The sequence below is a fragment of the Xenopus tropicalis genome, chromosome 9 (genome assembly GCF_000004195.4).
Source record: "Xenopus tropicalis strain Nigerian chromosome 9, UCB_Xtro_10.0, whole genome shotgun sequence".
Classification (NCBI taxonomy): Eukaryota; Metazoa; Chordata; class Amphibia; order Anura; family Pipidae; genus Xenopus; species Xenopus tropicalis.
The window spans coordinates 601,352-673,440 of record NC_030685.2 but is presented as its reverse complement, the minus strand read 5'-3'; the positions used below and the strand labels follow the sequence as shown (position 1 = coordinate 673,440).

The 72,089-nt window shown below is 51.3% G+C and overlaps 2 protein-coding genes across 3 annotated transcripts in view; both read left to right on the top strand.

The window, feature by feature from the left end:
* LOC116407722 overlaps nucleotides 1–1,636 on the top strand; it is a 20,986-nt gene extending 19,350 nt beyond the window's left edge. Inside the window, exons 6-8 of the mRNA XM_031893617.1 lie at nucleotides 1–68; nucleotides 502–834; nucleotides 1,272–1,636. The exon at nucleotides 1–68 is cut by the window's left edge and continues 301 nt beyond it. Of these exons, the coding sequence (XP_031749477.1) occupies nucleotides 1–68; nucleotides 502–834; nucleotides 1,272–1,354 (484 nt within the window). The 3' untranslated portion in view covers nucleotides 1,355–1,636. The remainder of the gene's footprint in view (nucleotides 69–501; nucleotides 835–1,271) is intronic.
* Nucleotides 1,637–51,346: 49,710 nt separating this feature from the next.
* atp2a1 (ATPase, Ca++ transporting, cardiac muscle, fast twitch 1) lies at nucleotides 51,347–71,656 on the top strand. Of its 2 annotated transcripts, NM_001032327.1 has the most exon segments (23): nucleotides 51,380–51,677; nucleotides 58,558–58,575; nucleotides 59,619–59,701; nucleotides 60,787–60,891; nucleotides 61,425–61,563; nucleotides 61,956–62,036; nucleotides 62,131–62,216; nucleotides 62,432–62,729; nucleotides 62,821–62,987; nucleotides 63,117–63,205; nucleotides 63,871–63,973; nucleotides 64,331–64,462; nucleotides 65,051–65,176; nucleotides 65,274–65,492; nucleotides 65,665–66,000; nucleotides 66,114–66,334; nucleotides 66,435–66,637; nucleotides 66,750–66,835; nucleotides 67,167–67,300; nucleotides 67,425–67,542; nucleotides 67,824–67,941; nucleotides 68,798–68,838; nucleotides 71,125–71,656. In NM_001032327.1, coding segments are annotated over 22 exon segments (2,985 nt in total). In that variant the 5' UTR covers nucleotides 51,380–51,559; the 3' UTR covers nucleotides 68,803–68,838; nucleotides 71,125–71,656.
* Nucleotides 71,657–72,089: the final 433 nt, after the last annotated feature.

Genomic DNA, 72,089 nt, shown 5'->3' with positions numbered 1-72,089 from the left:
GTTCATCTGCAGGTTCATGAGGGGAAACCGGATCCTGGGGGAGAAGCACTACTTTGGGAGTGTCCTGGGTAAGACATGTACAAATGCTCAGTGGGCACCCAGTTGCCACCCAATCTACCCACCTGAGTGTGCTAGAGCAGCAGGCTGAGTCTAGATCATTCGCCAACCAAACAAAGACTAACAGCTGTATTGTAAGCCAGGAAGGGATCAACTCCAGTTATAATGGCAACACCGGAGGCAATTATAGGGACCAGTGCGGCTGCAAATTGTGATAGGGCCAATAAGGGCTCATACTTCCAAGCCTATAAGAGTCTCTCTAATAGGCAGATCAATATGTGAGAGTTTCAAATATAAATCGACATCCTGTGATAAAGATGTGGTTCCACCGTGGGGGAATAGATTGCTATCCCCGCTGGGAGATGCATGATGGAGCCGTTAGCATCGGTAGGGGCTCATTTTCCCATTTGGCTTCTCTGATATCTCCCATTCTCTTCCCATCAGACAACTATGGGTTCTACTCCGTCTCTGAGATCTGCGTCCCCGAGGAATGTAATGAGGGCGAGAGGCTGACACTCACTTGCTGCATGCAGGGGAACGTCCCACGGGAAATCAGAGTAATGTGGGAGAGGTGCCAGGGTGAGGAGCGGGCACCCATCTCGAAGGAACAAGAGGGCACCTACCATATCACAGAGAACAAATCAGCAGGACGGTACTCAACCTTCCTCACATTCTACCCCTCAAAGATGGATTCTGGGGCATCTTTCTCCTGTTCCTTCTCGGAGAACGAGGGCCGGGTTCTGGCAGAACGTAGCTCCACGCCCCTGAAAGTGACAGGTTTGTTTACCTTGTATCTTTGTATAAAGAGATGTTTGGCTCATTCACAACATAGGGACCATTGGGTGTATGAAGGGAGCAGCAGTTTACAAGTAGTAGTAGCAACTTGTCGGTATAGGGGTGGCTTCAGTCCTGTCATGTGTTGCTGCCCATCAGTGGTGTAACTAGATGTTATGGGGCCCCATAGCAAATTCAATTTAGAGACCCAAAACATTGGTATGTTGACCTATTCTACCAAGAAACATTAAAATTGCTCAATAATTAGGGCCTTCTGCCCCCCCACACTCAGCGCACCCCTGTAACTGCAAGGTCTGCTTTCTCTGTAGTCATGCCCCCTGCTGCCCATATATAGTATGGTCATATTTATACGCCCCCCCCCCCCCATGGGACCATTGTGGTTGATCAAACTCTCAGCTACTTGCATTGTCTCTCTACAGAACCCAAGAAGAACACCTGGTCAAAAACTTACCAGGACTGGGGTTTCCGGGCCTTTGACGAACCTGGCATCACCGAAATATGAAAGTCATCCTCCGGTGGAACAAGTCCCATTTCTCATTGTCTGGTTCAATCCATGATCCACCTTTCATCCTGCTGGAGATGTTTGTGAGGACCAAGGTACCATCAGCATCTCTGGGACCAATGGGAATGGGGCGTAGTCACGGGATTGTGTGTTTGCTTCAGTGTGGTGCCAACGTTGTAATTCCATGTGCTGCAAACGTGGCGCCTCTGGGAACCCAAACCAGACCGTGTGAATATCGCCCTGCAGTGTTGCAACTCATCATTGGCCTTTCCCCAACGGTGGGGCAGTAGTACCCAAGCTCAGAGGAACGGACTGGGATGTAAATATTAGCCTTCTTGGGGCTCAGAGTCATCCATATCCCCAACAAAAGCTCAAAGGAACTGGCCAGGAACTGGGCCAGTGAGCCAATAACATGGATATGTCCCAGCTGGCATCACTTGGGTTTTATTGGCTGTGGGCTACAGACACACCATAAGAAGCATGGATGATCAGCAGGCATTGGCCTCCAACGTGGTGGGACCTTCCTCACCAATGAAAATAGCCTTTCTAAGGAAGCCCAGAGAGGGGCATGGGCCTGTGAGATTCATGGGTTCCATGTGGGATGGAAACCAATGGAACATCCCAGTTTGCAGAACTGCAACAAAACCCAGAGGAACCCAAGGCTTTACCGGCAGTGATAACAGAACCATTTCTTTGGCACAACCCCTAGTGAAGCACATGGGATCCCACATCAAAGCTCGATCACTTAAAGCGACAGTTCACCTTTGAGTTGACTTTTAGTATGTTCAGTATGACAGTTTGCAGTTGGTCTTCATTTTTTGATAATTTGTGTTTTTTTTTAATTATTTACATTTTTGTTCAGCTGCTCTCCAGTTTGGAGTTTCGGCAGCTATTGGTTGCTAGGGTCCAAATTACCTTAGCAACCAGGGAGTGGTTTGAACAAGAGACTGGGGTATGAATAGGAAAGGACCAGAAATAAGAAAGACAAAAATTAGTTATAAAAAAGTAACAATAACAATAAAACTGGAGCCTCACAGAGCAATAGGGTTTGGCTGCCGGGGTCAGTGACCCCCATTTGAAAGCTGCAAAGAGTTAAAAGAAGAAGGCAAATAAATAATGAGGACCAATTGCCAAGTGGCTTAGAACTGGCCATTCTGTAACAAACTAAGAGTTAACTTTAAAGTGAACCCCTTCAACCTCTACTAGGCCAATTATCATCCTACAGTCCCATTAGGGAGGAGCTGGTGGCTTATTTTTAGTCGGGGGCTTCGCACATGCTCTTTCTGCCCAATCAGCTTCCCTTCCTTTGCCCCAGCCATTAGGTGGGCGGGGGGTATTTTTCTTGCCAGCTGGAGCCTTACCAAGGCAATTAATGGCATTGCACCCACACACTTCTGCACCTTTTTGTGTTTGATTTGTGCCCCCTTGGTGGGTGTCATAGTCCTCTGGGCTTGTCCCTAGGCCCAGACTGGGTGGGGCTCACCCTAGCTTCAGCGCAGGTGGATCTGCCCGCACAGGCTGTTCATTGGCTGGTGCCTTGGGCACATGAGCATCGGGGCCCGTGCCTTCGGGTAGGTCTCACTGGCGCTGACTCTATATCGGTACATGGGACATGGGGGGGCCCATAAGGTGAATATACAAACCCACATATTACAGAGAAACTTTGCAGTGGGGAAAGTTATTCCCAGAGGGGCTGTTTGTATAAGTGACAGTCACCGTTTGTGTCTCTGTATAATAACCGGTCACTGAATCCCCATTGGCTTTGCTTTGGGCACAATAAGTTGTGTTTTTTGTTATATTTGTCCCCTATGTGGGAGGGGCATATGGTGCTGTCACTCTATGGTATATAAGTGATAGAATCAACCTATTTTAATCAAAGGGGATATAAACCCAATTAGAAGAAGTGACCAATGAGAATGCTGATTCCCTGTGTCAGGCCCCTTGCTGGTACCTTACATATAGAGATAATGATGGCATTTTCCCGTCATTATATGGCACAGGAATCAGACATGGGGATAAAGGGACAGACTTGTTCAGTGCTGGGAAACTGTGCTTATTGCTCCCAACTCCAATTGCAGGAACAGAGAACAGGGAGCCGGATTTACTCACATCAGCTGGGATTCTCATTGGGGGATTCTTTTGCATTTCTGCCAATGCGGGCCCTAGAGAGCTGGGAAAGTTTTATTGGGCAATATTGCTTTAAGAATCCAACCCTGATGTTGCTGGACTACAGCTCCCAGCATGCCTCACCCTTCATTATATGTTACATTATTCTGGGATTTGTAGTCCGGCAACAGCTGAGTAACGTTTGGTTGAGCCGCGCTGTGCAGCGCCTACCCCTACATGCCTCTTACCCCTATACCCCTACATGCCTCTTACCCCTATACCCCTACATGCCTCTTACCCCTATACCCCTACATGCCTCTTACCCCTATACCCCTACATGCTTCTTACCCCTATACCCCTACATGCTCTTACCCCTATACCCCTACATGCCTCTTACCCCTATACCCCTACATGCCTTCTTACCCCTATTACCCCTACATGCCTCTTACCCCCTATACCCCTACATGCCTCTTACCCCTATACCCCTACATGCCTCTTACCCTATACCCCTACATGCTTCTTACCCCTATACCCCTACATGCCTCTTACCCCTATACCCCTACATGCCTCTTACCCCTATACCCCTACATGCTTCTTACCCCTATACCCCTACATGCCTCTTACCCCTATACCCCTACATGCTTCTTACCCCTATATCCCTACATGCCTCTTACCCCTATACCCCCTACATGCCTCTTACCCCTATATCCCTACATGCCTCTTACCCCTATACCCCTACATGCCTCTTACCCCTATATCCCTACATGCCTCTTACCCCTATACCCCTACATGCCTCTTACCCCTATACCCCTACATGCCTCTTACCCCTATATCCCTACATGCTCTTACCCCTATACCCCTACATGCCTCTTACCCCTATACCCCTACATGCCTCTTACCCCTATACCCCTACATGCCTCTTACCCCTATATCCCTACATGCCTCTTACCCCCTATACCCCTACATGCCTCTTACCCCTATATCCCTACATGCCTCTTACCCCTATACCCCTACATGCCTCTTACCCCTATACCCCTACATGCCTCTTACCCCTATATCCCTACATGCCTCTTACCCCTATATCCCTACATGCCTCTTACCCCTATACCCCTACATGCTTCTTACCCCTACATGCTTCTTACCCCTATACCCCTACATGCTTCTTACCCCTATAACCCTACATGCCTCTTACCCCTATATCCCTACATGCCTCTTACCCCTATATCCCTACATGCCTCTTACCCCTATACCCCTACATGCCTCTTACCCCTATATCCCTACATGCCCTCTTACCCCTATACCCCTACATGCCTCTTACCCCTATATCCCTACATGCCTCTTACCCCTATACCCCTACATGCTTCTTACCCCTACATGCTTCTTACCCCCTATACCCCTACATGCCTCTTACCCCTATACCCCTACATGCCTCTTACCCCTATATCCCTACATGCCTCTTACCCCTATACCCCTACATGCCTCTTACCCCTATACCCCTACATGCCTCTCTTACCCCTATATCCCTACATGCCTCTTACCCCTATACCCCTACATGCCTCTTACCCCTATACCCCTACATGCCTCTTACCCCTATATCCCTACATGCCTCTTACCCCTATACCCCTACATGCCTCTTCCCTATACCCCTACATGCCTCTTACCCTATATCCCTACATGCCTCTTACCCCTATACCCCTACATGCCTCTTACCCCTATATCCCTACATGCCTCTTACCCCTATATCCCTACATGCCTCTTACCCCTATACCCCTACATGCCTCTTACCCTATACCCCTACATGCCTCTTACCCTATACCCCTACATGCCTCTTACCCCTATACCCCTACATGCCTCTTACCCCTATATCCCTACATGCCTCTTACCCCTATATCCCTACATGCCTCTTACCCTATACCCCTACATGCTTCTTTACCCCTACATGCTTCTTACCCCTATACCCCTACATGCTTCTTACCCCTATAACCCTACATGCCTCTTACCCCTATATCCCTACATGCCTCTTACCCCTATATCCCTACATGCCTCTACCCTATACCCCTACATGCCTCTTACCCTATACCCCTACATGCCTCTTACCCCTATACCCCTACATGCCTCTTACCCCTATATCCCCTACATGCCTCTTACCCCTATACCCCTACATGCCTCTTACCCCTATACCCCTACATGCCTCTTACCCCTATATCCCCTACATGCCTCTTACCCCTATACCCCTACATGCCTCTTACCCCTATACCCCTACATGCTCTTACCCCTATATCCCTACATGCCTCTTACCCCTATACCCCTACATGCCTCTTACCCCTATACCCCTACATGCCTCTTACCCCTATATCCCTACATGCCTCTTACCCCTATACCCCTACATGCCTCTTACCCCTATACCCCTACATGCCTCTTACCCCTATACCCCTACATGCCTCTTACCCCTATATCCCTACATGCCTCTTACCCCTATACCCCTACATGCCTCTTACCCCTATACCCCTACATGCCTCTTACCCTATACCCCTACATGCCTCTTACCCCTATATCCCTACATGCCTCTTACCCCTATACCCCTACATGCCTCTTACCCCTATACCCCTACATGCCTCTTACCCCTATATCCCTACATGCCTCTTACCCCTATACCCCTACATGCCTCTTACCCCTATACCCCTACATGCCTCTTACCCCTATACCCCTACATGCCTCTTACCCCTATATCCCTACATGCCTCTTACCCCTATACCCCTACATGCCTCTTACCCCTATACCCCTACATGCCTCTTACCCCTATATCCCTACATGCCTCTTACCCCTATACCCCTACATGCCTCTTACCCCTATACCCCTACATGCCTCTTACCCCTATACCCCTACATGCCTCTTACCCCTATACCCCTACATGCCTCTTACCCCTATACCCCTACATGCCTCTTACCCCTATACCCCTACATGCTTCTTACCCCTATACCCCTACATGCCTCTTACCCCTATACCCCTACATGCCTCTTACCCCTATATCCCTACATGCCTCTTACCCCTATACCCCTACATGCCTCTTACCCCTATACCCCTACATGCTCTTACCCTATACCCCTACAGCCTCTTACCCCTATACCCCTACATGCTCTTACCCCTATATCCCTACATGCCTCTTACCCCTATACCCCTAACATGCCTCTTACCCCTATACCCCTACATGCTTCTTACCCCTATATCCCTACATGCCTCTTACCCCTATACCCCTACATGCCTCTTACCCCTATATCCCTACATGCCTCTTACCCCTATATCCCTACATGCCTCTTACCCCTATACCCCTACATGCCTCTTACCCCTATACCCCTACACTGCTTCTTACCCCTATACCCCTACTATGCTTCTTACCCCTATACCCCTACATGCCTCTTACCCCTATACCCCTACATGCCTCTTACCCCTATATCCCTACATGCCTCTTACCCCTATATCCCTACATGCCTCTTACCCCTATACCCCTACATGCCTCTTACCCCTACATGCCTCTTACCCCTACATGCCTCTTACCCCTATATCCCTACATGCCTCTTACCCCTATACCCCTACATGCTTCTTACCCCTATACCCCTACATGCCTCTTACCCCTATACCCCTACATGCCATCTTACCCCTATACCCCTACATGCCTCTTACCCCTATACCCCTACATGCCTCTTACCCCTATATCCCTACATGCCTCTTACCCCTATACCCCTACATGCCTCTTACCCCTATACCCCTACATGCCTCTTACCCCTATATCCCTACATGCCTCTTACCCCTATACCCCTACATGCCTCTTACCCCTATATCCCTACATGCCTCTTACCCCTATACCCCTACATGCTTCTTACCCCTATACCCCTACATGCCTCTTACCCCTATAACCCTACATGCCTCTTACCCCTATACCCCTACATGCCTCTTACCCTATACCCCTACATGCTTCTTACCCCTATACCCCTACATGCCTCTTACCCCTATATCCCTACATGCCTCTTACCCCTATACCCCTACATGCCTCTTATCCCTATACCCCTACATGCCTCTTACCCCTATACCCCTACATGCCTCTTACCCCTATACCCCTACATGCTTCTTACCCCTATACCCCTACATGCTTCTTACCCCTATACCCCTACATGCCTCTTACCCCTATACCCCTACATGCTTCTTACCCCTATATCCCTACATGCCTCTTACCCCTATACCCCTACATGCCTCTTACCCCTATACCCCTACATGCCTCTTACCCCTATACCCCTACATGCCTCTTACCCCTATACCCCTACATGCCTCTTACCCCTATACTCCTACATGCCTCTTACCCTATACCCCTACATGCTTCTTACCCTACATGCTTCTTACCCCTATACCCCTACATGCCTCTTACCCCTATATCCCTACATGCCTCTTACCCCTATACCCCTACATGCTTCTTACCCCTATACCCCTACATGCCTCTTACCCCTATAACCCTACATGCCTCTTACCCCTATACCCCTACATGCCTCTTACCCCTATACCCCTACATGCTTCTTACCCCTATACCCCTACATGCCTCTTACCCCTATATCCCTACATGCCTCTTACCCCTATACCCCTACATGCCTCTTATCCCTATACCCCTACATGCCTCTTACCCCTATATCCCTACATGCCTCTTACCCCTATACCCCTACATGCTTCTTACCCCTATACCCCTACATGCTTCTTACCCCTATACCCCTACATGCCTCTTACCCCTATACCCCTACATGCTTCTTACCCCTATATCCCTACATGCCTCTTACCCCTATACCCCTACATGCCTCTTACCCCTATACCCCTACATGCCTCTTACCCCTATACCCCTACATGCCTCTTACCCCTATACCCCTACATGCCTCTTACCCCTATACCCCTACATGCCTCTTACCCCTATACTCCTACATGCCTCTTACCCCTATACCCCTACATGCTTCTTACCCCTACATGCTTCTTACCCCTATACCCCTACATGCTTCTTACCCCTATAACCCTACATGCCTCTTACCCCTATACCCCTACATGCCTCTTACCCCTATACCCCTACATGCTTCTTACCCCTATACCCCTACATGCCTCTTACCCCTATACCCCTACATGCTTCTTACCCCTATACCCCTACATGCTTCTTACCCCTATACCCCTACATGCTTCTTACCCCTACATGCTTCTTACCCCTATACCCCTACATGCTTCTTACCCCTATACCCCTACATGCTAATACAGACTATATCCTCATACAGTTATACTCGGTACTGATATACACTATACTCCCATGGAGGCCTCCAGTCACTGTACCTTTTCTATTGGTGAATGTATTTATTTTGTAAGCTGCAATGTGCCAGCCTGACTGGGTACCCGGTGCCCGCGGGTCTCATTCTCCATATCAGCAAGGAAACCCCCCGCGACTCTCAGTATAATGTTCCTGAGCGCAGGAATAAATGTGAAAAAGATAAAAATGGGATTTCTGTACTTTTTTTGTTGCCCCTTGTGACTCGGGCTGAACCCACGGTGCCCAGATCCCTGCAGTAACGGCACCTCAGGCCTTTCCCTGGCACGTTCCCCCCCCGGTCTGGCCGGTCCTGCCGGTCCTGCCCTCACTCACCCCTGGTTCACTCACTCCTTTGTGTTATGGAGAAGGAGCAAATGAGGGGCAACAATTCTCCCTTTCCCTTCCCGTCACTTTAGTGTTACCCTGTACCTCTCCGTTTGGCCCCTAGGGGGCGCTGGGGTAGCAAACATGACTGTATATAAGATCTGCTGCAAGTCTTCCCATGAGGGGTAATTAGATATCCCCATAATTAATATGTATCTGCCTGATGGCTGTTTATACCCCCCGCCCAGATCTACTATTCCAACCTGCCCCAGTATGTGGGGGGCTCCTATACCCTCTATGGGGGGCAGAATTCCATACATTAATCCCCAGTTCATCCATTTCTGTGGGAAAGAAACAGCAAATATCACAAATAAAATGCGTTCGCTGGGCCGATTCAATTCCAACACAACCAGAACCAGTCGGTTCCGTTCAGCCCAATTAGCACCGGAGCACCAGTCTAAGGAGCCGGGCAGAGATGATTGGTTGGTCCCATCTGGGGGTCTGGCAGCCATGACATTGGTTCCCGGGGATGGGGGGGGGGGGGGTAATCCAGTAGCTACAATAACACAGCAAGTGAGGCTGAAAAAAGACCTCTAAGTCCAAAGTGCAATAATGTGACTGGCCACTGGGGGCACTGTATCTCTGTGTATCAAAGGATTTGGTTGGGATGCGCTTGATACAAGGTTTATAGCTGAATGTGGCTCAGCCGGTGCTACGTGGGATATAAAGACCCCCCTAAAATTGCAAACAGATCAGCACACAAAGGGTTAAAGGGTAAGTCTCCCCCCACTGCGGTTTCCTATCATCTGTGAGTAAAAGAGACAGAGAGAGGAAAACCCTTGTAGCGCCCCCTATATGTGCCAGGATTGTCCCACTAGCTGCATTCCCATTCCCTGTGAGCCCCAATGGGGGCAGTAGCGCAATGTCAGCGAGGATATAGTCCCATAGATTGTAAGCTCTTTGGGACAGGGACTCCCTCAAGCTATAAATTCTCAGTCCTGCTGTACTTAAAGGGAAACTAAACCCAACCATAAAGCTGCCCCACAGCGCCCCCTAGTTCTCTATAGAAGTTGCTGAAAAACCTAATTACACATGGAAACCAATTCCCCAATGAGAATTCTACTGACCCAAAACTTCATTATAGATGCAAGAGAAGTGACCAATGAGAATGCTGATTCCCTGTGTCAGGCCCCTTGCTGGTACCTTACATATAGAGATAATGATGGCATTTTCCCGTCATTATATGGCACAGGAATCAGACATGGGGATAAAGGGACAGACTTGTTCAGTGCTGGGAAACTGTGCTTATTGCTCCCAACTCCAATTGCAGGAACAGAGAACAGGGAGCCGGATTTACTCACATCAGCTGGGATTCTCATTGGGGGATTCTTTTGCATTTCTGCCAATGCGGGCCCTAGAGAGCTGGGAAAGTTTTATTGGGCAATATTGCTTTAAGAATCCAACCCTGATGTTGCTGGACTACAGCTCCCAGCATGCCTCACCCTTCATTATATGTTACATTATTCTGGGATTTGTAGTCCGGCAACAGCTGAGTAACGTTTGGTTGAGCCGCGCTGTGCCGCAGGGTTTAGTTTCCCTATAGACCAATAGTGTAAGGGGTTTCCAGTGCCTTTCCCTGGGGGGGGGGGGGGGCGCTATGCAACTTAACACTAAATAGTATTCCTACAAATAGAGGGAGAGACCCCCCCCCCAGGAGAGGCAGCACTGACCCCAGTTATACAGGGAACTCTGAGTATCACTCATGTATTATAAGGGATAATGTACCCCCTACTGTAAATGATAAGGATATTAGCAGTCACTGAGGGGTTCTGTGCCCATATAGAGGCCCAAACAGCCCAAGGGGACCCCAATCTTTTGTCCCTGTTTAACCCACAGGGGGGTAAGTTGAAGGCCCAGTGTTTACCCCCAGGTTCTGTCTGGGGTCAGTCTGTCCCTCCTGTCCCACTAACACTGATGGGCACTTACACCAGCAGAGAGGCATTCTGGGACATTGGTGTAAGTGAGCTATAGGGCACTTGCCTGGGTACAGATGGGGGCACCATGCAGGCAGTGCGGGGGGTTGTTGGCTTTATATGGAAGTGACGGGGATTCTGGGGATATTTCCCTCAGGTCTGAACCAATCACAGGGCAAAGTCCTTAATCCCCTATATGTTCCCTATCTGCGCCCCCACGGGACACTGCTCCGGGGCCCTGGGAATGGTGGGGCCCTAATGGGCCAAAAATGAGATTCAGACAACACAAACAGCACCCCTAGTGAGCAGGAGGGGAACTACAGAGACAGCTGGGGGGCCCAGCTGGGATTGGGGTCCCCATTGGATATTGACTGATGAGCACTAACAATATCTTTATGGGGCCCTAAAAGCCCCCCTAAAAATGTTCCTGGAAGGAAAGACTGTCATTTAATCAGGAGTCAGAACCAGCAGTGCAGAGAAGGGAAAGGGACAGACACAGTGACAGTTACACATAACTATAAACCCAGTGAGAATGAGGAATGAATGGGTATTGGGAAGTTGTATCAGGAGTCAGAACCAGCAGTGCAGGGAAGGGAAAGGGACAGGCACAGTGACAGTTACACATAACTATAAACCCAGTGAGAATGAGGGATGAATGGGTATTGGGGAGTTGTATCAGGAGTCAGAACCAGCAGTGCAGGGAAGGGAAAGGGACAGGCACAGTGACAGTTACACATAACTATAAACCCAGTGAGAATGAGGAATGAATGGGTATTGGGGAGTTGTATCAGGAGTCAGAACCAGCAGTGCAGGGAAGGGAAAGGGACAGACACAGTGACAGTTACACATAACTATAAACCCAGTGAGAATGAGGGATGAATGGGTATTGGGGAGTTGTATCAGGAGTCAGAACCAGCAGTGCAGGGAAGGGAAAGGGACAGACACAGTGACAGTTACACATAACTATAAACCCAGTGAGAATGAGGAATGAATGGATATTGGGGAGTTGTATCAGGAGTCAGAACCAGCAGTGCAGGGAAGGGAAAGGGACAGACACAGTGACAGTTACACATAACTATAAACCCAGTGAGAATGAGGGATGAATGGGTATTGGGGAGTTGTATCAGGAGTCAGAACCAGCAGTGCAGGGAAGGGAAAGGGACAGACACAGTGACAGTTACACATAACTATAACCCAGTGAGAATGAGGAATGAATGGGTATTGGGGAGTTGTATCAGGAGTCAGAACCAGCAGTGCAGGGAAGGGAAAGGGACAGACACAGTGACAGTTACACATAACTATAAACCCAGTGAGAATGAGGGATGAATGGGTATTGGGGAGTTGTGTCAGGAGTCAGAACCAGCAGTGCAGGGAAGGGAAAGGGACAGACACAGTGACAGTTACACATAACTATAAACCCAGTGAGAATGAGGGATGAATGGGTATTGGGGAGTTGTGTCAGGAGTCAGAACCAGCAGTGCAGGGAAGGGAAAGGGACAGACACAGTGACAGTTACACATAACTATAAACCCAGTGAGAATGAGGATGAATGGATATTGGGGAGTTGTATCAGGAGTCAGAACCAGCAGTGCAGGGAAGGGAAAGGGACAGACACAGTGACAGTTACACATAACTATAAACCCAGTGAGAATGAGGGATGAATGGGTATTGGGGAGTTGTGTCAGGAGTCAGAACCAGCAGTGCAGGGAAGGGAAAGGGACAGACACAGTGACAGTTACACATAACTATAAACCCAGTGAGAATGAGGAATGAATGGGTATTGGGGAGTTGTATCAGGAGTCAGAACCAGCAGTGCAGGGAAGGGAAAGGGACAGACACAGTGACAGTTACACATAACTATAAACCCAGTGAGAATGAGGGATGAATGGGTATTGGGGAGTTGTATCAGGAGTCAGAACCAGCAGTGCAGGGAAGGGAAAGGGACAGGCACAGTGACAGTTACACATAACTATAAACCGAGTGAGAATGAGGAATGAATGGGTATTGGGGAGTTGTATCAGGAGTCAGAACCAGCAGTGCAGGGAAGGGAAAGGGACAGACACAGTGACAGTTACACATAACTATAAACCCAGTGAGAATGAGGGATGAATGGATATTGGGGAGTTGTATCAGGAGTCAGAACCAGCAGTGCAGGGAAGGGAAAGGGACAGACACAGTGACAGTTACACATAACTATAAACCCAGTGAGAATGAGGGATGAATGGATATTGGGGAGTTATATCAGGAGTCAGAACCAGCAGTGCAGAGAAGGGAAAGGGACAGACACAGTGACAGTTACACATAACTATAAACCCAGTGAGAATGAGGAATGAATGGGTATTGGGGAGTTGTATCAGGAGTCAGAACCAGCAGTGCAGGGAAGGGAAAGGGACAGACACAGTGACAGTTACACATAACTATAAACCCAGTGAGAATGAGGAATGAATGGGTATTGGGGAGTTGTATCAGGAGTCAGAACCAGCAGTGCAGGGAAGGGAAAGGGACAGACACAGTGACAGTTACACATAACTATAAACCCAGTGAGAATGAGGGATGAATGGATATTGGGGAGTTGTATCAGGAGTCAGAACCAGCAGTGCAGGGAAGGGAAAGGGACAGGCACAGTGACAGTTACACATAACTATAAACCCAGTGAGAATGAGGAATGAATGGATATTGGGGAGTTGTATCAGGAGTCAGAACCAGCAGTGCAGGGAAGGGAAAGGGACAGACACAGTGACAGTTACACATAACTATAAACCCAGTGAGAATGAGGAATGAATGGGTATTGGGGAGTTGTATCAGGAGTCAGAACCAGCAGTGCAGGGAAGGGAAAGGGACAGACACAGTGACAGTTACACATAACTATAAACCCAGTGAGAATGAGGGATGAATGGGTATTGGGGAGTTGTATCAGGAGTCAGAACCAGCAGTGCAGGGAAGGGAAAGGGACAGACACAGTGACAGTTACACATAACTATAAACCCAGTGAGAATGAGGGATGAATGGGTATTGGGGAGTTGTATCAGGAGTCAGAACCAGCAGTGGCAGTGCAGGGAAGGGAAAGGGACAGACACAGTGACAGTTACACATAACTATAAACCCAGTGAGAATGAGGAATGAATGGATATTGGGGAGTTGTATCAGGAGTCAGAACCAGCAGTGCAGAGGGATACAGTATAGGGGCAGCACTAGACACACACAGTGTTACACACACACACACACACACACACAGAGGCTACAGACCCCCCCACACTATGAGTCTCAGGATGAAGCCAAACAATTAGCCGACACCTTCCCTAATGCCCCCAGCAAATTGCCAAATGCTCCCTCATTAACTCCCAGCTGTCGTCTCCCAATAACTCCCCTCAGTCAGTGAGTGGGGGGGGGGGGGGTGTTACACTGTGTGGGTGTCAGTGTGAGTGAGTGTGTGGGTGTCAGTGTGGGTGAGTGAGTGTGTGTATGTGTGTGGGTGAGTGAGTGTGAGTATCAGGGGCTGCTGGGAGTTGCCACAGAGGGTATTTGCCCAGACCTGTCCCGACTGGGGCAGCTAAGGATGAGGGGCCACAGCACTTGGCTTTCTCTCTTATGGGTCCCTACAGGGTTGGGGTGCATTAATCCTGTTATTGGGGTGCCCGGCCCTACAGAACGGATAATGCCCCTCCTACTGCCTGTGTCCCAGCCTCCTCCTCTTCCCATTGGCTGAAATATTTTCACGCTGGGCTGCTCAGCCCTCAGCACTACAACTCCCAGCATCCAGTTCCAGTTTAACTGCAGCAAAATAATGAGAATATTTTACATATTTTCCAACGTACAGTGTATTGTTTGTACTGGGGCCTTTTTTAATTTAAATGCCAGGGATAAGTTCCCCTTCAAATTGAAGAGGCTTGAGATTGGTGTGGGGGGGGGGGGGTCTCCTTCCTTTGACCAACCAGCAGTTAGGCCACTCCTACTTAGGCAAAACGGGTTCAACTTGATAGATGTGTGTCTTTTTTCAGCCTCATTTACTATGTTACTATCTATGTTACTATGTTACTGTGTTACTGTGTTACTATGTTACTATCTATGTTACTATGTTGCTATGTGTGTTACTATGTGACTATGTGACTGTTACTATCTATATTACTATCTATGTTACTATGTTACTATGTTACTATCTATGTTACTATGTGACTATGTGACTGTTACTATCTATATTACTATCTATGTTACTATGTTACTATCTATGTTACTATGTTGCTATGTGTGTTACTATGTGTGTTACTATGTGACTGTTACTATCTATATTACTATCTATGTTACTATGTGACTATGTGACTGTTACTATCTATATTACTATCTATGTTACTATGTTACTATCTATGTTACTATGTTGCTATGTGTGTTACTATGTGTGTTACTATGTGACTGTTACTATCTATATTACTATCTATGTTACTATGTTTCTGTGTTACTATGTTACTATGTTACTATGGTGACACAAAAATGAGCACTGGGATTTCCCCCTGCCCCTGGGTAAACATGGGGCCACACAGGGCCCATTAGGGACACAGGGGCCCATACATTGGGCAGTTTAGGCGTTTGGGGCAAGAGGCTCATGTATTTAGGCCGATATAGATATTGTAAATACAATACATCCCAGTGGTTTCCTACCGTGGGGGCAATAAATGGGGCTATTAAATGGGTTTCCCATACTTTACTGGCCGGGGTGGATAATTAATGGGAATGCCGCTGGGATGTGGATGCAGCAGCTCAGAGCAGCAGAGGAAGGGTTAATAGGTGTCAGTTAGGGGTGGGGGGGCACTAATCCTTCAGTAGAAACAACTGCGCTCCCATTCCCTCCCCTTGTCTCCTCCTCTCCCCTCGGCAGAACATTTATTTTCAGCTCAAGGAGCAGGGACCCGGCCTAATTTGGGCAAAGACAGAGACCTGTGATTGACAGCGGCTCCTTGAGACAGCAGGCCGGTGCTGAGACAGCTCCATCTGTCTCCGAATCACTGACAGGGAGAGGGGCACAGGGTGGGTGGGGGGGCGCATCACGGTGACCCCAATATACTTATATCATGGGGCCCAAAAGAGCTGCAGGATACCTGGGGCAAAAAACTGTCATGTCATCCAAGGGGCTGGCACAGACACTACTAGTTACATGTACAGGGGTACAAAAGGGGGTAACACGGGGGGCACTAGGTGCCTGTGCATGGGACTGTAGGGGAAGTACAAAGCACCTGTATGAAAGAAAGGGATTGATACATGTACATGACAATAGGAGAACCATTAGGTGCATATATATATAAGGGGGAAATGGAGGGGGCAATGGGGGCGGATATGGGGGGGCAATAGGTATTTGTATGTGGCACAATATGGGAGCAGTAGGTGCATGTACATGAGACTGTATGGGAAGTGTTAGGTGCATGTACATGGGACTGTAGGGAAAGTGTTAGGTGCATGTACATGGGACTGTAGGGAAAGTGTTAGGTGCATGTACATGGGACTGTAGGGAAAGTGTTAGGTGCATGTACATGGGACTGTAAGGGGAGTGTTAGGTGCATGTACATGGGACTGTAGGGAAAGTGTTAGGTGCATGTACATGGGACTGTAGGGAAAGTGTTAGGTGCATGTACATGGGACTGTAAGGGGAGTGTTTGGTGCATGTACATGGGACTGTAAGGGGAGTGTTAGGTGCATGTACATGGGACTGTAAGGGAAGTGTTAGGTGCATGTACATGGGACTGTAAGGGAAGTGTTAGGTGCATGTACATGGGACTGTAAGGGGAGTGTTTGGTGCATGTACATGGGACTGTAAGGGGAGTGTTAGGTGCATGTACATGGGACTGTAAGGGAAGTGTTAGGTGCATGTACATGGGACTGTAAGGGAAGTGTTAGGTGCATGTACATGGGACTGTAGGGAAAGTGTTAGGTGCATGTACATGGGACTGTAAGGGGAGTGTTAGGTGCATGTACATGGGACTGTAAGGGAAGTGTTAGGTGCATGTACATGGGACTGTAGGGAAAGTGTTAGGTGCATGTACATGGGACTGTAGGGGAAGTGTTAGGTGCATGTACATGGGACTGTAGGGGAAGTGTTAGGTGCATGTACATGGGACTGTAGGGGAAGTGTTAGGTGCATGTACATGCGACTGTAAGGGGAGCGTTAGGTGCATGTATATGGGACTGTAGGGGAAGTGATGGGTGCATGTACATGGGACTGTAAGGGGAGTGTTAGGTTCATGTTATGGGACTGAAGGGGAAGTGATAGGCGCATGTACATGGGACTGTATGGGAAGTGTTAGGTTCATGTACATGTAACTGTAAGGGGAGTGTTAGGTGCATGTACATGGGACTGTAAGGGGAGCGTTAGGTGCATATATATGGGACTGTAATGGGGAGTGTTAGGTGCATGTACATGGGACTGTAGGGGAAGTGTTAGGTGCATGTACATGGGACTGTAATGGAGAGTGTTAGGTGGATGTACATGGGACTGTAGGGGAAGTGTTAGGTGCATGTACATGGGACTGTAAGGGGAGTGTTAGGTGCATGTACATGGAACTGTAAGGGGAGTGTTAGGTGCATGTACATGGGACTGTAATGGAGAGTGTTAGGTGCATGTACATGGGACTGTAGTGGAAGTGTTAGGTGGATGTACATGGGACTGTAGCGGAAGTGTTAGGTGCATGTACATGGGACTGTAAGGGGAGTGTTAGGTGCATGTACATGGAACTGTAAGGGGAGTGTTAGGTGCATGTACATGGAACTGTAAGGGGAGTGTTAGGTGCATGTACATGGGACTGTAAGGGAAGTGTTAGGTGCATGTACATGGGACTGTAGGGGAAGTGTTAGGTGCATGTACATGGGACTGTATGGGAAGTGTTCGGTGCATGTACATGGAACTGTAAGGGGAGTGTTAGGTGCATGTACATGGGACTGTAAGGGGAAGTGTTAGGTGCATGTACATGGGACTGTAGGGGAAGTGTTAGATGTATGTACATGGGACTGTAAGGGGAGTGTTAGATGCATGTACATGGGACTGTAACGGGAGAGTTAGGTGCATGTACATGGGACTGTAAGTGGACATTAGGTGCATGTACATGGAACTGTAAGTGGAGCGTTAGGTGCATGTACATGGAACTGTAAGGGGAGCATTAGGTGCATGTACATGGGACTGTAAGGGGAGTGTTAGGTGCATGTACATGGGACTGTAAGGGAAGTGTTAGGTGCATGTACATGGGACTGTAAGGGAAGTGTTAGGTGCATGTACATGGGACTGTAAGGGGAGTGTTAGGTGCATGTACATGGAACTGTAAGGGGAAGTGTTAGGTGCATGTACATGGGACTGTAAGGGGAGCGTTAGGTGCATGTACATGGGACTGTAAGGGGAGCGTTAGGTGCATGTACATGGGACTGTAAGGGGAGCGTTAGGTGCATGTACATGGGACTGTAAGGGGAGCGTTAGGTGCATGTACATGGGACTGTAAGGGGAGTGTTAGGTGCATGTACACGGGACTGTAAGGGGAAGTGTTAGGTGCATGTACATGGGACTGTAAGGGGAGCGTTAGGTGCATGTACATGGGACTGTAAGGGGAGCGTTAGGTGCATGTACATGGGACTGTAAGGGGAGTGTTAGGTGCATGTACATGGGACTGTAAGGGGAGTGTTAGGTGCATGTACATTGGACTGTAAGGGGAGTGTTAGGTGCATGTACATGGGACTGTAGGGGAAGTGTTAGGTGCATGTACATTGGGACTGTAAGGGGAGGGTTAGGTGCATGTACATGTGACTGTAAGGGGAGCGTTAGGTACATGTACATTGAACTGTAAGGGGAGCGTTAGGTGCAAGTACATGGGACTGTAAGGGGAGTGTTAGGTGCATGTACATGGGACTGTAAGGGGAGTGTTAGGTGCATGTAAATTGGGACTGTAAGGGGAGCGTTAGGTGCAAGTACATGGGACTGTAAGGGGAGTGTTAGGTGCATGTACATGGAACTGTAAGGGGAGTTTTAGGTGCATGTACATGGGACTGTAGGGGAAGTGTCAGGTGCATGTACATGGGACTGTAACGGGAGCATTAGGTGCATGTACATGGGACTGTAAGGGGAGCGTTAGGTGCATGACATGGGACTGTAAGGGGAGCGTTAGGTGCATGTACATGGGACTGTAAGGGGAGTGTTAGGTGCATGTACATGGGACTGTAAGGGGAGTGTTAGGTGCATGTACATTGGACTGTAAGGGGAGTGTTAGGTGCATGTACATGGGACTGTAGGGGAAGTGTTAGGTGCATGTACATGGGACTGTAAGGGGAGGGTTAGGTGCATGTACATGTGACTGTAAGGGGAGCGTTAGGTGCATGTACATTGAACTGTAAGGGGAGCGTTAGGTGCAAGTACATGGGACTGTAAGGGGAGTGTTAGGTGCATGTACATGGGACTGTAAGGGGAGTGTTAGGTGCATGTACATTGGGACTGTAAGGGGAGCGTTAGGTGCAAGTACATGGGACTGTAAGGGGAGTGTTAGGTGCATGTACATGGAACTGTAAGGGGAGTTTTAGGTGCATGTACATGGGACTGTAGGGGAAGTGTCAGGTGCATGTACATGGGACTGTAACGGGAGCATTAGGTGCATGTACATGGGACTGTAAGGGGAGCGTTAGGTGCATGTACATGGGACTGTAAGGGGAGCGTTAGGTGTATGTACATGGGACTGTAAGGGGAGCGTTAGGTGCATGTACATGGGACTGTAAGGGGAGCATTAGGTGCATGTACATGGGACTGTAAGGGGAGCGTTAGGTGCATGTACATGGGACTGTAAGGGGAGCGTTAGGTGCATGTACATGGGACTGTAAGGGGAGCGTTAGGTGTATGTACATGGGACTGTAAGGGGAGTGTTAGGTGAATGTACATGGGACTGTAAGGGGAGCGTTAGGTGTATGTACATGGGACTGTAAGGGGAGTGTTAGGTGAATGTACATGGGGTGACTGCATCGCACCCTTCTAGGAGGTATATTGTGCATTATATAGAGCAATGGGAGGAGTTATAGGGAGGGTTATATGGAGCAATGGGAGGAGTTATAGGGAGGGTAACATGGAGTAATGATAAAAGTTATAGGGAGGGCATTTTATGGAGAAATGGGAGGAGTATAGGGAGGGTTAAATGGAGCAATAGGATGAGTTATAGGGAGGGTTACATAGAGTAATGGAAGGAGTTATAGGGAGGGTTACATAGAGTAATGGGAGGAGTTATAGGGAGGGTTACATAGAGCAATGGGAGGAGTTATATGGAGGGTTATATAGAGTAATGGGAGGAGTTACAGGGAGGGTTACATAGAGTAATGGGAGGAGTTACAGGGAGGGTTACATAGAGTAATGGGAGCAGTTATAGGGAGGGTTACATAGAGCAATGGGAGGAGTTATAGGGAGGGTTACATAGTGTAATGGGAGGAGTTATAGGGAGGGTTACATAGAGTAATGGGAGGAGTTATTGGGAGGGTTACATAGTGTAATGGGAGGAGTTATAGGGAGGGTTACATAGAGTAATGGGAGGAGTTATTGGGAGGGTTACATAGTGTAATGGGAGGAGTTATAGGGAGGGTTACATAGAGCAATGGGAGGAGTTATATGGAGGGTTATATAGAGTAATGGGAGGAGTTACAGGGAGGGTTACATAGAGTAATGGGAGGAGTTACAGGGAGGGTTACATAGAGTAATGGGAGCAGTTATAGGGAGGGTTACATAGAGCAATGGGAGGAGTTATAGGGAGGGTTACATAGAGCAATGGGAGGAGTTATAGGGAGGGTTACATAGAGTAATGGGAGGAGTTATAGGGAGGGTTACATAGAGCAATGGGAGGAGTTATAGGGAGGGTTTCATAGAGTAATGGGAGGAGTTACAGGGAGGGTTACATAGAGCAATGGGAGGAGTTATTGGGAGGGTTACATAGAGTAATGGGAGGAGTTACAGGGAGGGTTACATAGAGTAATGGGAGCAGTTATAGGGAGGGTTACATAGAGCAATGGGAGGAGTTATAGGGAAGGTTACATAGAGCAATGGGAGGAGTTATAGGGAGGGTTACATAGAGTAATGGGAGGAGTTATTGGGAGGGTTACATAGAGCAATGGGAGGAGTTATATGGAGGGTTACATAGAGTAATGGGAGCAGTTACAGGGAGGGTTACATAGAGCAATGGGAGGAGTTATAGGGAGGGTTACATAGAGTAATGGGAGGAGTTATTGGGAGGGTTACATAGAGCAATGGGAGGAGTTATATGGAGGGTTATATAGAGTAATGGGAGGAGTTACAGGGAGGGTTACATAGAGCAATGGGAGGAGTTATAGGGAGGGTTACATAGAGTAATGGGAGGAGTTATAGGGAGGGTTACATAGAGCAATGGGAGGAGTTATTGGGAGGGTTACATAGAGTAATGAGAGGAGTTATAGGGAGGGTTACATAGAGCAATGGGAGGAGTTATTGGGAGGGTTACATAGAGTAATGGGAGGAGTTATAGGGAGGGTTACATAGAGCAATGGGAGGAGTTATAGGGAGGGTTACATAGAGCAATGGGAGGAGTTATTGGGAGGGTTACATAGAGTAATGGGAGGAGTTACAGGGAGGGTTACATAGAGTAATGGGAGGAGTTATAGGGAGGGTTACATAGAGTAATGAGAGGAGTTATAGGGAGGGTTACATAGAGTAATGGGAGGAGTTATAGGGAGGGTTACATAGTGTAATGGGAGGAGTTATAGGGAGGGTTACATAGAGTAATGGGAGGAGTTATTGGGAGGGTTACATAGTGTAATGGGAGGAGTTATAGGGAGGGTTACATAGAGTAATGGGAGGAGATATAGGGAGGGTTACATAGAGTAATGGGAGGAGTTACAGGGAGGGTTACATAGAGCAATGGGAGGAGTTACAGGGAGGGTTACATAGAGCAATGGGAGGAGTTATAGGGAGGGTTACATAGAGCAATGGGAGGAGTTACAGGGAGGGTTACATAGAGTAATGGGAGGAGTTATAGGGAGGGTTACATAGAGTAATGGGAGGAGTTATTGGGAGGGTTACATAGAGCAATGGGAGGAGTTATATGGAGGGTTACATAGAGTAATGGGAGCAGTTACAGGGAGGGTTACATAGAGCAATGGGAGGAGTTATAGGGAGGGTTACATAGAGTAATGGGAGGAGTTATTGGAGGGTTTACATAGAGCAATGGGGAGGAGTTATATGGAGGGTTATATAGAGTAATGGGAGGAGTTACAGGGAGGGTTACAATAGAGCAATGGGAGGAGTTATAGGGAGGGTTACATTAGAGCAATGGGAGGAGTATAGGGAGGGTTACATAGAGCAATGGGAGGAGTTTATTGGGAGGGTTACATAGAGTAATGAGAGGAGTTATAGGGAGGGTTACATAGAAGCAATGGGAGGAGTTATTGGGAGGGTTACATAGAGTAATGGGAGGAGTTATAGGAGGGTTACATAGAGGCAATGGGAGGATTATAGGGAGGGTTACATAGAGCAATGGGGGAGGAGTTATTGGGAGGGTTACATAGAGTAATGGGAGGAGTTACAGGGAGGGTTACATAGAGTAATGGAGGAGTTATAGGGAGGGTTACATAGAGTAATGAGAGGAGTTATAGGGAGGGTTACAATAGAGTAATGGGAGGAGTTATAGGGAGGGTTACATAGTGTGAGGAGTTATAGGGAGGGTTACATAGAGTAATGGGAGGAGTATTGGGAGGGTTACATAGTGTAATGGGAGGAGTTATAGGGAGGGGTTACATAGAGTAATGGGAGGAGATTATAGGGAGGGTTACATAGAGTAATGGGAGGAGTTACAGGGAGGGTTACATGAGCAATGGGAGGAGTTACAGGGAGGTTACATAGAGCAATGGAGGAGTTATAGGGAGGGTTACATAGAGCAATGGGAGGAGTTATTGGGAGGGTTACATAGAGTAATAGGGAGGAGTTATAGGGAGGGTTACATAGAGCAATGGGAGGAGTTATAGGGAGGGTACATAGAGTAATGGGAGCAGTTATAGGGAGGGTTACATAGAGCAATGGGAGGAGTTATTGGGAAGGTTACATAGAGTAATGGGAGGAGTATAGGGAGGGTTACATAGAGTAATGGGAGGAGTTAAGGGAGGGTTACATAGAGCAATGGGAGGAGTTACAGGGAGGGTTACATAGAGCAATGGGAGTGGTTACAGGAGGGTTACATAGAGCAATGGGAGGAGTTACAGGGAGGGTTACATAGAGCAATGGGAGGGGTTATAGGGAGGGTTACATAGAGCAAATGGGAGAGTTATAGGGAGGGTTACATAGAGTAATGGGAGTGAGTTAGTGGGAGGTTACATAGAGCAATGTGAGGGGTTATAGGGAGGGTTACATAGAGCAATGGAGGAGTTATAGGGAGGGTAACATAGAGCAATGGGAGAGTTAGTGGAGGGTTACATAGAGCAATGGGAGGAGTTATTGGAGGGTTACATAGAGCAATGTGAGGAGTTAGTGGGAGGGTTACATAGAGCAAATGGGAGGAGTTAGTGGGAGGGTTACATAGAGCAATGGGAGGAGTTGTGGGGAGGGTTACATAGAGCAATGGGAGGAGTTATAGGGAGGGTTACATAGAGCAATGGGAGGAGTTAGTGGGACGGTTACATAGAGCAATGTGAGGGGTTATAGGGAGAGTTAAATAGAGCAATGGGAGGAGTTATAGGGAGGGTAACATAGAGCAATGGGAGGAGTTATAGGGAGGGTTACATAGAGCAATGGGAGGAGTTATAGGGAGGGTTACATAGAGCAATGGGAGGCGTTATAGGGAGGGTTACATAGAGCAATGGGAGGAGTTACAGGGAGGGTTACATGGAGCAATGGGAGGAGTTATAGGGAGGGTTACATAGAGCAATGGGAGGAGTTATAGGGAGGGTAACATAGAGCAATGGGAGGAGTTACAGGGAGGGTTACATAGAGCAATGGGAGGATTTATAGGGAGGGTTACATAGAGTAATGGGAGGAGTTACAGGGAGGGTTACATAGAGCAATGGGAGGAGTTATAGGGAGGGTTACATAGAGTAATGGGAGGAGTTACAGGGAGGGTTACATAGAGCAATGGGAGGAGTTATAGGGAGGGTTACATAGAGTAATGGGAGGAGTTAAACAGGAGGGTTACATAGAGTAATGGGAGGGGTTACAGGGAGGGTTCCATAGAGTAATGGGAGGAGTTATAGGGAGGGTTACATAGTGTAATGGGAGGAGTTATAGGGAGGGTTATATAGAGTAATGGGAGGGGTTACAGGGAGGGTTCCATAGAGTAATGGGAGGGGTTACAGGGAGGGTTCCATAGAGTAATGGGAGGAGTTATAGGGAGGGTAACATGGAGCTACAAGAAGACCAGTAGGGAAACCCAAGTTGAGTTGACAGATGCCCTTTATGATTGGGCGCAGGGGCAGGTGGGGGAGTCCCTTTAAATGACACGGCTGGAGGAAATGGAAGTGTGTGGGGCAGGTTGTATCCCGGCAGCTCTAATGGGCCGGAACCAGGCACATATATTTGGGATGCCCGGCGGCTCTAATGGGCACATATATTTGGGATGCCCGGCGGCTCTAATGGGCCGGAACCAGGCACATATATTTGGGATGCCCGGCGGCTCTAATGGGCACATATATTTGGGATGCCCGGGGGCTCTAATGGGCACATATATTTGGGATGCCCGGGGGCTCTAATGGGCACCCATCTATCTTGGGATGCCCGGGCGGCTCTAATGGCACATGTATTTGGGATGCCCAGCGGCTCTAATGGGCACATATATTGGGATGCCCGCGGCGGCTCTAAGGGCACAATGTATAATTGGGGATGCCCGGCGGCTCTAATGGGCACCATCTATTTGGGATGCCCGGCAGGGCTCTAATGGGCACATATATTTGGGATGCCCGGGGGCTCTAATGGGCACATATATTTGGGATGCCGGAGGCTCTAATGGGCACATAATATTTGGGATGCCCGGCGGCTCTAATGGCACATATATTTGGGATGCCCGGCGGCTCTAATGGGCACATATATTTGGGATGCCGCGGGGGCTCTAATGGGCACATATATTTGGGATGCCGGCGGCTCTAATGGGCACATATATTTGGGATGCCCGGCGGCTCTAATGGGCAAATATATTTGGGATGCCCGGCGGCTCTAATGGGCACATATATTTGGGATGCCCGGCGGCTCTAATGGGCACATGTATTTGGGATGCCCGGGGGCTCTAATGGGCACATATATTTGGGATGCCCGGGGGCTCTAATGGGCACATATATTTGGGATGCCCGGGGGCTCTAATGGGCACATATTTTGGGGATGCCCGGGGGCTCTAATGGGCACATATATTTGGGATGCCCAGGGGCTCTAATGGGCACATATATTTGGGATGCCCGGGAGCTCTAATGGGCACAAATATATTTGGGATGCCCGGGGCTCTAATGGGCACATGTATTTGGATGCCCGGGGGCTCTAATGGGCACATATATTTTTTGGGATGCCCGGCGGCTCTAATGGGCACATATATTTGGGATGCCTGGGGCTCTAATGGGCACATATATTTGGGTGCCGGGGCTCTAATGGGCACATATATTTGGGATGCCCGGCGGCTCTAATGGGCAACATATTTTGGGATGCCCGGCGGCTCTAATGGGCACATATATTTGGGATGCCCGGCGGCTCTAATGGGCACATATATTTGGGATGCCCGGCGGCTCTAATGGGCACATATATTTGGGATGCCCGGCGGCTCTAATGGGCACATATATTTGGGATGCCCGGGGGCTCTAATGGGCACATATATTTGGGATGCCCGGGGGCTCTAATGGGCACATATATTTGGGATGCCCGGCGGCTCTAATGGGCACATATATTTGGGATGCCCGGGGGCTCTAATGGGCACATATATTTGGGATGCCCGGGGGCTCTAATGGGCACATATATTTGGGATGCCCGGGGGCTCTAATGGGCACATATATTTGGGATGCCCGGGGGCTCTAATGGGCACATATATTTGGGATGCCCGGGGGCTCTAATGGGCACATATATTTGGGATGCCCGGCGGCTCTAATGGGCACATATATTTGGGATGCCCGGGGGCTCTAATGGGCACATATATTTGGGATGCCCGGGGCATCGGGTTACGTTAATCGCTCCCAGGGCCCTGAGTTTCCAACCATTACAGAGAATCAGGTCAAGAGCCCAAAGTGCCTGCAGAAGTCTGAAATAAACTGCCTGACCCCTTCCCAGTGTCCCCGGGACAGAAATAGATCCACTCGGTGCAGTTAACCCCTCCCCTGCCCTACTGGGGGTAATAGGAGCCGAGGGCCCAGAAGGATTCCAATTCCCCAAAGGATTTTATCTTCATTCACATGGATTTCCTTTAATGTAATTATATTGATGTATTAAATGTAATAAACTTTCTTTTGTATTCCCATTGGCTGATAGATGGGGAATCCCCATAATATTCAGCCCTATGCAGGTTTCCTCCCATTGGCTGATAGATGGGGATATCCCTGTAGTACTGATCCCTATGCAGGTTCCTTCCCATTGGCCGATACAGGGGATATCCCTGTAGTACTGATCCCTATGCAGGTTCCTTCCCATTGGCCGATACAGGGGATATCTCAGTAGTATAATACTATGGGCCAATACTGCACAGAACAGAGCCTGGTACTAGCCATGTAACTGTCGGGCCGGTACTGTACAGAACAGACCCTGGTACTAGTCCATGTAACTGTTGGGCCGGTACTGTACAGAACAGAGCCTGGTACCAGCCATGTAACTGTTGGGCCGGTACTGTACAGAACAGACCCTGGTACTAGTCCATGTAACTGTCGGGCCCGTACTGCACAGAACAGAGCCCGGTACTAGCCATGTAACTGTCGGGCCCGTACTGTACAGAACAGAGCCTGGTACTAGCCATGTAACTGTCGGGCCGGTACTGTACAGAACAGAGCCTGGTACTAGCCATGTAACTGTTGGGCCGGTACTGTACAGAACAGACCCTGGTACTAGTCCATGTAACTGTCGGGCCCGTACTGCACAGAACAGAGCCCGGTACTAGCCATGTAACTGTCGGGCCCGTACTGTACAGAACAGAGCCCGGTACTAGCCATGTAACTGTCGGGCCGGTACTGTACAGAACAGAGCCCGGTACTAGTCCATGTAACTGTCGGGCCCGTACTGTACAGAACAGAGCCTGGTACTAGTCCATGTAACTGTTGGGCCGGTACTGTACAGAACAGAGCCTGATACTAGCCATGTAACTGTCGGGCCCGTACTGTACAGAATAGAACCCGGTACTAGTCCATGTAACTGTTGGGCCGGTACTGTACAGAACAGAGCCTGGTACTAGCCATGTAACTGTCGGGCCCGTACTGTACAGAATAGAGCCCGGTACTAGTCCATGTAACTGTTGGGCCGGTACTGTACAGAACAGAGCCTGGTACTAGTCCATGTAACTGTCGGGCCCGTACTGTACAGAACAGAGCCTAGTACTAGTCCATGTAACTGTCGGGCCCGTACTGTACAGAACAGAGCCTGGTACTAGCCATGTAACTGTCGGGCCGGTACTGTACAGAACAGAGCCTGGTACTAGTCCATGTAACTGTCGGGCCGGTACAGAATAGAGCCTGGTACTAGCCATGTAACTGTCGGGCCGGTACAGAACAGAGCCTGGTACTAGCCATGTAACTGTCGGGCCCGTACTGTAAGAACAGAGCCTGGTACCTAGCCATGTAACTGTCGGGCCGCGTACTGTACAGAATAGAGCCGGTACTAGCCATGTAACTGTCGGGCCGTACTGTCAAGAACAGAGCCCGGTACTAGCCATGTAACTGTCGGGCCCGTACTGTACAAGAACAGAGCCTGGTTACCAATGTACTGATCGGCCGATAACTGTACGAACAGAGCTGGTACTAGCCATGTAACTGTCGGGCCCGTACTGTACAGAACAGAGCCTGGTACTAGCCATGTAACTGTCGGGCCCGTACTGTACAGAACAGAGCCTGTTACTAGCCATGTAACTGTCGGGCCGGTACTGTACAGAATAGAGCCTGGTACTAGCCATGTAACTGTCGGGCCCGTACTGTAAGAATAGAGCCCGTACTAAGTCATGTAACTGTCGGGCCGTACTGTACAGAATAGAGCCTGGTACTAGCCATGTAACTGTCTGGCCGGTACTGTACAGAATAGAGCCCGGTACTAGTCCATGTAACTGTCGGGCCCGTACTGTACAGAATAGAGCCTGGTACTAGTCCATGTAACTGTCGGGCCCGTACTGTACAGAATAGAGCCTGGTACTAGCCATGTAACTGTCTGGCCGGTACTGTACAGAATAGAGCCCGGTACTAGTCCATGTAACTGTCGGGCCCGTACTGTACAGAACAGAGCCTGGTACTAGCCATGTAACTGTCGGGCCGGTACTGTACAGAATAGAGCCTGGTACTAGCCATGTAACTGTCGGGCCCGTACTGACATTTAGGCAATAGGCATTGGATGTTACTCTGCACTTTACAGGACCCCCAGTTGCAGAATTGCATGTATTTTTGGCCTAGAAATTCCTCATTCTTGCGGGGCTATTAGTGGCCTTTATGGCCGGGGGGCATGTGTGGCATTTGGGCACCTGTCTGGGGGGTGGAATTCTATTCCCTGTCTGAGTCCTGGGTACAACCTTTATCATTTGCTTTCCCATCCATTCTGCTGCTGGGGAGCTGTCAGTGCCTGGGGGGGGGGCAGTAACCCTTTCAGCGCCACAGATGCACCACACTCCCCCAACAGGTGCCCCCCGGGCTATTTGTGTCCCCCGTTTTACTGCCGTTTGCCCCAGATTCACCAGATGCACCATCTCACTGTCAGGCCTATTTACTGACCGGGGGGCAATATTGCCCACTTGGTGCCAATGCGATGCCATACGGGCAGGCTGTGTATGGGGGGGGGGGTATATGGGTGCAAAGGATCTCTGCCAATACCCAATACGCACAATCCTATTCGCTCACAATCAGGAGGGGGCGGGATTTATAAACAGAGCAAGTGCTTGTTTTTCAGATGCAAAAGGCCATTTATTTCCCAGAATGCCATTTATTTCCCAGAATGCCATTTATTTCCCAGAATGCCAGTGATTTCCCAGAATGCCTTTGATTTCCCAGAATGCCATTGATTTCCCAGAATGCCATTGATTTCCCAGAATGCCATTGATTTCCCAGAATGCCACTGATTTCCCAGAATGCCATTTGCTCCCAGACGCTACAGGCGCCATTAGATTTGCTGCAAATATTCGCAAGATAAAGATTTCCCCTTTAATTAACCCCTTGCTGCATTAGGCTGCGGTAGATTGTACCCCAATGCTCTCACTCCCTCTCTCCTGCCAGCAGACTAGGAAGGAAAGAGTTAACAGCACCTTGTCAGCAGCCCCTTGTTACAGGCTGTAACTGCTTGAAATGTGCCCCCCCGGCCTGAAATGGACGCAATGTGCCGTGTAATCCAATCAGTCTAAAAAAATCTGATCAATTAACATTGCTGGGGGGACATCATATCCCTTGTGAGCAGCCCCCTGCGGCGTCACAGCACCAAGGTCACTGCAAGGGGTTCTGGGTAAGAGCGGAGCAGGGGGTTCTGGGTACAGGCACAGAGGGAGATGGGGGGCAGCTCACAGGGGATGGAGACAGGAGCCAGGGGCATTATCTGTTGCACCTTCCCCCCCTGTAGGTATTAATGCTCCTAAATACCCATAGTGCAACTTACTGGTACCAGTGCCCATACAGCACCCATACTTGCATCCATACAGCACCCGTACAGCACCCATACTTGCACCCATACAGCACCCATACTTGCACCCATACAGCACCCATACTCGCACCCATACAGCATCCATACAGCACCCATACTTGCACCCATACAGCACCCATACTTGCACCCATACAGCACCCATACTCGCACCCATACAGCACCCATACTCGCACCCATACAGCACCCATACTTGCACCCATACAGCACCCATACTAGCACCCATACAGCACCCATACTTGCACCCATACAGCACCCATACTTGCACCCATACAGCACCCAATACTCCGCACCCATACAGCACCATACTTGCACCCATACAGCACCCATACTTGCACCCATACAGCACCCATACTTTGCACCCATACAGCACCCATACAGCAACCATACAGCACCCATACTTGCACCCATACAGCACCCATACTCACACCCATACAGTACCCATACAGCACCCATACAGCACCCATACAGCACCCATACTTGGCACCCATACAGCACCCATACTCGCACCCATACAGTACCCATACAGCACCCATACTCGCACCCATACAGTACCCATACAGCACCCATACAGCACCCATACTTGCACCCATACAGCACCCATACTCGCACCCATACAGTACCCATACAGCACCCATACTCGCACCCATACAGTACCCATACAGCACCCATACTCGCACCATGCACAGGAGTATTAAGAACCCCGGGGGGGCTCAGTACACAATATATATATAACATATAAGAGCCTTATGGGTAGGGATTTGCTAAATGGCGCCTGAGCTTCTGGCCAATCCGTGGCCGAGAAGGAAAGGCCCGAGGGCAGCAGCGTTGGCCAAAGTGTGTGTTGCCTCACATTATTGCCCCAAGTGATGGAAACATAAGGCCCCCCCAGGGCAACTGAATGGATGGAAAGATTGACTTGGAAACTTCTAATGTGCCCCAGAAGTGGGCTCCGGTGGGACCAGCACCCACTCACAAATCTGTAGTGGGAAAGATCCCACTCCCACTCACCCCTCCCCCATCCACACCCCTCTGCACTCACTCCCTGACCCCCCTATCCCCGCCCCTCCGCACTCACTCCCTGACCCCCCTATCCCCGCCCCTCTGCACTCACTCCCTGACCCCCCTATCCCCGCCCCTCTGCACTCACTCCCTGACCCCCCTATCCCCGCCCCTCCGCACTCACTCCCTGACCCCCCTATCCCCCGCCCCTCCGCACTCACTCCCTGACCCCCCCATCCCCCGCCCCTCTGCACTCACTCCCTGACCCCCCTATCCCCGCCCCTCTGCACTCACTCCCTGACCCCCTATCCCCGCCCCTCCGCACTCACTCCCTGACCCCCCTATCCCCCTCCCCTCTGCACTCACTCCCTGACCCCCCTTCCCCGCCCCTCTGCACTCACTCCCTGACCCCCCTATCCCCTCCCCTCTGCACTCACTCCCTGACCCCCCTATCCCGCCCTCTGCACTCACTCCCTGACCCCCCTATCCCCGCCCCTCTGCACTCACTCCCTGACCCCCTATCCCCTCCCCTCTGCACTCACTCCCTGACCCTATCCCCTCCCTCGCTGCACTTCAGCTCCTGACCCCATCCCCTCCCCTCTGCTCACTCCCTGGACCCCCCTATCCCCTGCCCCTCCACACTCCTCCCTGACCCCCTATCCCCTCCCTCCACACTCACTCCCTGACCCCCCTATCCCCTCCCCTCTGCCACTCACCCCTGACCCCCCTATCCCCGCCCCTCTGCACTCACTCCTGACCCCCTATCCCCGCCCTCTGCACTCACTCCCGACCCCCCCTATTCCCCTCCCCTCTGCAACTCACTCCCTGACCCCCCTATCCCCTCCCCTCATGCACTCACTCCTGACCCCCTTATCCCCTCCCGCTCTGCACTCACTCCCTGACCCCCTATCGCCCTCCCCTCCACACTCACTCCCTGACCCCCCTATCCCTCCCCTCTGCACTTCACTCCTGACCCCCCTATCCCCTTCCCCTCCACAACTCACTCCCTGACCCCCCTATCCCCTCCCTCTGCACTCACTCCCTGGACCCCCCTATCCCCCTCTGCACTCACTCCCTGACCCCCCTATCCCCTCTCCACCACTCCGCTACCCCCCTAATCCCCTCCCCTCTGCACTCACTCCCTGACCCCCTATCCCCTCCCCTCGTTGCACTTCACTCCTGACCCCCCTATCCCTCTGCACTCACTCCCTGAGCCCCCTATCCCCTCCCCCCTCTGCACTCACTCCCTGACCCCCCTGATCCCCTCTGCACTCACTCCCTGACCCCCCTATCCCCTCTGCACTACCTCCCTGACCCCCCTATCCCCTCCCCTCTGCACTCAACTTCCCTGACCCCCCTATCCCCTCCCCCTCTGCACTCACTTCCCTGACCCCCCTATCCCCTCCCCTCGCACTCACTCCCGACCCCCTATCCCCACCCCTCTGCACTCACTCCCTGCCCCCCATTCCCCACCCTCCTGCACTCACTCCCTACCCCCCGTATCCCCGCCCCTCTGCAACTCACTCCCTGACCCCCCTATTCCCTCCCCTTTCTGCACTCACTCCTGGCCCCCCTTCCCCACCCCTCTAGCACTCACTCCTGACCCCTATCCCGCCCCCTCTGCACTCACTTCCCTGACCCCCCTATCCCCGCCCTCTGCACTCACTCCCTGACCCCCTATCCCCGCCCCTCTGCACTCACTCCCTGACCCCCCTTCCCCGCCCCTCTGCACTCACTTCCCTACCCCCCTATTCCCCGCCCCTTGACACTCCTCCTCCCCTTCTGCACTCACTCCCTGACCCCCCTATCCCCGCCCCCTCCACACTCACCCCCTGACCCCTCTATCCCCGCCCCCTCTGCACTCACTCCCTGACCCTCTATCCCCGCCCCTCTGCACTCACTCCCTGACCCCCCCCTATCCCCGCCCCTCTGCACTCACTCCCTGACCCCTTCTATCCCCGCCCCTCTGCACTCACTCCCTGACCCCCCCTATCCCCTCCCCTCTGCACTCACTCCCTGACCCCCCTATCCCCGCCCCTCCACACTCACCCCTGACCCCCTATCCCCTCCCTCTGCACTCACTCCCTGGACCCCCCTATCCCCTCCCCTCTGCACTCACTCCCTGACCCCCCTATCCCCGCCCCTCTGCACTCACTCCCTGACCCCCCTATCCCCGCCCTCTGCACTCACTCCCTGACCCCCCTATCCCCGCCCCTCTGCACTCACTCCCTGACCCCCCTATCCCCTCCCCTCTGCACTCACTCCCTGACCCCCCTATCCCCTCCCCTCTGCACTCACTCCCTGACCCCCCTATCCCCGCCCCTCTGCACTCACTCCCTGACCCCCCTATTCCCCCCGCCCCTCCACACTCACCCCCTGACCCCCCTATCCCCTCCCCTCTGCACTCACTCCCTGACCCCCCTATCCCCTCCCCTCTGCACTCACTCCCTGACCCCCCTATCCCCTCCCCTCTGCACTCACTCCCTGACCCCCCTATCCCCTCCCCTCTGCACTCACTCCCTGACCCCCCTATCCCCGCCCCTCTGCACTCACTCCCTGACCCCCCTATCCCCGCCCCTCTGCACTCACTCCCTGACCCCCCTATCCCCGCCCCTCCACACTCACTCCCTGACCCCCCTATCCCCGCCCCTCTGCACTCACTCCCTGACCCCCCTATCCCCGCCCCTCCGCACTCACTCCCTGACCCCTGACCCCTCTCCCCCCTCCTCTGCTGACAGTGGCAGAATGGAAAGGGCAAAGAGGTAACAGGAGTGGGTGCTGCAGCTGTTTCTCCCATAATGGGACGAGAGTGTGGGCCCCGCACCCAGACCATGTGACCTCCCGTACAGTCACTGTATGTTCTGTATATATGTATGTATAGAACTGTGCCCCCCCCCCGTGTCCCAGGGGCTCCCTTGGCAACCTGTGCCCCCCCCCCCCCCGTGTCCCAGGGGCTCCCTTGGCAAACTGTGCCCCCCCCCGTGTCCCAGGGGCTCCCTTGGCAAACTGTGCCCCCCCCCGTGTCCCAGGGGCTCCCTTGGCAAACTGTGCCCCCCCCCCCCGTGTCCCAGGGGCTCCCTTGGCAAACTGTGCCCCCCCCCCCCCGTGTCCCAGGGGCTCCCTTGGCAAACTGTGCCCCCCCCCCCGTGTCCCAGGGGCTCCCTTGGCAAACTGTGCCCCCCCCCCGTTGTCCCAGGGGCTCCCTTGGCAAACTGTGCCCCCCGTGTCCAGGGCTCCCTGGCAAACTGTGCCCCCCCCGTGTCCCAGGGGCTCCCTTGGCAAACTGTGCCCCCCCCGTGTCCCAGGGGCTCCCTTGGCAAACTGTGCCCCCCCCGTGTCCCAGGGGCTCCCTTGGCAAACTGTGCCCCCCCCCGTGTCCCAGGGGCTCCCTTGGCAAACTGTGCCCCCCCCCCCGGTCCCAGGGCTCCCTTGGCAAACTGTGCCCCCCCCCCCGTGTCCAGGGTCCCTTGGCAAACTGTGCCCCCCCGTGTCCCAGGGGCTCCCTTTGGCAAACTGTGCCCCCCCCCCGTGTCCAGGGGCTCCTTGGCAAACTGTGCCCCCCCCCCGTGTCCCAGGGGCTCCCTTGGCAAACTGTGCCCCCCCCCCGTGTCCCAGGGGCTCCCTTGGCAAACTGTGCCCCCCCCCCGTGTCCCAGGGGCTCCCTTGGCAAACTGTGCCCCCCCCCGTGTCCCAGGGGCTCCCTTGGCAAACTGTGCCCTCCCCCGTTGTCCCAGGGGCTCTCTTGGCAAACTGTGCCCCCCCGTGTCCCAGGGGCTCCCTTGGCAAACTGTGCCCCCCCCGGTGTCCCAGGGGCTCCCTTGGCAAACTGTGCCCCCCCCCCCGTGTCCCAGGGGCTCCCTTGGCAAACTGTGCCCCCCCCCCGTGTCCCAGGGGCTCCCTTGGCAAACTGTGCCCCCCGTGTCCCAGGGGCTCCCTTGGCCAAACTGTGCCCCCCCCCGTGTCCCAGGGGCTCCCTTGGCAAACTGGGCCCCCCCCCCGTGTCCCAGGGGCTCCCCTTGGCAAACTGTGCCCCCCCCTGTGTCCCAGGGCTCCCTGGGCAAACTGTGCCCCCCCCCGTGTCCCAGGGGCTCCCTTGGCAAACTGTGCCCCCCCCCCCCCGTGTCCCAGGGGCTCCCTTGGCAAACCTGTGCCCCCCCCCCCGTGTCCCAGGGGCTCCCTTGGCAAACTGTGCCCCCCCCCCCCGTGTCCCAGGGGCTCCCTTGGCAAACTGTGCCCCCCCCCCGTGTCCCAGGGGCTCTCTTGGCAAACTGTGCCCCCCCCCGTGTCCCAGGGGCTCCCTTGGCAAACTGTGGCCCCCCCCCCCGTGTCCCAGGGGCTCCTTGGCAAACTGTGCCTCCCCCGTGTCCCAGGGCTCTCTTGGCAAACTGTGCCCCCCCCCGTGTCCCAGGGGCTCCCTTGGAAAACTGTGCCCCCCCCCCCCGTGTCCCAGGGGCTCCCTGGCAAACTGTGCCCCCCCCCCCGTGTCCCAGGGGCTCCCTTGGCAAACTGTGCCCCCCCCCGTGTCCCAGGGGCTCCCTTGGCAAACTGTGCCCCCCCCGTGTCCCAGGGGCTCCCTTGGCAAACTGTGCCCCCCCCGTGTCCCAGGGGCTCCCTTGGCAAACTGTGCCCCCCCCGTGTCCCAGGGGCTCTCTTGGCAAACTGTGCCCCCCCCGTGTCCCAGGGGCTCCCTTTGGCAAACTGTTCCCCCCCCCCGTGTCCCAGGGGCTCCCTTGGCAAACTGTGCCCCCCCCCCCGTGTCCCAGGGGCTCCCTTGGCAAACTGTGCCCCCCCCCCCGTGTCCCAGGGGCTCCCTTGGCAAACTGTGCCCCCGTGTCCCAGGGGCTCCTTTGGCAAACTGTGCCCCCCCCCCGTGTCCCAGGGGCTCCCTTGGCAAACTGTGCCCCCCCCCCCCCCGTGTTCATGCCAAGTCCCCCATTGGCGCATTCCTATCGGTGCCAGATTCACCATCAGAACTCTCATAGCTGCTCACAAGCGGAGCTAAGCTGGGGGAGCCCCACTTTCATACTATAAGGAGATGATACTGAGATCCCAGGGAAAGTCTTACTCGGCACAGTCAGTAGTGGATGCCTGGCATAGCTGCACAGCAGAGGTGGTAAAAGCACAGTAATGAAATCCAGGAAAGCTGAGTCAGAAATACAGAGTATTTATAGTAACCATGGAACCCGACAGGAAAATGATTCCTGGGACAGACCCGGGGCCCCCGAACAGAAATGGGCCGTCCAGTAACCATAGGGTATTTTATTTGTGTTTATATTGAATATTGACTGACCAATCAGCTGGAGGGGTTTCCCCTGTGGGCCCAGTCTGGGTTCCTCTCTATGAACCCATTGATAGAAATCCATTTTTATCACATTATGGATCCAATAATCACCTTACCTGCCCCCATGCCCACCATGTCCCCCATGCCCCCCATGCCTGCCATGCCTGCCATGCCCCCCATGCCCCCCATGCCTGCCATGCCCACCATGTCCCCCATGCCCACCATGCCCACCATGCCCCCCATGCCTGCCATGCCCCCCATGCCTGCCATGCCCCCCATGCCCCCCATGCCTGCCATGCCCCCCATGCCCACCATGCCCACCATGCCCCCCATGCCCACCATTCCCCCCACACCCACCATGCCCCCCATGTCCCCCACGCCTACCATGAGAACAGAAAGACTCTTTGCCCATTGGGCCCCTTCTCATACTCTCGGCCAATCAGCTCGTGTGTGCGTTCAAACTGAATACCCAGGACACAAGGGCCAATCCGGACGCAGGCATTCAGAGCTGTGCCATCTTGGCCACCCAGTCGTAGCCACAGGCCACTGGGAATGCAGTTTATTGGGGCAATGAGGAAGGGGCAGATGGTAGAAGGTAATAAGCAAGGAGTTGGGCAGTATTATTGCCCCGGGGCTGATGTGAGGGAGGGGCCCAAATGTGCTGGCGCCGAGCCAAAAGCTTCTACTACTGTTGTCAATGGGCCCCTGGGTGGGGGTGGGGAGGGGGTAATTACTAGGACCTTATGTAACTCAGTCTTTCCCTGACTCTCGGTTTGTTTGCTGATAAAGAGACTCCCCCGGCCAATAAAAGCTGTCACTTGTGATCAGACTGTCACTCTTTGACCCCTGCCCCACTGTACATCTCTGTATATTTCTATATTTATTCCCACCCCCAGCGAATACAACCCTATCAGGTGGCAGCAGTTGGTTCCATACGGATCAAGTGACCTCTTTAAGAATCCTGTGAAGAGCAGAAGGCCACGGAAGGCCACGGGGTATACATTGACTGGGGAGCCGCTGGGGGTGTTGGGGGGCTCCACTACCTGACAATAAAGAGACCCCCCTACATAGAGGTGCTGAGGAGCAGAAGGCCACCGGGTATACATTGACTGGGGAGCCGCTGGGGGTGTTGGGGGGCTCCACTACCTGACAATAAAGAGACCCCCCTACATAGAGGTGCTGAGGAGCAGAAGGCCACCGGGTATACATTGACTGGGGAGCCGCTGGGGGTGTTGGGGGGCTCCACTACCTGACAATAAAGAGACCCCCCTACATAGAGGCGCTGAGGGATATTGGGGGGGTATAACATGACATTCTGCCTCCCAATATGATAAGGTGACACCATGGAAAGTTCAGGCTGTAGGAAAACCATCTCAAATATGTTCTGCATCTTGGGATCCTATATCTGCTCCTCACTTGCCCCCGTGCCGACTCCCATAGCCGCTATTGGGCCAAGGGGACAGGCAGAACGTTAGATTGGCCATGGCCAAGGGGGTCTCTATCGGTCCATTCCATATAGAATAAAGGAGACCCATTCGGCACATTGGGCTTCAGAAATACCGTATAACTCGGGGAGACTCATTTGTCTCATTATAATAATACTCATTAGTGAACAGTGGCCTATGGGATGCTCAGAAGTGCCAGCCCCTCCCACTATCACTGGGAATCTCAGGAGTAAGTGGCTAAATGCCAGGCAACATGCAAGGATGGGAAACGGCCAAGAGGGATGTGGGAGATATAAATGGAGGCGCCCTCTGGCCAATCAGTCCAGTGATGTGAGATTGTTTAGTGGCCACACTTAAAAGGCCCCTATTGGTGAAACAGTGTTTACCCCAGTGGAAGTGCAGATTAATAGAGCCCACACTCTGGTTGGGGGAAACAATACCATTTTGTGCAAAAAATGCCCCAACGGGCACTATTGGTAAATTGGTTTCAATGTGTAATTAAAGGGCACCTATCAGGGATTTTCATTGGAGGATTCTTTTGCATATTAATTGGCCCTGGAGGGCGGGGCTTTCTCACACACATGCGCATAATGAGCAAATTGGGGCAAAATTCTACAGTTCCCATTGGTTCCACGGGAAAGAATGGAAGTAAAATACCCGGACATGGACATTTAACCAAAATCCTTGGGCGGATGAGCCAATGGGAGCAGGACTTGCAGATGTGGTGGGTGTGGAAACAAACAGGTGAGATTCTCGTTTGGGGCACTGGGCAGACTGGGCAGACTGGGCACATAATGCCAGTGGATACTGATGTCATTGCTGCCCGATGTAAGAGATAGTTAGCCGCCCTGGAGGTGGCAGTAAGATCAGCTTCCTGCCAACACCCAATAAATCATCGTCCCTACTCTCATCTGCACACATGGAGCCCGGCCAGACCCAACTGCCGCCTGTGATGGGGGGGGGGGAACGGCAGCAACTTATGGAAGGTCTGCGGGGGGTTCCCCAGCCTCCAATTACACCGAGCTGTGATTATCACCCAGACAAATTAATCTGATACAGACACATCTTACTTGTGCCCCCCCCCCCCCTGGGCAACTCTCTGGGCACCCCCACGGGGCACTTTTAGCTGAGGCATTCTACTTGTGTCTCTTCTGCAGGAAAATGCACCCTTGGTGGAAAGAATGCCTCAGGAGGGGCTGGGGCAAATAAATCCCAGGGGGAGAAAAGAGACTGGAGTGGAGTAGGAAGACCCCAGGAGAACCCATACAAATTACCCCAGGGGGTGGAGACAGATAGCAGTGACTGGGAGAGAAAAGGGGATATCTTCTCTGCTAATTGGATCTGTTGGACCTGATAGTCAGACCCAGGCCCCGGTGCCGGGTATAAGTTGGGCCTCACCCAGCATCTCCCAGTCAATAGGTAATGAGTGACCCATGGTTGGTTCTGGGAAAGTCTTTAGTGGTCATCATAGCTTCATAACTTCTTCATATGACCAGTACCGCCCAGCAAGATTTATAGGTCGCTCTGATTGGCTGTGGAACTGCCAGTACCATTAGCAGGTAGGAGGGGGGCAGGTTGTGTGACCGTTGGTAGGGGTATCAGACCATAATGGACCCTGGGCCAGAGAGCAATAATCCTGGAGACATCTCACCAGGCTTCCACCAAACAAGCTGCTTCTCCCCTTCTCCCACCCATGGACACGTCAGGCCCCAGGGCAGAGGGGGAGAGGATGGAGCTGGGCATTGCCCCTGCCAGTGGCAATACAGAGTGGCACCCAAACTAATGACAATAAATACCCCCAGCTGCCAGGCACACTCCCTGGGGTGTCATGAAGATCCCCAACATGAGGGGTAACTGGAAGCTCGTAGCTATAGGAGCAGAGATAGACCATCCCAATGACCTCTGCCTTGTTCTGCCCCTCTGGGTTCTGTCCTTTCATTGGCATCACACGCGGCCTCTGTTCAACGGAACCCCCCCCCCCCCCCCCCGGAACATCTTGTACCTGATCAATTTCTCCTGAAAACTTCTCTCATCGCAAGTTGTATTTATATCAGCGCTGGAGATATTGCCTTCTTCAGTAATGTAATTGGCTACTGGACTGGACCTCTGGAGATATTGCCTTCTTCAGTTATGTCATTGGCTACTGGACTGGACCGCTGGAGATATTGCCTTCTTCAGTAATGTCATTGGCTACTGGACTGGACTGCTGGAGATATTGCCTTCTTCAGTTATGTCATTGGCTACTGGACTGGACCTCCGAAAATATTGCCTTCTTCAGTAATGTCATTGGCTACTGGACTGGACCTCTGGAGATATTGCCTTCTTCAGTAATGTCATTGGCTACCGGACTGGACCTCCGAAAATATTGCCTTCTTCAGTAATGTCATTGGCTACTGGACTGGACCGCCGGAGATACTGCCTTCTTCAGTTATGTCATTGGCTACTGGACTGGACCTCCGGAGATATTGCCTTCTTCAGTAATGTCATTGGCTACTGGACTGGACCTCTGGAGATATTGCCTTCTTCAGTAATGTCATTGGCTACTGGACTGGACCGCCGGAGATATTGCCTTCTTCAGTAATGTAATTGGCTACTGGACTTAACCAAACTGTACTAATGGCAGTGAAGTGTTTATGGGTCGGTCCCCCTAGGCCCGACGTGTTTATGGGTCGGTCCCCCCAGGCCCAAACTGTACTAACGGCACCAACGTGTTTATGGGTCAGTCCCCCCTAGGCCCAAACTGTACTAACGGCACCGACGTGTTTATGGGTCAGTCCCCCCTAGGCCCAAACTGTACTAATGGCACCGACGTGTTTATGGGTCAGTCCCCCCTAGGCCCAAACTGTACTAATGGCAGTGACGTGTTTATGGGTCAGTCCCCCCTAGGCCCAAACTGTACTAATGGCACCGACGTGTTTATGGGTCGGTCCCCCCTAGGCCCAAACTGTACTAATGGCAGTGATGTGTTTATGGGTCGGTCCCCCCTAGGCCCAAACTGTACTAATGGCACCGACGTGTTTATGGGTCAGTCCCCCCTAGGCCCAAACTGTACTAATGGCACCGACGTGTTTATGGGTCAGTCCCCCCTAGGCCCAAACTGTACTAATGGCACCGACGTGTTTATGGGTCAGTCCCCCTAGGCCCAAACTGTACTAATGGCACCGACGTGTTTATGGGTCAGTCCCCCCTAGGCCCAAACTGTACTAATGGCACCGACGTGTTTATGGGTCAGTCCCCCCTAGGCCCAAACTGTACTAATGGCACCGACGTGTTTATGGGTCAGTCCCCCCTAGGCCCAAACTGTACTAATGGCAGTGACGTGTTTATGGGTCAGTCCCCCCTAGGCCAAACTGTACTAATGGCAGTGACGTGTTTATGGGTCAGTCCCCCCTAGGCCCAAACTGTACTAATGGTACCGACGTGTTTATGGGTCAGTCCCCCCTAGGCCCAAACTGTACTAATGGCACCGACGTGTTTATGGGTCAGTCCCCCCTAGGCCCAAACTGTACTAATGGCACCGACGTGTTTATGGGTCAGTCCCCCCTAGGCCCAAACTGTACTAATAGTACCGACGTGTTTATGGGTCAGTCCCCCCTAGGCCCAAACTGTACTAATGGCAGTGACGTGTTTATGGGTCAGTCCCCCCTAGGCCCAAACTGTACTAATGGCACCGACGTGTTTATGGGTCAGTCCCCCTAGGCCCAAACTGTACTAATGGCAGTGACGTGTTTATGGGTCAGTCCCCCCTAGGCCCAAACTGTACTAATGGCACCGACGTGTTTATGGGTCAGTCCCCCCTAGGCCCAAACTGTACTAATGGCAGTGACGTGTTTATGGGTCGGTCCCCCCTAGGCCCAAACTGTACTAATGGCAGTGACGTGTTTATGGGTCAGTCCCCCCTAGGCCCAAACTGTACTAATGGCACCGACGTGTTTATGGGTCGGTCCCCCCTAGGCCCAAACTGTACTAATGGCACCGACGTGTTTATGGGTCAGTCCCCCTAGGCCCAAACTGTACTAATGGCACGACGTGTTTATGGGTCAGTCCCCCCTAGGCCCAAACTGTACTAATGGCACCGACATGTTTATGGGTCAGTCCCCCCTAGGCCCAAACTGTACTAATGGCACCGACGTGTTTATGGGTCAGTCCCCCCTAGGCCCAAACTGTACTAATGGCACCGACGTGTTTATGGGTCAGTCCCCCCTAGGCCCAAACTGTACTAATGGCAGTGACGTGTTTATGGGTCAGTCCCCCCTAGGCCCAAACTGTACTAATGGCAGTGACGTGTTTATGGGGTCGGTCCCCCCTAGGCCCAAACTGTACTAATGGCAGTGACGTGTTTATGGGTCAGTCCCCCCTAGGCCCAAACTGTACTAATGGCAGTGACGTGTTTATGGGTCAGTCCCCCTAGGCCCAAACTGTACTAATGGTACCGACGTGTTTATGGGTCAGTCCCCCCTAGGCCCAAACTGTACTAATGGCAGTGACGTGTTTATGGGTCAGTCCCCCCTAGGCCCAAACTGTACTAATGGCAGTGACGTGTTTATGGGTCAGTCCCCCCTAGGCCCAAACTGTACTAATGGCACCGACGTGTTTATGGGTCAGTCCCCCCTAGGCCCAAACTGTACTAATGGCAGTGACGTGTTTATGGGTCAGTCCCCCCTAGGCCCAAACTGTACTAATGGCACCGACGTGTTTATGGGTCAGTCCCCCCTAGGCCCAAACTGTACTAATGGCACCGACGTGTTTATGGGTCAGTCCCCCTAGGCCCAAACTGTACTAATGGCACGACGTGTTTATGGGTCAGTCCCCCCTAGGCCCAAACTGTACTAATGGCAGTGACGTGTTTATGGGTCAGTCCCCCCTAGGCCCAAACTGTACTAATGGCACGACGTGTTTATGGGTCAGTCCCCCCTAGGCCCAAACTGTACTAATGGCACCGACGTGTTTATGGGTCGGTCCCCCTAGGCCCAAACTGTACTAATGGCAGTGACGTGTTTATGGGTCAGTCCCCCCTAGGCCCAAACTGTACTAATGGCACCGACGTGTTTATGGGTCAGTCCCCCTAGGCCCAAACTGTACTAATGGCACCGACGTGTTTATGGTCAGTCCCCCCTAGGCCCAAACTGTACTAATGGCACCGACGTGTTTATGGGTCAGTCCCCCCTAGGCCAAACTGTACTAATGGCACCGACGTGTTTATGGGTCAGTCCCCCCTAGGCCCAAACTGTTACTAATGGCACCGACGTGGTTTATGGGTCAGTCCCCCCTAGGCCCAAACTGTACTAATGGCACCGACGTGTTTATGGGTCAGTCCCCCCTAGGCCCAACTGTACTAATGGCACCGACGTGTTTATGGGTCAGTCCCCCCTAGCCCAAACTGTACTAATGGCACGACGTGTTTATGGGTCAGTCCCCCCTAGGCCCAAACTGTACTAATGGCACCGACGTGTTTATGGGTCAGTCCCCCTAGGCCCAAACTGTACTAATGGCACCCGACGTGTTTATGGGTCAGTCCCCCTAGGCCCAAACTGTACTAATGGCACCGACGTGTTTATGGGTCAGTCCCCCCTAGGCCCCAAACTGTACTAATGGCACCGATGTTTATGGGTCAGTCCCCCCTAGGCCCAAACTGTACTAATGGCACCGACGTGTTTATGGGTTCAGTCCCCCCTAGGCCCAAACTGTACTAATGGCACCGACGTGTTTATGGGTCAGTCCCCCCTAGGCCCAAACTGTACTAATGGCAGTGACGTGTTTATGGGTCAGTCCCCCCTAGGCCCAAACTGTACTAATGGCACCGACGTGTTTATGGGGTCAGTCCCCCCTAGGCCCAAACTGTACTAATGGCACCGACGTGTTTATGGGTCAGTCCCCCCTAGGCCCAAACTGTACTAATGGCACCGACGTGTTTATGGGTCAGTCCCCCCTAGGCCCAAACTGTACTAATGGTACCGACGTGTTTATGGGTCAGTCCCCCCTAGGCCCAAACTGTACTAATGGTACCGACGTGTTTATGGGTCGGTCCCCCCTAGGCCCAAACTGTACTAATGGCACCGACGTGTTTATGGGTCGGTCCCCCCTAGGCCCAAACTGTACTAATGGTACCGACGTGTTTATGGGTCGGTCCCCCCTAGGCCCAAACTGTACTAATGGTACCGACGTGTTTATGGGTCGGTCCCCCCTAGGCCCAAACTGTACTAATGGCAGTGACGTGTTTATGGGTCAGTCCCCCCTAGGCCCAAACTGTACTAATGGCACCGACGTGTTTATGGGTCGGTCCCCCCTAGGCCCAAACTGTACTAATGGCACCGACGTGTTTATGGGTCGGTCCCCCCTAGGCCCAAACTGTACTAATGGCACCGACGTGTTTATGGGTCAGTCCCCCCTAGGCCCAAACTGTACTAATGGCAGTGACGTGTTTATGGGTCAGTCCCCCCTAGGCCCAAACTGTACTAATGGCACCGACGTGTTTATGGGTCAGTCCCCCCTAGGCCCAAACTGTACTAATTGCACCAACGTGTTTATGGGTCAGTCCCCCCTAGGCCCAAACTGTACTAACGGCACCGACGTGTTTATGGGTCAGTCCCCCCTAGGCCCAAACTGTACTAATGGCACCGACGTGTTTATGGGTCAGTCCCCCCTAGGCCCAAACTGTACTAATGGCACCGACGTGTTTATGGGTCAGTCCCCCCTAGGCCCAAACTGTACTAATGGCACCGACGTGTTTATGGGTCAGTCCCCCCTAGGCCCAAACTGTACTAATGGCACCGACGTGTTTATGGGTCAGTCCCCCCTAGGCCCAAACTGTACTAATGGCACCGACGTGTTTATGGGTCAGTCCCCCCTAGGCCCAAACTGTACTATCTATCTATCTATATATTGCTATTAATATGCCCCGTCCCTGCCTGGGGGCTGTGCCCCTTTGTGCCCATCTTGCCCCCTCTCCCCGTCTCTGTGCTGCTTATTGCGACTGTCGCTCTGTGAGTCCCAGGCGGAACGTTGGGTCGGGCGGAACATTCTATCCTTCCCCTGTGCCTGATCTGTACAGTAAATCCCAGTAGATCTCTGGCCTCCCACTGCCTGTGAGTGAGTGAGGGACTGACAGGGCAGGAGTAGGGGAGGGGGGGGCATTATGGCTTCTCCCTCGTGTCCCGGCCGGTCCTGTTGGATCTCCAGAGCCGGGTCATTCTGGTTCCAGTTCATTACTGGGGATCCAGTAGGTTACAGACATATTCATGGAACCTGTACACCTAGTATCATTACTCCTCCTTATAGTAACCCCCATATAAAGGCACAAGGCTGCAGGCTGAGTTATACAGGGAACTCTGAGTATCACTCATGTATTATAAGGGATAATGTACCCCCTACTGTAAATGATAAGGATATTAGCAGTCACTGAGGGGTTCTGTGCCCCCCATATAAAGGCACAAGGCTGCAGGCTGAGTTATACAGGGAACTCTGAGTATCACTCATGTATTATAAGGGATAATGTACCCCCTACTGTAACGATAAGGATATTAGCAGTCACTGAGGGGTTCTGTGCCCCCCATATAAAGGCACAAGGCTGCAGGCTGAGTTATACAGGGAACTCTGAGTATCACTCATGTATTATAAGGGATAATGTACCCCCTACTGTAAATGATAAGGATATTAGCAGTCACTGAGGGGTTCTGTGCCCCCCATATAAAGGCACAAGGCTGCAGGCTGAGTTATACAGGGAACTCTGAGTATCACTCATGTATTATAAGGGATAATGTACCCCCTACTGTAACTGATAAGGATATTAGCAGTCACTGAGGGGTTCTGTGCCCCCCATATAAAGGCACAAGGCTGCAGGCTGAGTTATACAGGGAACTCTGAGTATCACTCATGTATTATAAGGGATAATGTACCCCCTACTGTAAATGATAAGGATATTAGCAGTCACTGAGGGGTTCTGTGCCCCCCATATAAAGGCACAAGGCTACAGGCTGAGTTATACAGGGAACTCTGAGTATCACTCATGTATTATAAGGGATAATGTACCCCCTACTGTAAATGATAAGGATATTAGCAGTCACTGAGGGGTTCTGTGCCCCCCATATAAAGGCACAAGGCTGCAGGCTGAGTTATACAGGGAACTCTGAGTATCACTCATGTATTATAAGGGATAATGTACCCCCTACTGTAAATGATAAGGATATTAGAAGTGACAGGAATAATTCCCAGGATCCCACACACAGACACACAAATCTGAAGTAGATTTGGGCCGGGTCAGAATCCCATTGCAGGACAGATTATTATTCCTGACCAGGCTGCTCCCACATATTTTAGGGGAGCTGCCCAGATTGGGCGGAGCCAGTTCTGAAGGTGACCACACAGCGCATTTCGGGCCAGCTGGTTCCGGCCGTCACTAACATATTAGAAGTGAACGCTGCGGCCAAGACTTCAATGAGCTCAAGTTAATTTGTGACCTTCACAGAGTGACCGGAGGGGGGATGTATATTTCCAGACGGGGGGTAATTAGGGTCTCAGAGGAAGGCCGGGGGCTCCTATTGGCTACAAATTGCTGCGGGACCCCCGGCCGCACTCAGGTACCACACAGAGGGCAAAGCAAGGAGAGGGGCTGCACTTACACCCCCCTCCTTATTTGGCCAAAAGGATTCATCTCCCCCCTCAAGTGTCAGTGGGAAGGAGAGCAACACATCGGCCTGTGAGTGTGAGTGTGAGTGTGAGTGACAACTGACTCAACAATGTGACCCCCGCGACCCGGCCAACCTGTTCCTCTGCCTGCTGCTCCCTGTGGGGGTCTCACAGTGAGAAGGTTCAGCAGCTGGGCCTGGGGGGCCGGGGGGGTATTTACACTAAACAGGAGGGTCCCAGGCTAAATAAAGTGCAACTGTGTTACTCGCACCTACACAGAATATGCAGGAACATGGAACACAAGAGCTTGCAATTCATACGTGGGGCTTATTGGTTACTATGGGGCAGTGGCCCCCAACCAGTGGCTCCCCAACCCCCTGGATGTTACTCTCAGTGTCCCCAAACCAGTTATTATTGAATTATTATTATTGAGTTATTATTGAATTCCTGACTTGGGGGCAAGTTTTGGCTGAATAAAAATAAGATTTCCTACCAAATAAAGCCCCTGTAAGCTGATAGGGTGCATAGAGGCCCCTAATAGCCAATCACAGCCCTTATTTGGCTCCTCCATGAACTGTTATGGGCTTGTGTTTTACATCTGACTGTGGCTCCCGAGTAAGAAAGGTTGGGGCCCCTGTGCTACTACCCCACTGCTACTATAGGGGCCCCTGTGCTACTATCCCACTGCTACTATAGGGGCCCCTGTGCTACTATCCCACTGCTACTATAGGGTCCCCTGTGCTACTATCCCACTGCTACTATAGGGTCCCCTGTGCTACTATCCCACTGCTACTATAGGGGCCCCTGTGCTACTACCCCACTGCTACTATAGGGTCCCCTGTGCTACTATCCCACTGCTACTATAGGGGCCCCTGTGCTACTATCCCACTGCTACTATCCCACTGCTACTATCCCACTGCTACTATAGGGGCCCCTGTGCTACTATCCCACTGCTACTATAGGGGCCCCTGTGCTACTATCCCACTGCTACTATAGGGGCCCCTGTGCTACTATCCCACTGCTACTATAGGGGCCCCTGTGCTACTATCCCACTGCTACTATAGGGGCCCCTGTGCTACTATCCCACTGCTACTATAGGGGCCCCTGTGCTACTATCCCACTGCTACTATAGGGGCCCCTGTGCTACTATCCCACTGCTACTATAGGGGCCCCTGTGCTACTATCCCACTGCTACTATAGGGGCCCCTGTGCTACTACCCCACTGCTACTATAGGGGCCCCTGTGCTACTACCCCACTGCTACTATAGGGGCCCCTGTGCTACTACCCCACTGCTACTATAGGGGTCCCTGTGCTACTATCCCACTGCTACTATAGGGGCCCCTGTGCTACTACCCCACTGCTACTATAGGGGCCCCTGGGCTACTACCCCACTGCTACTATAGGGGCCCCTGTGCTACTATCCCACTGCTACTATAGGGGCCCCTGTGCTACTATCCCACTGCTACTATAGGGGCTGCTGTGCTACTATCCCACTGCTACTATAGGGGCCCCTGTGCTACTATCCCACTGCTACTATAGGGGCCCCTGTGCTACTATCCCACTGCTACTATAGGGGCTGCTGTGCTACTATCCCACTGCTACTATAGGGGCCCCGTGCTACTACCCCACTGCTACTATAGGGGCTGCTGTGCTACTATCCCACTGCTACTATAGGGGCCCCTGTGCTACTACCCCACTGCTACTATAGGGGTCCCTGTGCTACTATCCCACTGCTACTATAGGGGCCCCTGTGCTACTATCCCACTGCTACTATAGGGGCCCCTGTGCTACTATCCCACTGCTACTATAGGGGCCCCTGTGCTACTACCCCACTGGTACTATAGGGGCCCCTGTGCTACTACCCCACTGCTACTATAGGGGTCCCTGTGCTACTACCCCACTGCTACTATAGGGGTCCCTGTGCTACTATCCCACTGCTACTATAGGGGCTGCTGTGCTACTATCCCACTGCTACTATAGGGGCCCCTGTGCTACTATCCCACTGCTACTATAGGGGCTGCTGTGCTACTATCCCACTGCTACTATAGGGGCCCCTGTGCTACTATCCCACTGCTACTATAGGGGCCCCTGTGCTACTATCCCACTGCTACTATAGGGGCTGCTGTGCTACTATCCCACTGCTACTATAGGGGCCCCTGTGCTACTATCCCACTGCTACTATAGGGGCTGCTGTGCTACTATCCCACTGCTACTATAGGGGCCCCTGTGCTACTATCCCACCGCTACTATAGAGGCCCCTGTGCTACTATCCCACTGCTACTATAGGGGTCCCTGTGCTACTATCCCACTGCTACTATAGGGGCCCCTGTGCTACTATCCCACTGCTACTATAGGGGCCCCTGTGCTACTATCCCACTGCTATTATAGGGGCCCCTGTGCTACTATCCCACTGCTACTATAGGGGCCCCTGTGCTACTACCCCACTGCTACTATAGGGGCCCCTGTGCTACTATCCCACTGCTACTATAGGGGCCCCTGTGCTACTATCCCACTGCTACTATAGGGGCCCCTGTGCTACTATCCCACTGCTACTATAGAGGCCCCTGTGCTACTATCCCACTGCTACTATAGGGGCCCCTGTGCTACTACCCCACTGCTACTATAGGGGCCGCTGTGCTACTATCCCACTGCTACTATAGGGGCTGCTGTGCTACTATCCCACTGCTACTATAGGGGCCCCTGTGCTACTATCCCACTGCTACTATAGAGGCCCCTGTGCTACTATCCCACTGCTACTATAGAGGCCCCTGTGCTACTATCCCACTGCTATTATAGGGGCCCCTGTGCTACTACCCCACTGCTACTATAGGGGCCCCTGTGCTACTACCCCACTGCTATTATAGGGGCCCCTGTGCTACTATCCCACTGCTACTATAGGGGCCCCTGTGCTACTACCCCACTGCTACTATAGGGGCCGCTGTGCTACTATCCCACTGCTACTATAGGGGCCGCTGTGCTACTATCCCACTGCTACTATAGGGGCTGCTGAGTTATGATGCCCAGTATATACGGTTCCTATGTAGAACTTCCTTAGAGCGTAAGAGGAGTAGATTGTTGGCTCATGGGACAAAACAAGTCACTTATTTGCAGACATTGGCTCGGGGGGGGGGGGTCCTTGCTGAGTTATCTCTGGAGCAAAGAGCCACTTTGTCAGCCTTTGATAATGAGCCGTTCCCAGGGGGCAACAGTAGCAACGGACTCAGTGCTGTAAAGTATCTGTTATATGGTCAGTGTAACATGCCAGTCCTATACACACTGGCACCAACCTGGGTAATGCCACCCTGTCTGTGTGCCGGGTCAGTGTAACATGCCAGTCCTATACACACTGGCACCAACCTGGGTAATGCCACCCTGTCTGTGTGCCGGGTCAGTGTAACATGCCAGTCCTATACACACTGGCACCGACCTGGGTAATGCCACCCTGTCTGTGTGCCGGGTCAGTGTAACATGCCAGCCCTATAAACACTGGCACCGACCTGGGTAATGCCACCCTGTCTGTGTGCCGGGTCAGTGTAACATGCCAGTCCTATACACACTGGCACCAACCTGGGTAATGCCACCCTGTCTGTGTGCCGGGTCAGTGTAACATGCCAGTCCTATACACACTGGCACCGACCTGGGTAATGCCACCCTGTCTGTGTGCCAGGTCAGTGTAACATGCCAGTCCTATACACACTGGCACCGACCTGGGTAATGCCACCCTGTCTGTGTGCCAGGTCAGTGTAACATGCCAACCCTATAAACACTGGCACTGACCTGGGTAATGCCACCCTGTCTGTGTGCCGGGTCAGTGTAACATGCCAGTCCTATACACACTGGCACCGACCTGGGTAATGCCACCCTGTCTGTGTGCCGGGTCAGTATAACATGCCAGTCCTATAAACACTGGCACCGACCTGGGTAATGCCACCCTGTCTGTGTGCCGGGTCAGTGTAACATGCCAGTCCTATACACACTGGCACCGACCTGGGTAATACCACCCTGTCTGTGTGCCGGGTCAGTGTAACATGCCAGCCCTATACACACTGGCACCGACCTGGGTAATGCCACCCTGTCTGTGTGCCGGGTCAGTGTAACATGCCAACCCTATACACAGTGGCACCGACCTGGGTAATGCCACCCTGTCTGTGTGCCGGGTCAGTGTAACATGCCAGCCCTATAAACACTGGCACCGACCTGGGTAATGCCACCCTGTCTGTGTGCCGGGTCAGTATAACATGCCAGTCCTATAAACACTGGCACCGACCTGGGTAATGCCACCCTGTCTGTGTGCCGGGTCAGTGTAACATGCCAGTCCTATACACACTGGCACCGACCTGGGTAATGCCACCCTGTCTGTGTGCCGGGTCAGTGTAACATGCCAGCCCTATACACACTGGCACCGACCTGTGTAATGCCACCCTGTCTGTGTGCCGGGTCAGTGTAACATGCCAGCCCTATACACACTGGCACCGACCTGGGTAATGCCACCCTGTCTGTGTGCCGGGTCAGTATAACATGCCAGCCCTATACACACTGGCACCAACCTGGGTAATGCCACCCTGTCTGTGTGCCGGGTCAGTGTAACATGCCAGCCCTATACACACTGGCACCGACCTGGGTAATGCCACCCTGCCCTTGTTGTACCTTCCTGTGCCAGGGGGTGTGGGCGCAGCAGGAAAGTAAGGGGGCAATAAATCACTGGATGTTTGGGGGCAGAAGTGAAGGTATTTACTAGTGGGGCAAAGAGATGAAGCGGAAGGAGAATGATGGAAGGGCCGGGCAGCAGTCGGGCAGTGGGGCGGCCAATATATAAATAAATATAACAATTATGGACAAGTGACAGAAATAACTTGAATGAGTTTGGGGGAGGGAGGGGCTGCTAAGAGCCGTGGGAGGGAGAGACCCCCGGGGGGGGCTTTGATTGACAGCTCAGTGTGTGTGTGTGTGTAAGTGTGTGACACGCTTACAATGCACACATACAAGTCAGCAAAAAGTCCATCCAAGCGACTGGTCAGTGTGTCTGGGCCAAGCCGTGACATCACCTGGCCCAGCAGCCAATGGGAGCCCGGGGCTGGGGTGAGGGGGTCCAAGTTGCCTTATAAGCACCTCTCCAGCTCTTTCCCTCTCTGACAGCATCTGTGTGGGGTCTGGGCTCTGAGGTGTCCATATCTCCTGCCGAGGGCACAGGAGATGATCTGCTGAGCCACACGACGGCTCCAAAGGAAAAAGCTCTGCTGCAACCGAGGGGGGATCTGCCCATTGTGGGGGGACGAGGACAACTTTGTTAAACGTACGGACGAGGCGAGCCCAGGGGGGCTGACAGGCAAGGATGGAAGCCGCACACACCAAGACCACCGAGGAATGCTTGGCCTATTTTGGGGTCAACGAGAACACTGGTCTCTCTCCTGAGATAGTCAAGAAGAACTTCGACAAGTTCGGACCCAATGGTAAGAGCCCAACCTTCTCTTTCTGGGGTGTCCCTTAGCGTGCCGGGGGGCCCCAACACTTCCCAGGAGCCTCCAGCCTTGGATATTCCCTCAGGGTATCACTTGGGGCAAGTGGGGGTTTGGGGAGGGGCTTGGGATTATTGAGGTTTATGGTGGGGGATCCAATGGCACCAACTTGGGGATCAGCAAAGCACAGACAGACAGCAAGATACAGGGACATAGAGACAGAGGGCCTGGGAGAGACTGGCAGGGACAGGGAGGAAGAGAGAGTGCCCAGGAGAGACTGGCAGGGACAGGGAGGAAGAGAGAGTGCCCAGGAGAGACTGGCAGGGACAGGGAGGAAGAGAGAGTGCCTGGGAGAGACTGGCAGGGAAAATGGGACAGTAAGAGTGCAAGGGAGAGACTATCAGGGATAAGAAGGAAGAGACAATAAGAGTGCAAGGGAGAGACTATCAGGGATAAGAAGGAAGAGACAGTAAGAGTGCAAGGGAGAGACTATCAGGGATAAGAAGGAAGAGACAGTAAGAGTGCAAGGGAGAGACTATCAGGGATAAGAAGGAAGAGACAGTAAGAGTGCAAGGGAGAGACTATCAGGGATAAGAAGGAAGAGACAGTAAGAGTGCAAGGGAGAGACTATCAGGGATAAGAAGGAAGAGACAGTAAGAGTGCAAGGGAGAGACTATCAGGGATAAGAAGGAAGAGACAGTAAGAGTGCAAGGGAGAGACTATCAGGGATAAGAAGCAAGAGACAGTAAGAGTGCAAGGGAGAGACAGGCTGAGCTAGACTGTGTGTGTGAGAGACAAAGGGTGGGGGGAAGAGATAACGGAACAGAGAGATACCGGGGGATATTGGTGAGAATGTTGGTGCCAGGGGGAACAAAAGGGGCAGGAGAATGAGACAGGGCAGAGGGTGCCAGTCAGACAGGAGGGGACCCAGGGTGAGTGCCAGTAGGAGAGATAAAGGCCCCCAACCCTAAGGAACAAAGTGCAGCCCCCACTCATTGCTCCTGGGTTGTTCTGTGCAGGGAAACCCAAATCAGGAGAGAGAGAGAGTTTGCTCTGTGCCCTGGCACCTCCCTGGCACCTCCCTGGCACCTCCCTGGCAGAGATAAGGCCCGGGGCGGGGGGGGGGTAAGAGCAGCTGTTTGTGGAAGTGACTGCCTGTACTGGGGGGCAATTAGCTGGGGCCTCCCATTACTCTACCCATGGGTTCAGCATTACAGGGCTGGGGGCACCGGGGTGCAGCAAAGGGGACTCTGGGGTGATCTCTAATGGCTCTCACTGTATCATCTGTAACTCTTACTGACCATGCTCTGGGCACACTGATCCTGCTCTGGGCACACTGACCATGCTCTGGGCACACTGACCATGCACTGGTCACTCAGATCATACCCTGGGCACAGTAACCATGCTCTGGGCACACTGATCCTGCTCTGGGCACACTGACCATGCTCTGGGCACACTGACCATGCTCTGGGCACACTGACCATGCACTGGGCACAGTGATCATACTCTGGGCACACTGATCCTGCTCTGGGCACTCAGATCCTACCCTGGGCACATCACTCTCCTGGGAAAGGTGGTGCATTTCCCTAGAGTGGCCCTACGAGGGCCCCGGTGCCCGTAGGCGGCACAGACAGGGGTGTCCCTGGAGCTTCCCACCCGGGCTTCCCAGTCGCTGCTGCCAAGTTGCTCTCAGTGTCTCCTCATGTTCCTGGGTGTGAGTGGAAATGTCACATTCCTGGGTGGGTGGGTGGGTGGGGGGGACATGTTCCAGAGGCTCAGCATTACTATAGGGCAGCGCACACACGGGGCCCCACATGTGTAATTATATACAGGCAGGTACCGAAATAACCCCCAGCCTGAGTCTTCACTTCTCCCACTCTCCCTCCTCACACCCCAGATGGAGCTGCCCAAGGGCTCCGGGGGGTAAGTGATCCTCCTGCCCATGATGTCACTCTCCTTAAACAGCCGTGTCCTTGTGCCCTTCAGCTATTAATTACTGTAAGGTAGCCCCCCACTCCTGCCCCTTCTTAGTAATGCCCCTCAGCCTGCCCCCGGGCACCTCAGCCCCTCAGCCTGCCCACGGGCACCTTAGCCCCCCAGCCCCTCAGCCTGCCCCCGGGCACCTTAGCCCCCCAGCCCCTCAGCCTGCCCCCGGGCACCTCAGCCCCTCAGCCTGCCCACCGGCACCTTAGCCCCCCAGCCCCTCAGCCTGCCCCAGGCACCTCAGCCCCTCAGCCTGCCCACCGGCACCTTAGCCCCCCAGCCCCTCAGCCTGCCCCCAGGCACCTCAGCCCCTCAGCCTGCCCCCGGGCACCTCAGCCCCTCAGCCTGCCCACGGGCACCTTAGCCCCCCAGCCCCTCAGCCTGCCCCCGGGCACCTCAGCCCCTCAGCCTGCCCACGGGCACCTTAGCCCCCCAGCCCCTCAGCCTGCCCCCCGGGCACCTCAGCCCCTCAGCCTGCCCACGGGCACCTTAGACCCCCAGCCCCTCAGCCTGCCCTGGGGCACCTTAGCCCCCCAGCCCCTCAGCCTGCCCACGGGCACCTTAGCCCCCCAGCCCCTCAGCCTGCCCCGGGGCACCTTAGCCCCCCAGCCCCTCAGCCTGCCCCGGGGCACCTTAGCCCCCCAGCCCCTCAGCCTGCCCCCGGGCACCTCAGCCCCTCAGCCTGCCCTCGGGCACCTTAGCCCCCCAGCCCCTCAGCCTGCCCCATGGCACCTCAGCCTGCCCTCGGGCACCTTAGCCCCCCAGCCCCTCAGCCTGCCCCATGGCACCTCAGCCTGCCCCTGGGCACCTCAGCCCCTCAGCCTGCCCTCAGGCACCTTAGCCCCCCAGCCCCTCAGCCTGCCCCATGGCACCTCAGCCTGCCCTCGGGCACCTTAGCCCCCCAGCCCCTCAGCCTGCCCTCGGGCACCTTAGCCCCCCAGCCCCTCAGCCTGCCCTCGGGCACCTTAGCCCCCAGCCCCTCAGCCTGCCCTCAGGCACCTTAGCCCCTCAGCCTGCCCTTGGGCACCTTAGCCCCCCAGCCCCTCAGCCTGCCCCTGGGCACCTCAGCCCCTCAGCCTGCCCTCTGGCACCTTAGCCCCCCAGCCCCTCAGCCTGCCCTCGGGCACCTTAGCCCCTCAGCCTGCCCACCGGCACCTTAGCCCCCCAGCCCCTCAGCCTGCCCCTGGGCACCTCAGCATCACCTGCTGGCACACACATAAGGAGAGAGGTACCAATGGGCACTGATAGGTATACATCAGTGATATATAATAGATTGATGGATAGACAGGCGGATAGTAGATAGATAGATAGACAGGCGGATAGTAGATAGATAGATAGATAGATAGATAGATAGATAGATAGATAGATAGATGATAGATAGATAGATAGATAGATAGATGATAGATAGATAGATAGATAGATGATAGATAGATAGATAGATAGATAGATAGATAGATAGATAGATAGATAGATGATAGATAGATAGATAGATAGATAGATAGATAGATAGATAGATAGGTAGATAGATAGATAGATAGATAGATGATAGGTAGGTAGATAGTTAGATAGTTAGATAGATAGATAGATAGATAGATAGATAGATAGATAGATGATAGGTAGGTAGATAGTTAGATAGTTAGATAGATAGATAGATAGATAGATAGATAGATAGATAGATAGATAGATAGATATTGAGTATAGATAAATATTATAACTCAAATAATACATAACATCCATATATTCAGTAAGGCTACAAATAATTGTTTTATGGTTGAAATCAATTCTTTCTTTCTTTTTGGATATTTTACATTTAACCAGTAATTGTAACATCTCATTGCCCTCCCAGTGCCCCTTAGGGTCTCCATGGCCGAGGGCAGAGGTGCCGGGGGGTTGTTCCTGGGGGTAGGATGATGGTTATCATTGTGGTTTGTGGCTGGGTGAGGGTTAATGCTTTTGCTGGTGGTGCCTCTGGCAGGGGTAGGGGCAGGGGTAGGGGCAGGGGTAGAGGGCAGGGGGCAGGGGGAGGGGGCAGGAGGGCTGGGGTAGAGGGGAAGGGGGGCTAATGAGTAGCCATAATGGAGGGGCACTCTGGTAACATTAGGATTAGGGTTATGGTCTGCTCCCCAGTAGCAGTGGATTTGGGGTAAGATTAGGGTTACCGTGACTACACTAAGGGGTACTTAGGCAGAGCTAGCTTCTGATTGGTTCTCCCCAAGACCCATAGGGGTACTTGCTCAGTGGCAGAATCAGTAAAGCAAGAGAGAGGGCTCTGTAGTTCATCTACCACAGAGGGTTAATGCCCAGTCTCCCACAATCCATGCAGCAATATGAACCCCTTCCTTGCCAGCCTGAGAGGTGCCCCTGACAGTGGAATCCAGGGATCACTGAGCAGAACAGGCTGTACCCCCAGCCGTACCCTCTGGCACCGGCCCGGGGTGACATAACCAGCAGCGGGGGATTTGCCTTATCCTGTTACACACGTATTGCCCTAACAGTGCAGTAAATCAGGTTTAGCTGTTCCACATCCCTGTGCTAATTGATCCAGAGGGGCAAATAACCCCCCCCCCCCAGTAGGGCAGCTGCCTATTCCTTCCCATCCTAATCTCTCTCCCTGGCTCAATTAGCGCTAATTGTTTAATGGTTTGTTAATACAAACGTGTCCCTTCTGGAACCTTACAGTAAAGACACCCTTCCTTTGCTGATGGTGAAACCCATTTTGCCCCCTGTACCAGCCTATAGATCACACCTTGGTCAATTCCCCCAGTTGCATTACAGTTATCTTACCCTTTAATTGTTCTTTGCCCCATATACACTTGTGCCCCCCCCCCCCCACAGTCCCCTTTGTATGTTAGCTCGGCCCTGGGGGGGGGGGCACAAGTGTATATGGGGCAAAAGGGCATAATCACTAGATAGGGGCAGATCTATATATATATATCAGTGCCTCCTGGGCCGGTTCCCCCAATATCTAGTGATAATAAGGCCCGTTCCTATGGGGCACAGGCTTTTGGGTTTCCGTTAGACCCAATACCAATAGGGAGGTACCAATAGAGACAGTTTAGGGGCAATAGGGGCAGGTAAGGGGGTGTCTATGCCACCCTGCAGTATGTATCCACATTCATGCCCTGCTCAGTGCCATGGAGAAGACCAGTGCTGCCTGGCAGTGCGGAGGTTAATGATGACTAATATCAGCAGATAAACACACAATAAATCTAAATGGCGGGCGGGGGGGATCCCGACTGTCAGTGGGTAATTGCCGCACTTCCCCTGGGGGGACCCTTTCATTGTTCTGCTGATCCGCCCGTCAGATCTTTAAATAGAGACCTCATTCCGCCATTCCCGTGCCAGCCGGGGGCACATACCTAGGGGCCCGGGCACTGCCAGGGACTCCTCTGTTTATTTATTCTTATAGGGGCATAGAACGCCAACCCACTGGGGCAACAATAACCCACAGAACAAAGGGCAAGTAACACCCTACAATTGCTTTTGTTCTATAGATCCCTTCCAAAGACTTTTCTCCTAAATCTTTTTTGACTTTTTTTTTTGCCATAATCAGCACTGTCTGTCCTTTATGTAACATGGTGTAAGATACTCAGGGTCCCCTCTCTCCAGTTCCATCTCTGGGGCATTATGGGCATTAGCCTTACAGACACTATACATGGTGGGTACACATGGAGGGTTAGGGTTGATCACTATACATGGTGGGTACACATGGAGGGTTATGGTTGATCACTATACATGGTGGGTACACATGGTGGGTTGATCACTATACATGGTGGGTACACATGGAGGGTTATGGTTGATCACTATACATGGTGGGTACACATGGTGGGTTGATCACTATACATGGTGGGTACACATGGTGGGTTGATCACTATACATGGTGGGTACACATGGTGGGTTGGGGTTGATCACTATACATGGTGGGTACACATGGAGGGTTATGGTTGATCACTATACATGGTGGGTACACATGGTGGGTTGATCACTATACATGGTGGGTACACATGGTGGGTTGATCACTATACATGGTGGGTACACATGGTGGGTTGGGGTTGATCACTATACATGGTGGGTACACATGGAGGGTTAGGGTTGATCACTATACATGGTGGGTACACATGGTGGGTTGGGGTTGATCACTATACATGGTGGGTACACATGGAGGGTTGGGGTTGATCACTATACATGGTGGGTACACATGGAGGGTTAGGGTTGATCACTATACATGGTGGGTACACATGGAGGGTTGATCACTATACATGGTGGGTACACATGGAGGGTTGATCACTATACATGGTGGGTACACATGGAGGGTTGGGGTTGATCACTATACATGGTGGGTACACATGGGGGATTGGGGTTGATCACTATACATGGTGGGTACACATGGAGGGTTAGGGTTGATCACTATACATGGTGGGTACTAGTGGTGGGTACAGACTTGGGCAGTTATTACCTAACACATTGCTCAGTGAGTTGGTGGGAGGGTTGGCTTGGAAGACCATATGGAACCCAACTGGTGAATGTTCCTGATGGTTCTGGGGGGCCAGTGGACGACCTGGTAGTGACAGACATTGGATCTCGCCTCTTGCTTCCATTGTCAGCTCATTGTTTAGCCCAAGGGACAGTGAGGGGCAAGAGACCCAGATTAAGATGAGTCTGTCGGGTAGGGTTCCAGCCCAATCAGTGTGCCATGTCTCCATTGGGCCTACTAGAACTGAAGCTAATGGGGAAACTCATACTCAATAATTCAGAGCCCCCAGCGATGCCCCTTCATGTCTGGGTATGAATGACTGTATCAGGGTTGGTTCTATGGGTCCGGAGTTCTTTGTACTGATTGTCTCTTTCTCTCTTTCTCTCCTTCTCTTCTCTCCCTTCTCCTGCGGAACAGAACTTCCAGCTGAGGAAGGTAAGTTCTACAGACAACATCTTCTATATAGAGCTACTAGGGTGCCCTCGCCCTACATGTGGGGTAGTTATAGGGACTTGGTGCCACTGCCATGGAAAGATAAACTGGGATTGGACAACACACGGGCATGGTGGGCAGTGAATGTGCCCAATCTCACAATGGTGGGAGTATTCATGGCCAATGTGCTGGCCAAAAATGGCCTGGCTGTAATGGGCTGGCTAATAATGGGCTGGCTAATAATGCGCAGGCTACTAATGCCCTGTCTAATAATGCCCTGGCTAATAATGGGCTGGCTAATAATGCGCAGGCTACTAATGCTCTGGCTAATAATGCCCTGGATACTAATGCTCTGGCTAATAATGCCCTGGCTAATAATGGGCTGGCTACTAATGCTCTGGCTAATAATGGGCTGGCTAATAATGCCCTGGCTAATAATGGGCTGGCTACTAATGCTCTGGCTAATAATGCCCTGGCTAATGATGCCCTGGCTAATAATGGGCTGGCTACTAATGCTCTGGCTACTAATGCCCTGGCTAATAATGGGCTGGCTACTAATGCTCTGGCTACTAATGCTCTGGCTACTAATGCCCTGGCTAATGATGTACTGGCTACTAATGCCCTGGCTACTAATGCCCTGGCTAATGATGCCCTTGCTACTAATGCCCTGGCCAATGATGCCCTGGCTAATGATGCCCTGGCTAATGATGCCCTGGCTACTAATGCCCTGGCTAATGATGCCCTGGCTACTAATACCCTGACTAATGATGCCCTGGCTACTAATGCCCTGGCCAATGATGCCCTGGCTACTAATGCCCTGGCCAATGATGCCCTGGCTACTAATGCCCTGGCCAATGATGCCCTGGCCAATACACTGATAGACACTGCCTAGGGCCACACTACAACATATGGCCCAAGACTGTTAGTAGTACAAATGTACCAGATCCTACTAGAGAGCTCAGTGTGCAGTCTCAGCGAGACAGTTGCGGGGGGGGAGGTCTATACATGGGACCAATCACTGACCCTTTATATTTCCCCATCTCTAGGAAAGTCCATATGGGAACTGGTGGCAGAACAGTTTGAAGATTTACTGGTCCGGATTCTGCTGCTGGCCGCCTGTATATCATTCGTGAGTATCTGAGCCCACTCACACTCACTTGTGTATTCACACTCACACTCACACCTACGTGCCAACGTCTCGGCACACACCAAGCTCCATGCCCCTCCTGCCAAGGCTGCGGCTAGCAAGGGGTTAACCCAACGATCCCCCTGACCTTATCTTTTCCCACCGAGTGGCACATTCTGCGAGTTAAATTTGTCTTGAAGAGAACAGGATCCGGAGAGGGCGCAGCTCAAGTGTCAGACAGCTGGCGGCGAGAGCTCAGGAGGAGAGGGCAGAGGGTGGGCCGAGCCCCCTGTGAGTGACAGCCCCGGGTGGCAAGTGTTTTCTCAGGGAGACAGCTGCACGGGGCTTGAGAGGGGCCCATAAAATAGCTGTAAATGTACCTCAATGTAACCCAAGAGCTGTTTATAATAAATGGGCAGTGCCACTGCTGTACCCGCTGGGATATTGGTGCCACTGCTCTGGGCACAAACATGATGTAATACTTATAATGAAAGTGCTGCCTCGCAGCTTCTGGGCCATCTCTTGGGTCAGGACATCAATCAGTTCCAGTACTAAGACCCTAATAATCGATTGAACCATCAAAACTTCTAAAGAGCCTGAGGGTCTGTAGCAGCTTCCAACAGAGGTCCATGGGCCCAGTCATTGTTCTGGTTCCTGTGGGAAGGGGCCCGGGGTAGACTTATGGCTGCTCATTGGCTCATACTGTTAGGTTCTTGCCTTACCCTGAAGCAAAACAAATATAAATGTAGGATGCAATGGGCGCTTGATGGAAGCTGGTTCTGCTCTACAGAACCACCAGGAGATTGTGCTCTCTCAGTGTGAGGAGGTGGCCACTAGTTCTACAGAAGATCCAGCCGGCCGTTTTCTCTTGCCCAACTCTAGGAGCACCAGGAGACTTGGTTCCATAGTCCAGTAGCCAATTGGTGGTCAAGTCTAGGAAGTACCAGTAGGGTGTATATCTGGGTGCTAATGGCTAGTCGTGCAGAAGAACAGGCAGACTTAGTAGCCCAATGTGACCACTGTGTGCCCAGTTTGTTGATACCACCTACTGAAGTACCAATAGATGGATAACTAGTTCTCTCTCACAGGTGCTGGCCTGGTTTGAAGAAGGTGAAGAGACCGTCACAGCGTTTGTTGAACCATTCGTCATTCTCCTTATTCTCATTGCCAATGCGGTTGTCGGTGTCTGGCAGGTACTTTGCAGGCTTGAAAGTGGCGTAGGGGGCAGATAAACTAACAGAAGTTACCAATGGCAGCCAATCGGACCTTTACTTTCATTTTATAACCAGTAGGGGATCAAAAATAATTGCTTATGTTTGGTTGCTATGGGGAACTGCAGTAGAGCAATCCCCTTAACTACACAAGTGTATAGATTCATGATAGACAGATCTACTGAGGTTGGTGACTGCTATGTTTGGCCAAATCACATCCTATGAGAGCTTTCACTGCTCCAATCACCAAACAGAACCTTGTGCAGAACCTGGACTGCCTTGAGCACACACCTTGGAGGTCACAGTAGTGGAGGTTCTGACATGTTGTCCTTCTGGACTCTTCTGGAAGTCTATTGGGGCAGTGGGAGAGGGTGGCCTGTCACTTACTTTTTAGCTCATAGGGACCTTAATATATTATAATCCCATTGGCCAGTAGGGAGAGGAGGGTTTATGAAGAGACCAGCTGATAGTATACAGACCAATGATGTGACATATGCCTCTTTCTGTGCCCAAAGGAAAGAAACGCAGAAGATGCCATTGAAGCCCTCAAAGAATATGAACCTGAGATGGGCAAAGTGTACCGTAGCGACAGAAAGTCTGTGCAGAGAATCAAGGCCAGAGAAATCGTGCCCGGAGACATCGTGGAAGTGGCTGGTGAGTTGAAGGACATCCACAAATCCATGTTCTTTAATCTGCTCTCTTCCTATTCTGGCCTGTGTGAAAATATAAAGGGGAAAGCCGAAAGCTGCTCCCAGCTTGTATCTTTGGAGGGGTATCACCCACCTCTTTGTTTTCCTATTGAAAATTCTGCTGTGGGTCCATCTTAACAACCTTTCGGCCCTTTTCTCTCTTCCCAAGCTCTACCAAGAGCAACGTTTATTTACAAATATATATAATACAAATGGCATGTATCAGAGTAGTTCATTGGAGGAGGGTCTTCTCTCTTACCCCAGACAATGAAGGAAGGCTTTTCTTTGGTTTAAGGCTGAACTTAGGGTGATTGGGTTTTGACCTATCAATATTCATCTGCTCTTTCTCTCTTTCAGTTGGTGACAAAGTCCCAGCAGATATCAGACTCATCAGCATTAAGTCCACTACCCTGCGTATTGACCAGTCCATCCTGACAGGTAAGGCCACAAGGATGAGACTTTGCCTTGTAAACCTCCATTTCATGTCTTCTCTGTCCTTGGATATTTAACCTCAAATGTCTGTCACTTGCAGGAGAGTCTGTCTCTGTCATCAAGCACACCGAAGCTGTCCCTGACCCCAGAGCTGTCAACCAGGATAAGAAGAACATGCTGTTCTCTGTGAGTAATTCCATTTACCATAATTGCATCTCACCTTTCCCACATTTGCAATGATAGGGTTCCGTTACTAAACCTGTTTGAGTATGTTAAGACTCGTGATTTCAAGTTGAGGAGCTTCAGTTGGCTGAGGGCGTTCTTAGAGTGCAGGAGTCTAACAGTGGTAGTTGGACTTGAACTTCTTTCTGACCCATTCTCATTGTTTTCTAATTCCCCAGGGTACCAATGTTGGAGCTGGCAAGGCCATTGGTGTTGTCATTGCCACAGGACCCAATACAGAAATTGGCAAGATCCGTGATGAGATGGCGGCAACAGAACAGGAAAAGACCCCCCTGCAGCAGAAACTGGATGAGTTTGGAGAGCAATTGTCCAAAGTCATCTCTCTCATCTGCGTTGCTGTGTGGTTGATCAACATTGGACACTTCAATGACCCCATCCACGGTGGCTCTTGGATCAAGGGCGCCATTTACTACTTCAAGATTGCTGTGGCCTTGGCTGTTGCTGCTATCCCTGAGGGTAGGTCTCTTATTGCCCCGATATATAACACTGCACACGTGGGGCAGTTTAATTCAGTGTGAATCTAATCACAATTCATTTCCATGGACAGGTCTTCCAGCTGTAATCACCACTTGTCTGGCTCTGGGTACAAGACGTATGGCCAAGAAGAACGCTATTGTGAGGAGTTTGCCCTCTGTAGAAACCTTGGGTTGCACTTCTGTCATCTGCTCAGACAAGACTGGCACCTTGACCACCAACCAGATGTCTGTGTGCAGAGTAAGTTCAGCCTTATGTTATTAAATACCTAGATTATCACCAGGTTATCCCATTCAATAGACTTCTAGTCCAGTTGCAATTCCATGGTCCATCAATTGCAAAACCTAAAAACTGTTTTCTTGACCCTAGATGTTCGTGCTCGACAAAGTTGATGGTGACATCTGCTCCTTGAATGAATTCTCCATCACAGGATCCACCTATGCCCCAGAGGGAGAAGTGTGAGTACTTATTGTCTTTTACATACACAGCTCAACACATCTTTTCTCCAACCCTGTTTGGGTCTCAATGGAACATACCACATATAGCAGTGATCCCCAACCATTGGCTTGGGGGCAACATGTTGCCCAAACCAGCTAGTTATTTTTGAATTCCTGACTTTTGGTTGAATAAAAACAAGATTTCCTACCAAATAGAGCCCCCTGTAAGCTGATAGGGTGCATAGAGGCTGCTTAATAGCCAATCACAGCCCTTATTTGGCTCCTCCATGAACTGTTATGGTGCTTGTGTCCAAGTCTTTTTACATGTGACTGTGGCTCACAGAAAGGTTGGGGTTCCCTGACATATAGTGTCTCTGTGCTGAGGGCTGTTGGGGTGACTAGGAGAGAAGAGAAAGTTCTCACTGACCTTCCATCAACCCCTTTCATGGTTTCATCCAACATTTTAATCTTTTTACACACTCTCCTCTATTTTCTCTGCTTCCTATGGCTAGTAGCATCATATCTCCCAAATCCCATTCACACTTTATTATCCATGTTTATCTCTCCATTTTTTTCTCAACTTCACAATCCTCATTTCTTCATTTTCTTTCTTTTTCTTTTCCTATACCGACCTTTCCTTCATGTCACCCTGCACTGCCATGTTCTTTCCAACCTCTGTCTCTCAGTCTGAAGAACGATAAGTCCGTGAAAGCTGGCCAGTATGATGGGCTGGTTGAATTGGCCACAATCTGTGCACTTTGCAATGACTCTTCTCTCGACTACAATGAGGTAAAATCAGAGATGATGAATATCCCCATGTTTAGATGTTCTCTTATCCCTAATTGGTTACATTCTGTGATGGGCAAGTTCTAGAGCAATACTAAGTTAACATAAAGATACTGGAAAGGTTGTTGTAGTTAATTGGAAAGGTTCTGGGCCAGAACTGCTCCATTTTATGATTTCCATACTCAAGCTGTAGAATCTGGACCCATAGGAGGTATATTATGGGCTTAGACATGTTGTGATTCTGTTTTAGCTCTAGGCCTTTTGACATTTGATACATTGACATGTACAGAGAGTGAGGTTTATGCTTATTCTAAGCCTCAGCATAGAAAGTCAGACTGACCTTCCATATTTCTCTGACAGTCCAAAGGAGTCTTTGAGAAGGTTGGAGAAGCCACCGAGACTGCACTGACAACTCTTGTTGAGAAAATGAATGTGTTCAACACAGAAGTGAGGAGCCTGTCCAAAGTGGAGCGCGCCAACGCCTGCAACTCTGTGAGTACCGGCGCCATTGTGGAGCTCTAGCGCCATCGGTCAATATAGAATGTACAAGCCCGCTCACAAAGGGCCTACTACTTCAAATCCCTACAACAAAACCATTACCCTTTCATGGTGCCCACATTTCCCCAACTACCATGGCCATATAACTTTCTCATACCCATAAATACTCCACCTCATGGGATATGTTACACCAGCTGCCAGCCCGGTACTGTTATTGATACCCTATTATGCAACAGGCTGCCTGCAATGTATCATCAACGTTTCTACACCATGCACCTGCCTCCTACTTGTCATGACCAAGAAACTTAATGATAGCATGTTGTAACCTACTACCCCAAGCAGCTGCCATTGTAGAATTATATAGAGCCAGCAGAGTGTCATGTAACTCCAGCCTAGTAAGCCTGGGGCCAGGTCTTTCCAAGGCTTCACCACCCTAAGGATTCTGGGCTATTGCTGACCAACATGTGCTTGTTTTGGAACTAAAGTCTCTTGATGCTATAATGTACATTATAATGGCACAAAAACAAATGAACGTCCCACAATGCTCTGTTGTTAACAGAAAAATTACCCCCACATCCACAGGTGATCAAGCAGTTGATGAAGAAAGAGTTCACCCTGGAGTTCTCCCGTGACAGGAAGTCAATGTCCGTCTACTGCACCCCAGCCAAAGCTTCCCGCGCTGCCGTTGGCAACAAGATGTTTGTGAAGGTGACATTTTGGGATATTACTATCAGTACAATACATTCTATATAGCTGCACCCCCTTTTCTCAACCTTCAATCTATATGTACTCTTCCCTATGACAGGGTGCCCCAGAGGGTGTCATTGACAGGTGCAACTACGTACGTGTGGGCACAACCCGCGTTCCACTTACTCCAGCCATCAAGGATAAGATTCTGACTGTGATCAAGGAATGGGGAACCGGCAGAGACACTCTGCGTTGTCTTGCTCTGGCTACAAGGGACACCCCACCCAAAAGGGAAGAGATGGTGCTCGATGACGCCACCAAGTTTGTTGACTATGAGGTAGAGTTTACATTTTATAATCTAGCTTTATTTATTTTCTTCAACCCATCAAAACCTTGAATCATTCACACGAACAAAACTCCTCTGCTAAGCGTAAGAGGGCAATGAGGTATCAATGAGGTATCGGTAAAGTTGGAAGCAACTATCATTGACCATTACTCTCTTCCTTCAGACTGATCTCACCTTCGTTGGTTGCGTGGGCATGTTGGACCCCCCTCGTAAAGAAGTCATGGGCTCAATCAAGCTCTGTCGTGAGGCTGGTATCCGTGTCATTATGATCACTGGTGACAACAAAGGAACAGCCATTGCCATCTGCCGTCGTATTGGCATCTTCGGTGAGGATGACGATGTGTCTAGATGTGCCTTCACTGGACGTGAGTTTGATGACCTGCCCCCTACAGAACAAAGAGAGGCCTGCAAGCGTGCTTCCTGCTTTGCCAGAGTGGAGCCCACACACAAGTCCAAGATCGTAGAGTTCCTGCAATCCTTCGATGAGATCACAGCTATGGTGAGTGCTGGGGAAGCTCAATACAACCCTATAGTAAAGCCTCTAAAGCAATACATCCCATTCTGGTGCCGTCTCTTGATGCATAAGTCACTGTCTAATTTTTACTTTCACAGACTGGTGATGGTGTGAATGATGCCCCAGCTCTGAAAAAGGCTGAGATTGGTATTGCTATGGGCTCTGGTACTGCTGTGGCCAAGACAGCCTCTGAGATGGTGTTGGCCGATGACAACTTCTCCACAATTGTGGCTGCAGTAGAAGAAGGCCGTGCCATCTACAACAACATGAAGCAGTTTATCCGCTACCTCATCTCTTCCAATGTAGGAGAGGTTGTCTGGTGAGTACAAACAGGGTCTCTGTTGAAGTTCTGCTATAAGAAAAAGTGCATTAGGGCAAAACCCCTTACTGGTCCTGTTTTACCCATCTCCACTCTATAGTATCTTCTTGACTGCTGCTCTGGGTCTTCCTGAAGCTCTGATCCCTGTTCAACTGCTGTGGGTCAACCTGGTCACAGATGGTCTGCCAGCCACAGCCCTGGGCTTTAACCCCCCAGATCTTGACATTATGGACAGGCCACCTCGTAGCCCCAAGGAGCCCCTGATCAGTGGATGGCTTTTCTTCCGTTACTTGGCCATTGGAGGTAATGATGCGTGCCATCTATCACTGCAGCTTCCTCAGTTATCTCACTACAGATACTTAAAATATAATGGGTCTGTACCATGACTCTTCATTGGTTCACTTTGTATCTGTAGGTTATGTGGGTGCCGCCACTGTTGGAGCAGCTGCCTGGTGGTTCATGTATGCCGATGATGGACCTGAAGTTACTTTCTACCAGCTGGTGAGGATGCCTTTTCTCATTGCCAATCCTGTGCCACCCTTTCTCCCACTTACCCAGTTTCTCTACATCATTATCCTTACTGTCTTCTTCCAAACAGTTCCAAATCTACATTCTTTTAGCTTTTATTCTCTATCTAGAATGTAAAGTTGGAGAAGATCTTGTTAAGGTGGCGCGCTATCTACTGTAGAACAAATGACCATGCTGATTTTGCACTAAAACAATAGCTTTCCAGATGGTTCAGTCAATAATTTTCCATCCGTAGACTTCATTTCCTAGTAGATTCCTAGTAGATTTTCCAGCTACTGACATGTTTTTGATATTCTTACTTTAGAGCCATTTCATGCAGTGCACTGAGGAAAATGCTGACTTTGAGGGTCTGGAGTGTGAAATCTTTGAGTCTCCTGTACCCATGACCATGGCTCTGTCTGTGCTGGTCACCATTGAAATGTGCAATGCCCTCAACAGGTAAGAACCATTTCATACCTTCCTTCTGGTGTCATATCTATGTCCCTTCCTCTCTCTCGCTTAAAGCCCTATTTCCCATATCTCATTTAATTGTTGTTCCTAATTCTGATCTTTTCCCCTACAGTCTGTCAGAGAACCAGTCTCTGGTCAGGATGCCCCCATGGGTGAACATCTGGCTGTTGGGCTCTATCTGCTTGTCCATGTCCCTCCACTTCCTTATCCTCTATGTTGAGCCACTTCCAGTAAGTACATAGACCTTCTCTGTCTCTAAGTAATTCTTTATATTATTCTACTGCCATTGAGCTTTTGGAGAGTTGTCCCCACATCATTTTGTCTGTAGAGCTGCATTATCTTTTAGTAAAACAATTTGAGATAGTGAAATACAGTGATTGGCTCAAACAGAATCACATGAGTACAACGTATATTCTATATGATGTTGATGAGCATTATACAAACCACCGTTGGACATTTAACCCTAGAGCATTTGATTCCCTGAGTTCACTGCCAACGTTCTTCTCTACAGATGATCTTCAAGTTGACTCCTCTGAACTTCACTCAGTGGTTTGTTGTCCTGAAGATTTCCATCCCTGTCATCCTGTTGGATGAACTGTTGAAATTTGTTGCTCGTAACTACCTGGAAGGTAAGTCCCAGCTCATCCTTTTGCCACAGTTGGCAGCATTTCCAATCACCATTTCTAAAAGAATCTTTGAGGCCACCACGTGCCGTATGTACAATATATCTCAAAGTAGCACTGATATCTGCATTGTACAGCTTGCCTGCTGGGTGTAGAAACTGGGCAAGCCCAATACTCATCTCTTTGGATGATTTCTTCTCCCTCCTTATCTCAGTAACCCCAACAATCTGTTCTAATAATTGGCTGGAACAGTAATAGTCTTGTCTAAACCTTCTTCCTGGCTTCAAAATGGAATAGTCAGGGTTGGTACCAACCCAATATCCATATCTGTCCAACCCCTGCCCATGCCTAGAACAATAGTTGTTGATGAATTCATGCAAGATCCACCAGAAGCCATTCTTCTGAAGCCTTGTTCTTGCTATGATAAAGCCCATTGCTGACCTCTTTGCTGCAAGACCTTATGTGTGGACCTTTAGTGGTGTGAAGATCCCATAGACTCAGCAAAGCTCAGGGTTGAACATCAACACTACGTTGAGCTGCACAGGTCAGATTAACCCGTGCATCCCAGAGTGAAGAGGCTAAATCCCTGGTGCCAGACAGTAGCATTACAGGTAGAAGGCACCCAGGGTCACCAACCTTACCTAATGACCAAAGCACAGACTTGAGGATGAGGTGTGAGGGACATCAAACTGGTCTAATAATATTTATGTGGGTTTATAGGAACAATGATTTTAATTTTATTTCAATGTGTTTTTTTTATTACATATTTGGTTTCGGTTCCCCTTAATGTTATATCTCATAAGCATCAACATCATTATTTCTTTTCATGATTAATCCCTAACCTTTTTATCCTTTCCCTTAGCATAATCTTTACCACTCCACCACCTTGTTCCTGCCTAAGAGGTATCCCATAATTCTTGCGCTTCCTGTCTCAGCCATCTTTATGTTGTGCTGCAGGCTTTCTGGTGTCCCATTTTTATTCCTCCCCACTATGTTTCCCCATCACAACCTAGATGTGTTGGCTTCTGTACATGTCCTGGTGGTTCCCTGGCTCCCTGTATGTGACCATAAGGGACTCACCATCAGTTCCTGTGACACTTCCATGCCACTTTGTAGACAATTCACCACAAGCTTCCCCTCCATGAGCATCTGGCCTATCCTACAATGCCACCATACTTCCTGCTCCCTAACGTTAGACTTCCCATTGACTACCATGACACTTCCTAGTCACTGCCATCCTGCTGCCTGTTCACTTTGGCCACTTTGGCGCACCTGTGCCAGAGCAGTTCAGCAAGGCTACCTGCCATTCCCTTAGCTCCTTCCCCAGGATGATAGCCTCACCGCCCATGACCATGGTCCTACTAACCACTTACTATTTGTTACCCATGCATTCAATCTTCTTCTGGTCACTTTGACCTTTCCCCAGCCCAATGCAGAAGGTCATAACAAGTATGTATGGTTTCTAACTAATCAATTACTATGGCCTACCAAGACTTTTCTACTTCACTTTGTACCCTACTGGGGAAGCAACGCACTCTGAGCACCTGTGGTTTCCACTTGATGTTCTTTATTATGATATATTTCTCTTTATTCCCCTTACCTAGTACAGTCCCTCCACTGAATAGCACTCCCTGTAACTACTCTCCCTCCACAGACACTTCCACGCCAGCTTTCTCTGTCCTTTCAGCTAATGGTTCCAGTGTAGCAAAACGTGTTGCTCCTGTGCCTCCTGTTTCTGTGCTAAGGCAAAATGGGGGTGTCATTGTGCATATTGGCGGCTATGCTGTGCCACGTGCCTCTGCACTATATGTCTTTGTGTTCTTATGTGGCCTCATGTTCAGTGGTTCTTTGCTCACATTTACTGCCGCAGCTGATTTATGCAATGCTCGTGCAAGACTCGTGGCCAGTTTCAGTAAAGACTTGGCACCCCAATGTGCACCCCAATGTGCAACACCGACTGGCACCTTCATTAGTGTGTTACGTCTGGGTTAGGAGCTTCCTCTAGACTTCCAGGTTGATCACTAAACTCATTTATAGAAACCTGAAGGCCCTTAGCCTATAATCTTGGTATTAATGACCTGTAATGACCAATGTGCCGGATATTGGCCTGACCTGTTAGTTAGCTGGAAATGTAACGGGATCCATTATAACTCTATATAGAGTTTTTTGGCTCAGAGGAGACACATTGAAGGGGAAGGTAGGGGGTACGTTTCTTTGCTCTAGAGATTCCAGTCTGGACTGATGAGGCAGAGAAGGGTAGGTAGGTATTCTAGTCAAGACCCGTGAGGGAGAGATGGGTAGGTAGGTATTCTAGTCAAGATCAGTGAGGCAGAGAAGGGTTGGTAGGTATCCTAGTCAAGACCGGTGAGGGAGAGAAGGGTGGGTAGGTATTCTAGTCAAGACCGGTGAGGGAGAGAAGGGTGGGTAGGTATTCTAGTCAAGACCGGTGAGGGAGAGAAGGGTGGGTAGGTATTCTAGTCAAGACCCGTGAGGGAGAGATGGGTAGGTAGGTATCCTAGTCAAGATCAGTGAGGCAGAGAAGGGTTGGTAGGTATCCTAGTCAAGACCGGTGAGGGAGAGAAGGGTGGGTAGGTATTCTAGTCAAGACCCGTGAGGGAGAGATGGGTAGGTAAGATTAAGATCAGTGATGGAGAGATGGGTAGGTAGGTAGGTAGGTATTCTAGTCAAGATCAATGAGGCAGAGAAGGGTAGGTATTCTAATCGGGACTGGAGGGGCAGCAGCTTATAATGATGCTTATGACTTGACTTTTGCACCAATCAAAGCTTAGCATGGGGGCGCATTGAGAACGAATGTATCTTAATTGGTGGAAGCTTATTTTATTGTAGTTTGTTTCATCATTCCAGGTAAGTTGTGTAAGATGCTTTGTCCTCGTCTAAGATAAATATATATAAATAATGTACCTGCTGGGGGTATAGGGGGCTGTAAGTAGCCTCAGTTACACAGCTAAGGCCCCATGGAAGTTTATTATCATTATGGAGGAAACAATTACTCAATGACTTAAAGATACATGGGCCGCCATCTTGGTTTGCTGTTGCTTCCATAGAAGCTTTAGGGCAGAAGGCTTGCTGCTGTGGGGCAGTTGAGTGGGCGGGAGGCAAATGCTGGGAAATGACGTCCATTGTAGCCCAGAATTCTCATTCTCTCTCGTTTTCTCTCTCTTTCCACAGAAAAAAAGTAAAGTAAAGGGAACTCAACTTTGTACTGATTACAAAAATCAGATCTCAGCCCAAATCCTCATTTTTACTTTTCTGCCCCCCCAATAACTCATCTTCTTCTACTTCATCACTGCCAACCCTTTCCCCCCAACGCCCCGCTCCAGAGCCTTCCAACTTGGGCGTCTCCCAAATCTGCCCCCCAAGGGTGATGGAATTGTCGGGCTGTTGTTCTGTTAGCCAAGTGCCTTAATCTTCCATTCACGACCCTTTTTATAAAGCGATTCACCCCCCCCCCCCATAACCGCACCAATATACTGTACATATAGAACCGGTCTCCCCAATCCGGACATCTCAGAGCTAAATCATAGTCGATCTCGGCGAGAGAGAAGAACGCACGGTCGGTGTTAAAGTGCAGTGTGGCGTTGTTGATCCCTCTCCAGCCCCGCGAGGGAGTTGCCGCTTGTAGCAGAGATACGGACGCGAGAAATCTACGAGGAAACTCTTATAGCTATTTATTAAAATTAAAGAATAATTTAAACTCTCAGCTGCCTTGTGATTGGTCTTTTTTTATTTGGGGGCACATGGGACTTCCCACAATCCCTCGGTGCAGATGGGATAAGGCCATAAAGGAAACATTATTGGCTGTAGCAGTATCAGTGGGCAACCAACCCTTCTGGGGTGGCCCGGTCTGAACCAGGGGCTACTGGGGTCCAATACATACCTGAACCTCTGAGGTCTCCAAGAGGTGACTGGAAAGTGATACACTGATTGGCTGAGATGGTACCCATGGGAAGCTCATTAGCAGCTCCCTAATTAGCCAATAGGAGTATCACCTTCCCATCACTTTTGTTAGTACCCGGTACTTACCTACATCCCACCAGTGATAACGAACATATGGGTGTTCCCTGGTGTTGCCATACGGTGCCTTATAGATACATCCAATGGGGTTCAGCCTCAGAGCACCACAATGTGTCATT

Bases quoted from the DNA above. Each gene is read 5' to 3' on its own strand.
- atp2a1 (XM_012954931.3), top strand. From the start codon at position 51,560: ATGGAAGCCGCACACACCAAGACCACCGAGGAATGCTTGGCCTATTTT. The intron at 60,892-61,424 runs GTACTTTGCAGG...CTGTGCCCAAAG, and splicing joins CGGTTGTCGGTGTCTGGCAG to GAAAGAAACGCAGAAGATGC. The intron at 66,836-67,166 runs GTGAGGATGCCT...TTCTTACTTTAG, and splicing joins AAGTTACTTTCTACCAGCTG to AGCCATTTCATGCAGTGCAC.